The sequence below is a fragment of the Ictidomys tridecemlineatus genome, chromosome Y (genome assembly GCF_052094955.1).
Source record: "Ictidomys tridecemlineatus isolate mIctTri1 chromosome Y, mIctTri1.hap1, whole genome shotgun sequence".
In the NCBI taxonomy this organism is placed as follows: domain Eukaryota; kingdom Metazoa; phylum Chordata; class Mammalia; order Rodentia; family Sciuridae; genus Ictidomys; species Ictidomys tridecemlineatus.
This window is the reverse complement of record NC_135494.1, coordinates 6,512,963-6,585,051: the sequence shown is the minus strand read 5'-3', so window position 1 is coordinate 6,585,051 and position 72,089 is coordinate 6,512,963. Positions and strand designations below refer to the sequence as shown.

General features: G+C 39.6%; 2 protein-coding genes across 2 annotated transcripts; both read right to left on the bottom strand.

The window, feature by feature from the left end:
* Positions 1-16,461: 16,461 nt before the first annotated feature.
* Positions 16,462-63,191, bottom strand: LOC144372012 (uncharacterized). The gene is made up of 3 exons (XM_078035424.1): positions 63,102-63,191; positions 62,566-62,691; positions 16,462-23,699 (listed from the first exon to the last, which is right to left on the bottom strand). The coding sequence occupies exon 3, from the start codon at positions 23,181-23,183 to the stop codon at positions 21,984-21,986; it is 1,200 nt and encodes a 399-aa protein (XP_077891550.1). The 5' UTR covers positions 23,184-23,699; positions 62,566-62,691; positions 63,102-63,191; the 3' UTR covers positions 16,462-21,983.
* Sry (sex determining region Y) lies at positions 23,756-24,771 on the bottom strand. The gene has a single exon (XM_078035425.1). The coding sequence runs from the start codon at positions 24,552-24,554 to the stop codon at positions 24,039-24,041; it is 516 nt and encodes a 171-aa protein (XP_077891551.1). The 5' UTR covers positions 24,555-24,771; the 3' UTR covers positions 23,756-24,038.
* Positions 63,192-72,089: the final 8,898 nt, after the last annotated feature.

Here is a 72,089-nt window from a genome sequence, read left to right as displayed (position 1 = left end):
AGCATATATATATATATATATATATATATATATATATATATATATATATATATATATAGTGAGAAGTAAGGGGTGGCAGTGCTTTACATTATAAGATCAGGTATGTTTATTTGTCCTGTAGGTGTGTTTATCTTCTGCCATGCATGCACTGATCAGCCAGCCCCCAAGTGGCTGAGCAGGGCTGTTTTCCTTCTGAACCTCAAGCTTCTCCAGTGTTTCCTTCCCCTGAATGGTCAGCTTAAGAAGTGCATCAGGGTCTGGAGTCCATTCCAGGTTCGTGGCTGTGGGCTTGAGCCTGGTGTAGCAAATCTAAGGAGCTATCACTGTAACCTTTATTGCAATTGTATAAAATAACAGTAAAAAGCTCTGTAAAATAACAGTGAAAAGGCCTTCTAAGACAATTTAAAGGGCTCAATATTTCATTCTTTGTCCTACATTGAATCTTCAAGCTTGAAGAGTATACATCTGTGGTCCAAATTACTGACAACATTTCTCTAACCCATTGGTTGAGAGTCTTCAGTTTTCTTTAAAGCCTGAAGCTGTTGTCTCAATGTTAATTCTCTTATTTCTCTTAAGTCTTCCTGTAATCCCCTGATAAGTAGGGGAGGTCTCCATATTAGCTTGTAAGAAGAGAATCTAGAACTCTGGATGGGAGTAGATCTGATCATTAACAGTATTTTATAGAGAGAATTTTATCTCAATGCAGGTGAACTTCCTGACACAGTGTACCTAATTGAGCCTATAAATCCCTATTTGTCCATTCTACTTTACCAGGATTCTGTGGCCTATAGCTGCATGTAATTTTCATCTGAAATTTCAACAGTTGGCCAATAATTGTTTCACTTCTGCCACAAAAGTTGGCCCATTGTCTGAACCAATAGTTATTGGGATACCAAATCTGGGAGTGAGTTGTTTAGGGCACAAGTTTTGTACTGTTCACAGATTACTTAAGAGAAGCTTGTGAATTGGAGGACAGAGAAATGCTGAGTCGAGTGCTCCTCTGTCAATGTAGGATCCCCTTTGGAACTGTCTGAGGATGACAGGGGCTAGAGTCTTGGGGACTCCTGAGGCCATCAGAAAATCCAACATCCACTTGGGAGATACCCTTCTTTTTTCGGTCTTAAACTAATTACTTTCACATTGGGAATATTTTGACTCTTCAGTCTGTTAGAGGGTCAGGCAGACAGATGGCATTTAAGCCTCGAGCTGGGTTTCCTTTCTTATTCTTGTAGGCAACTAACTTTGCTTTTTTGTCTTCTCTTTGGTTTCCCTGAGCAACCACAGTGTTAGAGAATTAAGAATTTTCTGTCCATATTTTTTGTCTTTGTATCCTAAATTAATTAGCCTGTTTTTAATAATATAAGGCCCATGAAGGGTAGTAAAATCACACTTTGAGTTTGTGTAGATACTGACATAGACTTCTATTGTCCCTTGGAGTACTTGCATCAGAGCAATAATTTCTGCCTTTGATGCTGCTTTCCCTGAGGCAGAGGCTTTGCTTCTGTGGTGGAGTCCACCAGAGCAGCCACCATATTCCCAAAAAGATGTTTTCTGTCTCAATGAAACTGCTTTTATCTGTGAAGCACTCCACATCAGAAAGCTTGAGGGACTGGTCTGTCAGTTCCAGTTTACTGGAGAACATTTGATAACCTCAATGCAGTTATGATCACTTTGCCCAGGCCTGAAGGGCAGCAGAATTGCTGGGTTCAGAATCCAGATGATTTTAATGGGGACCTGGGTATTTTCACATAACATGTCCTGGTATCTGATCATCCTCACATTACTCAGTCAATGTTGTCCTTTGCACTTCCTGACCCATATTCAGCTGTCAGCCTCTAGTATCAGAAGGGCTGTGGCTGAAAAGGCTCCAAAACAAGGTAGCCATCCTTGGAATACAGAGTCAAGCTGTTTAGATAGATAGGCCACTGAATGGTGCCATGTCTCCAGCTTTTGTGTCAGCACTCCTATAGCTATTTTACCACCTACATGGATATACAGAAAGAAAGGCTTTGTGGGGTCGGGGAGTCCTAGTGCAGATGGACGGATAAGTGCTTGTTTAATGTCCTCAAAGACTTTTTGTTGTGTTGGTCCTGACATCAGAAGATCTCATTCTCCCTTCTTTGTGGCTTTGTTAGAGGGGTTTGACCTTAACTGAAAATCTGAGGATCCATATACAGCAGAATCCAGCAGCACTTTGAAGGGACCAGAACTAAGCTGATCACGTATTTTCTCTGGGGGCCCAGTTTATGATGTCCCCACATCGGATACAAACCAAGGTACATGACGTTTTCTTGATAGATGTGGGTTTTCTTCCTTTGAGAATTTGTGGCCAGTTTCACATAGGATCACAAGAAGCAGTTGCATCCCCTTCATGCAATCTTCTCAGGTGCTCTGGCCAGTCACAAGTCATCTACATATTGGAGCAATGTGCATCTACATCAGAGGGCAGCATTCACGTGCTTTTGAAGGAAAGACTCTCAAATTGGAAGACACCGCCAACCTAAAGATGATTGGTAAGTTTTTGAAGCCCTGTAGCAGCCTGGTTCAGGTCAGCTGGCCTTCTAGATGTAAAAGTAGGCACATCAGCTTAGTCCACCGGTGAGCTGATTCCTTCAGTTAGACCTTTCTTTGGCCCTGAATCTGGCCCCAACTTTGATATTTGTTTTGTCTTTGTGCTGGTCAGACCCCCCCCCCCCCCACTTCCCTTTGAGTGACCTCTGGGTTTGCAGTGAGGGGAGCTGCAAAGAGAAACATCCTCTTCTTTATGTTTTGGTCTGACTCTCAATGAGTCTTTTGGCCTTGGTTAATGAAAACTGTGGTGGCCCCTTCACTCAGCTCTGGGTTTGTTTACCACTGTTTGTCTGGTGCCTCCTAATAAAAAAGGAGAGATGATTGAAAGGTTTTGCATAGTCATTCATCTGTCAGATCAGAGAGTACTGGGTGCTGCTGGATTCTGCTGTATATGGATCCTCAGATTTTCAGTTAAGGTCAAACCCCTCTAACAAAGCCACAAAGAAGGGAGAATGAGATCTTCTGATGTCAGGACCAACACAACAAAAAGTCTTTGAGGACATTAAACAAGCACTTATCCGTCCATCTGCACTAGGACTCCCCGACCCCACAAAGCCTTTCTTTCTGTATATCCATGTAGGTGGTAAAATAGCTATAGGAGTGCTGACACAAAAGCTGGAGACATGGCACCATTCAGTGGCCTATCTATCTAAACAGCTTGACTCTGTATTCCAAGGATGGCTACCTTGTTTTGGAGCCTTTTCAGCCACAGCCCTTCTGATACTAGAGGCTGACAGCTGAATATGGGTCAGGAAGTGCAAAGGACAACATTGACTGAGTAATGTGAGGATGATCAGATACCAGGACATGTTATGTGAAAATACCCAGGTCCCCATTAAAATCATCTGGATTCTGAACCCAGCAATTCTGCTGCCCTTCAGGCCTGGGCAAAGTGATCATAACTGCATTGAGGTTATCAAATGTTCTCCAGTAAACTGGAACTGACAGACCAGTCCCTCAAGCTTTCTGATGTGGAGTGCTTCACAGATAAAAGCAGTTTCATTGAGACAGAAAACATCTTTTTGGGAATATGGTGGCTGCTCTGGTGGACTCCACCACAGAAGCAAAGCCTCTGCCTCAGGGAAAGCAGCATCAAAGGCAGAAATTATTGCTCTGATGCAAGTACTCCAAGGGACAATAGAAGTCTATGTCAGTATCTACACAAACTCAAAGTGTGATTTTACTACCCTTCATGGGCCTTATATTATTAAAAACAGGCTAATTAATTTAGGATACAAAGACAAAAAATATGGACAGAAAATTCTTAATTCTCTAACACTGTGGTTGCTCAGGGAAACCAAAGAGAAGACAAAAAAGCAAAGTTAGTTGCCTACAAGAATAAGAAAGGAAACCCAGCTCGAGGCTTAAATGCCATCTGTCTGCCTGACCCTCTAACAGACTGAAGAGTCAAAATATTCCCAATGTGAAAGTAATTAGTTTAAGACCGAAAAAAGAAGGGTATCTCCCAAGTGGATGTTGGATTTTCTGATGGCCTCAGGAGTCCCCAAGACTCTAGCCCCTGTCATCCTCAGACAGTTCCAAAGGGGATCCTACATTGACAGAGGAGCACTCGACTCAGCATTTCTCTGTCCTCCAATTCACAAGCTTCTCTTAAGTAATCTGTGAACAGTACAAAACTTGTGCCCTAAACAACTCACTCCCAGATTTGGTATCCCAATAACTATTGGTTCAGACAATGGGCCAACTTTTGTGGCAGAAGTGAAACAATTATTGGCCAACTGTTGAAATTTCAGATGAAAATTACATGCAGCTATAGGCCACAGAATCCTGGTAAAGTAGAATGGACAAATAGGGATTTATAGGCTCAATTAGGTACACTGTGTCAGGAAGTTCACCTGCATTGAGATAAAATTCTCTCTATAAAATACTGTTAATGATCAGATCTACTCCCATCCAGAGTTCTAGATTCTCTTCTTACAAGCTAATATGGAGACCTCCCCTACTTATCAGGGGATTACAGGAAGACTTAAGAGAAATAAGAGAATTAACATTGAGACAACAGCTTCAGGCTTTAAAGAAAACTGAAGACTCTCAACCAATGGGTTAGAGAAATGTTGTCAGTAATTTGGACCACAGATGTATACTCTTCAAGCTTGAAGATTCAATGTAGGACAAAGAATGAAATATTGAGCCCTTTAAATTGTCTTAGAAGGCCTTTTCACTGTTATTTTACAGAGCTTTTTACTGTTATTTTATACAATTGCAATAAAGGTTACAGTGATAGCTCCTTAGATTTGCTACACCAGGCTCAAGCCCACAGCCACGAACCTGGAATGGACTCCAGACCCTGATGCACTTCTTAAGCTGACCATTCAGGGGAAGGAAACACTGGAGAAGCTTGAGGTTCAGAAGGAAAACAGCCCTGCTCAGCCACTTGGGGGCTGGCTGATCAGTGCATGCATGGCAGAAGATAAACACACCTACAGGACAAATAAACATACCTGATCTTATAATGTAAAGCACTGCCACCCCTTACTTCTCACTATATATATATATATATATATATATATATATATATATATATATATATATATATATGCTTGATTGTTGCTACAAGTTTGATAACAGTGACTCCCACTGCCTGCACTCTAGGTAAGAAAATTCCATTTGTACATTTTTTTTTTTAACCTTGCTTATATAGATTTTCTAGGGTTTGTTTGGTATTATTAGTTTCACATTTTAACTTACACTGTTTAACCTGCATATTTTATCTATCACTTAGTTTGGTCTCCTTTGATAATTAATAAACCATGTGAACTATGTGTCAAGTCAATCTTTTACAATTAAGGAGTGATATGAAACATATATTACCTGCCACCCCAGAGAAATGCTATAATTGGGTGAGTATTTGTCTAGGGATCCCCTTGTGTGAGAATCTAGGACCAAGGAGAAAAGGGTCCATTAGAAACTTAATCTAGACAGTCAAGTAAAGATGACTGGAGTAAAGATGACTGGCCACCCCAGAAGATTATTGCCACTCAAGGTCCTGCTACCTGGGCACAGGATGAAAAATCGAGGCTATAGAATGCCTGTTCACAGACTAAACTTCATTACGTACTTACAAACTGTACTAAAAGTTATTACTAATCAAACTGCTACATCTTTGGACCTCCTTGCCACACAACAGACCCAGACACAAGTGGCTATCTATCAAGACTGCTTGGAGTTATATTACCGAAAAAGGGGAAATATGTAAAAAGTTCAACAGTTCAGACTGTCAATCGAAAGAGATGACAATGGACATGCAGCCAAAGTCATAGCCATCAATATCAGAAAACTAGCACATGTGCCAGTTCAAACCTGAAAGGGCATTAAAGCTTGGGATCCAACCTCACATTTGAAGGATGGTTTTCAACTCTTGGTGGACTAACAGCTTAACTGGCATAATAGGTATTCTGCTATTTAGAGAATGTTTATTGCTCCCATGTTTGCTCCCCTTAATATTAGAAAGGCAACAACTAAGATTATGGCATCATATACAGCTTGAAACCAAGAGGATGTTGATGGTATTTTATGTAAATAATTAAATAATAATCATCAAAGAGGGTGTGATCCAGGCCAGAGGTCCCCACCCAGAAGACCCTTGCCATAATTAAGCAGAGACCTCCACCATATTTGTGCCATGCAAGTTCCTCTTTTTATCAGAGATCTTTTTGCACAGGACATCAGCTATCAGCAAATATCTGCAGAAGCCATTGTGGTCTGTAGCTGCTTCTTTGTATATAAATGCAAGATGTGCAGGGAAAAAACTTGTGAAACTGCTGTCTGTCTAGAGAATGGAAAGGAACATGCTTGTCACATCAACCTCCTTTGAAGCCAGCATCAAAGACAGGCACTCAGTATAGATAGGTAAATCAAGTGGGATCAAAGAGCAGAGGCCAATCTGGGTCTGGGAAGTTGGAAATTTGCCCCTGAGGGATTGAAATGCTAATGCCTTCAGAGCTCTTACTCCACCCTTATCCCTGATAACCTGCCCCTGCTCCAACAACCAACTTGTTGCTAAGGTAACCTGTCCCAAGAAATGTCTCACCCTACAGGGAGTTATAAATGTTGCTAATTCACCCTGCCCCCTGCCCTTTCTGCCTGGATCACATCCACCTTGGCCCTCCTGCCTATCTGTGTCTCTCCTTTTGGCATCCCATCAGAGCATCTCCTGGGCTGAGTCACACAGGCAGGAAGGAGAGAGGTAAAGTGAAGAGAGCAAGAGAACAAAGGAAATTTAGGATGTATAAAAGAAGCAGGACACCCTCACTTCTTGGGATGCAAGGATAGCAGCTAAGGCCCCCTTCTCCCCCCCCCCCCCCGCCCCCACCCAGGAGAAGTCTATGTTATCCCTTTTTAAACAAATCCTGTTCTATATGCTTGCTTCAGCTTTCTTCTCTAATGTTATATTTCAACATGCAAAGGTGGGACTCCACATCTTCCACTGCACACTAGGTATAAATTTCAAAGAATTTCTATCATCATTGTTCACAGGAAAAATTCTTAGGTGAGAGCCACCTCTGAACCCTGCAGTCAAGCAGTGGTTCCTGGTTTTATACTAAGAAAGTGAGTCAGCCCTGGGAATGGTTAAAATCTCATAGAATTTGTGATTTGAGAGTTTGAAGCAGGAGGATTATGAGTTCACAAAGAGCCTCCGCAATTTAGCAAGATGCTGTCTCTAAATAAAAATGTTAAAAGAGATGGGAATATGGCTCAGTGGTCAAATGCACCTGGTACCAACTCCCCATTCCTGCCCCCACCCCCAACCCCTCCAAAAAATTTTATGCAACTTCACAAATGTTTTTATCTTATTTTAATAACGATCAAGTTATATATAATTACAAGAGAGTGGGACTAACAGTTTATCAACACACTTTTAAAAAATGAGTCTTAATATAAAGGAATCTCCATTCAAAAGGAAAATACATCAGATAGTTTGTCCGGTGACTGGCTATTTTTAAGAGACTTGTTCCCCCACCCCCCAGCTCTTTAGATTGCTTTGTGATTTATTTTATAAAATACATTTCAGTACATGTGTGTGCATTCTTAACTGATGAAATGACAGCAATTCTTGTAACCTGTATTCTAGTATTTTATAGTTTTATAAAATGTACCTATATTCTAAAAAATATATACTGCCCATTTAGTGATTAATCTTGATTTACATAAAAGTATCTCTGGCTGATGGACCTTTCTAGTGCAGAACTGAAAGGATTACATTTTTAGACAAGTTGCTTTTTTAGGGAAGTAAAGATGATAAAGCTGAAAATTATGTGTATTAATTTAAATCTATAATACAGACTGGTAGTATTAAGGATTTTGCCACTTAAAATCTCAAGCCTCAGCCAGAGGGAAGAAAGGAAGGAAAATCAGGGAGAACACAAAGGGAATTTACACCTGTACAAGGAAAATAAAAGAGGACACAGAGACAAGATGCAGACGCAGAGGGGCCAAGCTGCCCACTTCATTTATGTCAGCGGGTTACTTTAGATCATTGGCATCTTTAGTACATATTGTTCATCGTATTACTAGGCAGGTTACAGACTTACCAACATTATGAAGCTTATTCCTCAGTTACATACTAGGTTACAATGTGCAATGTTAGGAACTTTGTGTAGGTCTCAAGAAAGTCCATTGCACAGATTTGTGGTCGTCTAACAATAGAGTTCCTTTATTCCCAGGAGCTGAGCACCTGAGATTAGGGTGGAGGCTGATAAGCCTCTAACAAAAGAGTTTCTTCCTTAAGTACATTGCTACCGCAGCAAGGTAACCTGTGTCTGCAGAGAAGTCTTCCCAGCAGTTGGGCATTCTGTGTCTTGCCCAGAAACTTCCTAACAGTCAGGCATTCTGTGTCTTGGCACAGAATCTTCCTAGCCACCAAGCATGCCACATCATAAAGCTATCAGAGACCTCAATCCCAAACACAGAACTCCTACACACCTGACTGGCACCTGACCCCCGCCCCCCCCTCTAATGGATCAGCTGGCCTCAATACACTTAGCCCCAGGAAATTCCCTACCCATACTCCTGTTGCACCCAAATGGATCAGCTGAGCCCAAAGCAACGAACCCTAGAAACTATCCCTGCCTCCGATCCTAGATGAAACCTATGGAACTTAGCCCATTTCTTTAGCCTATCATTTGACCTATTGACTCTGCGCTAAATAAAGAAGAGCTTGCTGATCCCAGTGCTACTTCCTGCCTTCCACCTTTGTCTTTGTACTTCTGCATTATTTTGCTTAAAATTTGATAAAAGGGGTCTTCTGATAGAGTCAGGCTATCACATCCCCTCCAATAACTCAAATGAAAGTAAAGGGAAAATCAAACAGAAGCCAAGATTCTTGACACAGATTCAGTAGTGCTGTAAGAGAAAATCATGCAGACTCTGAGGAAAGAATCAGAGTCACTTGTCACATCTCATTTAAGTGATAAACAGTCAGAGATAACACAGACAGCTTTTATGCAAACTGAAATTCAAGACTGTTGAATATTTCAAAGTTTGCCTTCTTCAGCAATAAGCAACTGACCTCTTAATTTGAAGTTCAACATAACCGTCCTGCAATGCACTGCTAGCCAACTGACATGGAAGCTCCAATTATGTCATTACAGTATGGACTAAACAGAGATGATTTCAAACTTACAAATTCTCCTCCATATGAAAGTGGGATTGATTCCTCAGGCTGAGTGTAGAGTCTAGGGAGACTTCAACCCCTTTCGAACTGCTTCTTCAATCTATTCACTCACCTCTAACATTCTACCTTTTACTATTCTAAGTTCTAAAATATTGTTTTTTAAATGCTCTCTATAAGGTTCCCACCCCCCCCCAACACCCCCCCCCCAAAAAAAATAAAAGTGATATGTTTATCTAAAGGGAGATAAGATGCTGGTCCCAGGAATTCTTGCTCCTTTTTATATGACAAGGAGGCTCCAGGGTCACAGAACCTATGAAATACCTGAAACTCCTTTTGGTCAATGACTTGGAAACTCCTGGGTTTTTTGTTTGTTTGTTTGTTTGTTTGTTTGTTTGTTTGTTTGTTTGTTTTTATCCTAGTATATCACTTCCACTCTTAAAATCTTTTTGTGATCCCAGAGCTTTTGGAAAATAGGACTTTTGAAACAATTAAGCTTCTTCTATATTCTTTGTCTTGACAAACTGGCTTTAAATTTAAAATAAAATCGACCAATTTGACTCTGAATATTTCTCAAGTAGTGAGCATTGTGGTTCAGACTTTTTTTTTTCCTCCTTTGTAGAATCTTGTGTCCCCCAGTAACATATTCCAGCTGCTGAAGCTCCTGAGTGTTTGGAAAAACCCTTTCCTTTGTTTGGTGGAGACAGTTTGTTCTGCTATTTGGTCTGCTTTGAGAAAAAAAAAAAAAAAAGGAAAAAATAGCCTCAGTCATCTGGTAAGCACTCCAGTGTCCAGTGTGCATGCCAGCAATACTGACAGGTATAAGTGAGGAGTCCTGCTTCCTCCCGTGTTGAAGCATAACTTTAGAGAAGCAGACTGAGGCAAGCATATAAAGCAGGGTTTACTAAAAAAGGATGGAGAAGCAGGCTATAGCTGATATCCTTGTATCCCAGGAAGTGAGAGCATTCTGCCTTTCTAATATATCATAGTCTTCCTTTGTTCTATTGCTCTGTTTCGTTTACCTCTCTCCTTCCTGCCTATGTGACTAGGCTCAGGAGATGCTCAAGTGGGTTGGCCAAAAGGTGAGAAGCAGATGGACAAGAGGGGCCAAGATGGAGTGATCTGGGCAGGAAGTGGGTGTAATTAACAACTTTTATAACTTCCTGTAGGAAGGGATATTTCCTGGGGACAGGTTACCTTAGCCACAGACTGGAACAGGGGAAGTTTATCTTGATAAGGATGAAAAGGGCTTTGAAGGTATTTCAATACCTCAGGGAAGAGTGTCCAACTTCCAAGACTCGTATTGGCCTCCTTGGTCTCACCTCACTTGATTTACCTATCTATACCGATGTTCTGTCTAATTCTGGCTTCACCAGGAGACCTGACTCTACCCATTTGATTCCACTTCATATGAACATCTTGTCCCTTTTCATGGAAGATTTCTGTAGCACTGTTGGTATAGTTAGTAGAAGTAGGGAATCTAGGACTGGTTTTGTTTGTTTGTTTCACTCATCTGGCCTTTCTGTTTTAAGGATTTCCAATCTGTTGGTCTTGGTCTTGTAATATATACTACCGACACTTTAAGACAAGGGCAACCCCAACCATCAGTTCCTACCAATACCCTCTTGAAAACACAATCTTGGCTGGATGAACCATGTAAATCTATTTGCCTATGACTAAGAAAAAAGAAGGTGCTTTACATAGCTCAGATAATGCATGCTTTGGAAGGGGAGGAAAGAAGATCACCATATGATATTTTGAATTGTGTAATTGGATTTTGGTTGGTCAGAATAAAGATACAGAAAATTTTGTATTTGCAGGCATTTATGCATTACTCAGTAAGGAATCTGGATGGTCAGGAGTTAAGTCAATGGTGCAAGAAAGGCATAGCTTCCAGTATCCAAAGATAAGAGAACAGCAAAAGGAAAAGTTGACAAAATTTTAAATTCTTTCAACACAGTGTCAGATGATCAGCACCACTTCTTGGCCTAACTCCTGCTTTAGACATAGCCCCACATGACTGCAGCTTATCCTTGCGGTGAACTGAAGACCTGGGATGCCCACTCTGGGCCTGAAGAAAGAAGCACAGGAAATGGGGGGCACTCATAAATATGGTGAGTGGTATAGGAACGGTCTCTGAGGATTTGGTTTCTGCCTCACCTTCTAACCTGTCTCTGGCTCTGATGAAGTTTCTTCTGCCTCTGCAGGACCAGCCAGGTTAGGAGAATTCTGGCAGTGAAAGACTGACCTAGGGAAGGGAATGATCTTCCCTTTTAAGAGCCAGTAGGGTACTCCATCTGGTCAGAAAAACACCTATTGTCAAGGCAGGGAAATTCCCTACAGAAAATGCACAAGGGGAATGGCAGGTTGAGCAACTGTGCCAGGAGGGGAAAAAACAACAACAACAAAAAACCACTAAAACCTGAATACAGCTAGAGAACGAGTGGCCAAAGCGCGCGCACGCGCTCGGACACATACACACACACAAAAAAAAAAAAAAAAAGAAAAAAAAAGAAAAAATTAGCCTGTTTTGTCAGACTTTGTAACTCCAGGATGAAATGTGGAGGCCAAGGTATGAGTCAAATCATCCTTGGACCCTGCTTCAGCTACACCTGGTACAATAATGTTCATCATACCTGCATGGTAATAAGTGGAATCTTCTCTGTAAGACCTCTTTGTGGGAAAGAGAGACCCAAACATAAGGAAAAAATTTCAACAAATGGAGGGGATAATTAACATACTTTCTCAGCTAGCTGATGTTGTTTTAACAATCCAGAAGGAGTAGAAACTAAAATCAATATGTGTTTTCACTGGCAGGCTGTTCCTGCACAGGGATTCTTAAGTAAGTATAAGGAAAAGGGTGGGAACAACTGCCCTCCATTCAAGAAGAAGAAGAAGAGGAGGAGGAGGAGGAGAAGGAAGGGGGAGGAGGAGGAGGAGGAGGAGGAAGGGGGAGGAGGAGGAGGAGATGGAGGAGGAGCAGGAAGGGTGAGGAGGAGGAGGAGGAGCAGGAAGGGGGAGGAGGAGGAGGAGGAGCAGGAAGGGGGAGGAGGAGGAGGAGAAGAAAGGGGGAGGAGGAGGGGGAGGAGAAGAAAGGGGAGGAGGAGGAGGAGATGGAGGAGGAGCAGGAAGGGGGAGGAAGAGGAGGAGGAGAAGGAGGAGGAGGAGGGGGAGGAGGAGGAGGGCCTACTTCATGGCAGAAGTACAATGGCAAAAGGCAAAAGGGTTGTTCACAGAAGCAAAGGTGCCCACAACCCACAACCAAATTGATCCTCTGAGAAACAAATGATCTCCTAAATTCAAGGCTCAGAGTATAAGTTATGGGGCATAGAGGCACAAAGCTATGTAGAGGCTCCTAATCCAAAGCCCCACAACAGCCGCAGGTACAACTGATAGTGAGGCCCAATTGTTTGACATCCTGATCAAGAGTGGTACAAATTATTCTGTTTTGTATTCAAGATTAACCTTTCAGCAACGACCTTGTAAGTGCTGGGTATGCTGGTCAGGCTCAGTGGCATCCATTGATCCAACCACTTGAATTCAAGCTGGAGAACAAAAACTAAGAAGTAGCTTTTTGTCAGATTATTTGATCCCTCTCCTGAGGCTATATTTGTTGTGTATACTAATTTCACAAATAACATTTTCACCACCCTTAAGTGCTACGATTACATTTATAAGTGCCAGAAAATGTGCCCTAGTTGCAGCTTTCACTTGCCAACTAGGAAAAGAAAAGTGAGCCAACTTCCTGGAGGTCCATGAGGAAGGGAGGAACATCTATGATCTGATGGGACCCTGGGAAGCATGCTCAGTGCTACCCCAAGCAAGATTTTACTTAAGCCAAGGATAACCTGTCCCTCAAATACAGATTGAGTTGAGCTTGCTGGTTCTTCTATAACTGTCCTGACTGTAAGGATCTGTAGGTTCTTTGTCTCTCTGATTCAGAATGAGATCCACAGAAACAAAGGACAAGAGCAAAGTAATAGGGTTTATTAAACTAATAGAAATCAGAGCTTCTGCAGTGGGGAAGAGTCGAAAGGGAGGGTTGATGCCAGGTAGCTATTGTCTAGGGGTTTATGTGATATTGGAGAGGAGTAAGGGGGCCTTCAAGACCATAGGCTAGAGATTTTTAAAGAAGTGGGTGTTTGAGTCCACTGGAAAACCTGATATTTGTGGCCCTTTCCAATCAAGGTGTGGATCACATGCAGCTTTGCCTCAGGGAGTAGCTTAGAGTTTTGGTGCATATCTCCAGGCTCCAATGTGGTCACTGGTTATGAGCTATCTACACCACATGTGGTCAAAGGCAGAAATGTGAAAGTAAAATGCAGGCTGAGGAGGGGCTCTTAATCCTGTCTGCCTTTACATTTCTGTCTACTGCTCACATGAGGAAAGCCCGCACAGATGAGAACTGATTTGTTCAAGACCTATGGATGATATCGTTCAGGATATCATTGCATAGTTTTGAATTGCTATACTCTGGCGACTGTGGTAATTATAGGTAATTCACAATGCTTGAATTAAAGAATGTATTCTTTTCGAATTCCACTGGATAGGAAGTCCCAATTATTGTTTATTTTGAGTGGCAGCACCCTAATGCAAAAATAACTGCCAGTATTGCTGAAATATCCTACCACAGAGATTCAAAACATCTTTTTCTCTGTTTAATGAGAGTCTAGAAAAGGCCTACAAAGGTTATGACTAGATCAAATTGAAATTATCTTTCATTATTAGGATGGCATTCTTGTAGTTAGCCCTGACTATGTACATTGTCTTTCAAACTCTGTTGCTGTACTGAGATACCTCACCCCATGTTATATTAGGTGTTCACAAATAAGGCTCAGATTTATGAACAAGAAGTCATGTAAGGATTCCAGACGAGCCAAGGAACCCAAAGTTTGAGAGGTATCTTTAGCCTTAGAAAGTGCAGAAACCAGAGACTGTTACATAAATTACTTGGAATCACAGAATAATGGTGTCTTCAGATCTCTCTCTCTCTCTCTCTCTCTCTCTCTCTCTCTTTCTCTCTCTCTCTCTTCACAGATACTTATAGTTCTATATGAAGTCTTAATGAGAACAGAAAAAGTATCTTTGCTTTGGACCCCAGAATGCCATGTAAGTCAAGAAATCTTTGACTAAGCTGCATTTAAGAAGTTAATGTGTCATAAAAGCTCCTGCTCTAAGGAGTTCAGACTATGTGTACATGAGAAACAAGGTGCAGCCCTTGGAGTTCTCTTACAGTATTAGGAGGCATACCATAACCTGCAGCTTATTTGTCAAAGCATCTTGACCTCATGGCAAAAGGAGGCGCTCACCAGGACTTCAGGCGATGGATACCACTTGTGATTCACTGTAGGAGGGGGAGAAGTTCACTCTAGATTGTGTTGGTACCTCATCAACTCCTGGAACTATTAAAACATAGATGACTGTTTAAGGTATGAAGAAATGCAAAGTAATTCCCTCAGACAACACTAATGTCAACCATAAAATGGTCTCCATCTTAAATCTGGCTACCCTGTTGACAGCAAGTGATAATGGGCCAATACATATGACATGAAATCTTAGGTGCTTTTTAAACAAATCTAGAGGGTTGGATTTGTTTGATCTATTGAAGACCCAGATTGGGACCTTTACACCAAAGGGAGCAGGTTTGTGAACAATGGCCAGATGATAGCCAGATATGCTGGAATCACAGAAAAGGAGATATTGGAAGCCAAGCCTCTGTTATCAGGAACATCAGCCCAGAAAGCTGAGCTAATTGCTCTGACAAGGGCTCTGAGACTGCCTAAAGGAGAGAAACTTGAGTTGTCATTCAAAATATTGTTTTATTATAATACATGCCTATGGAGCTGTCGAAAAGGGGTAGGGTGCTATTCACCAGTGAAAAGAGGAAATCAAACATGCCTCCTAAATTGCTGTGGCTGGTCTTGAACTTTGTTATCCTCCTGCCTCAGATGCTGGGGTTACAGGCTCCCTTATTTTTAAATCTCAAACTTACTTTGAAAAACATGACAGCTAGCTCTAATGTATACTATTTTACTGTTGGAATTTAATTATTTGAGGTATTGTAAAGGCAATGAATTTCAAAACCAGGGGGTGTGTATTGCAAAATTGACAAATGACATCTGCATGACTTTCCCTCCCCCACAAAAACATGATGCCTTTGTCTGTAAACTGCCAGTTTTCCACATCCGTGTACATGGAAATTTTATAACGTCTATGGCTTAAATTTTCATTGAAATCTCATCTACTGGAGCAGCTTGGACTCCCTTATCTGCCTCCCACGATGGGAATTCTTCATATTCTTGACACTTAATCGCTATTTAAGGTTTAAAAACTTAAAAGTTGGTCGGCTATGGAAAAAGGTAGATTTGTTATTGTCCAAAAAAAAAAAAAAAAAAGAAAAAGAAAAAGAAAGAAAAAGAAAAAGTTTTCAAGAAACAGAGGAAAAGTTGACTGTAATGCACGTAGAAAAATGGCAATGAGTCAAAGATTTTATTCCACCAGTAGATGTTACACTTGGTTCTAAGCAAACATCCATGCCCACAGACTTGCGCAGCCCAGTAAAGGCAACGAATTTCAAAACAAGGAGTGGAGGCTCCACCAGACAAGAGTTTACAAATCCGGTTCTGGTTCTTGGTTATGCGCAATTTGTAAGGCCAGCAAAATAGCTGAAAGACCACTAGTGAACACACTGTCTGGAGAAAGGAATAGTTTAACACGCTTAAGGAAGTGCAACATTTTCTTTCCCAAAGCCTGCTTTTTGGGTGTGCTTCCCACCTCTATATATCTGAGCTATAGTATTAAAAACAAAGAGTAGTGTACTGTTTTATAGAGACCGTACTCCGATAAACCACCACCAAAACGTGGGTCCAATCACTTCAGAACGTCCAAATCTTTGTGCGTTAAACCCGTTCACATACCTTATTGTGAAATCAAAGTTTAAAAATGAGATAATAACAAAAGTTAAGGTGAACAGGGCCTTCCTTAGCGGGAGAAAGGAATTCCATACGGAATCTGATCATAAGAAAGTCACCCTGTAAACTATGATAAGGGAACATTGGCTTAGGTCTGCGTAGCCAAAATTACCCGCTAGTCACTCAGGTTTGTGCGGTGCTTCGGTGCTCGGGCCGGGCTCCAGCAGTCCGGAGCTGCAGCCCGCTGGCTGGTTGCCCTGACCGGCAGGACACATCAATGTGGGCAGCGAACCTAGATGGGGAGGAATGAAGGGACAAGAGACACGAAGGGTGACAGCAAGACAAAAGTTCTGATTAAGCTGCAAACTTTTATTGTTCACACAGGGGTATTTATGGGCTGGGGATGGGGGGAGCTCTCTTATGGGCAGTTTCTAGAAGTCTTCACAAGGTGAGATAGCGCAGGATGTCTCAGGGAGATGGATGGCTGCTGGGTGTCTCCCAGGCGAGATGTCTCCTAGGGGGCTGTTTCTTGTAACTGTCAGGCTATTCTTGAAGGAGAACTCCCTTTTGGTCCCTGGCATTTCCCCCTTACTTATATAAAATATATGACCATACCTTACCGGCCTATGTCTAATAGAGAAATCTTTAATTCTGTTACTTAGGGCTGGATAACCATACTAGCAATCATTAAGCCTACCTGTGTAGGTTAGAAATAAAGGCCTTAACCTAAAAACTATTCTGGCAGTCCCTTTTTATGGTTATCAGGCATTCCTGTCTGAGAATCTCTTTTGCAGCCTCCAGTTTACTTATTTTTGGAAGTTACATTTAACTATTATTATCATTTAAAATGCCCAGGAATAGCAGTGTTTAGGCTTTGACTGTCTTTGCTAAGTGTTTAAGATGAAGCAAGTCAAACTGGTTTTTGTTTCTACCTATTGTTAAGTCAGCTGAGTTACTCTGGAAATCCTCGGGAACTTCACAGCAGCTTCTCAGTTCTGCTAGTGCCATTTGTGCTAGGATGGGTCCAGGCCTTGCTTGACCATGTGGCTTCCCTCGGAAGCATCAGGGATGTCTCCCTTCTCTGATGACCCTCCTCTTCACAGCAAATGCACTGATTGGCTTTCTGCCCTCCACTGGTCTCATTAATCTCCCTGATCAAGAGGTTATGTGGCCTAGGGTTGCAGAGCCCTTTGGAGAAGTCCCCTATTCCCTGACTCAGACTGACTCTGAGGGCAAGAGCCAAATATTGGTTTTCTTGGCCCTTTTAATTTAACTTTAATTTTAAAACTTAATCTTAAACATCCAGCAAATAAATTTTAACAGCCTTATATTAATAGTACTGGGCTTTAATGTCTATCTCTCTATCCTGTAGGTGATAACTCCTTATCTTAAATTAGCCCAGGTTGTGTGTTCTTAAATCAGTACCTCTGTAAAACAGCAACAAGCAATCCTTAGACCACCTATAAGCAAACTACAAACTAAAATTAACTAGGGTAAAAGCATATTTAGTTTATGTAATAGCTACCTTGAATTCTGGCAGAGTTATACATTATAATCCCCTGTTTGAGATCCTGGTAATCGTGACAAGAACCAACTTTTGGACACAACTTTTAAATGTACTGAAATCTGGTCTGCTTCTTTCATAGTCACTCTCACATGTAGTGAGACGGGACATAGAGCCTCATCTCAGGCAAGGCAGGGCTCTTTATAAATCTTAAGTACTATAGTTCTGAGGCTGATCATTTTACAAAGCCTTCATAAATTGTTGCTCAAGTTTACATGAACATTGGCTAACACATCACATCTACAACATGAACTAAAGGCTGAAAACTTCTAACCCCCCCCCTTTTTTTTTAAGTAGCAAAGTACTTTTGTGTTGTACAATAAAACCTTCACACAGATTAGGCTTCCATTAACTTGAAAATACATTTAAATGGTATCTCAGTGTAAAGTAACATGGAACTTTACATATCTTATTGATAACAAATCCAGTTAGAGAACGCAAATGATATAAATAAATCTCCAACATGTTTTTTTTTGTTATTGTTTTTTTTTCTTTTAAGCCTAAAATTACCATATAACTTCAGAACACCAGCTTGATATAATGCTCTTTTGAAGCTTCTACCTTACAGACTTCTATACCTGGAAGATATGAATTAATAGCACCATAATTACATTGATGATTTTATATTGACCGAGTTTAGCTCTTAAAGAAATAACATTACAATATTGAAAAAATAACAGTTGTTGTTTAACCATAGTTGTATAATTTTAAAAACTTATACATATAACCAATTTACACAGACCTTTTTTATCACTTGCTTAAACTCTTTTGTTAACTTAATCATATAGACTTTTTTTTCCAGAAACACATTTTCTCTCTATTAAATCCATATCTAGAACCTTTTAGTTTTTCTTTTTCATCTGTTAACCTTCTTTTTTTTTCACATTTTGAAATAATACTTGTAAATTTCTGAATTTAAGCAATTATTTTATAGACATCAACATTTTATTAGGTTTTATTTTTGAAAACCTAGAAAAACTTATAAGCTTAATTTTAAAGACATCTTTACTTCTATCTGTTTACCCAGTTTAAATTGAACCATTTGAATCACGTGAATCAAAGATATTTGGATCCTTTTTTTTTTTTTGAGCGCTCTTTGTATATCTGCCAATTGTCATATAACTGCATGATATATGGATACACACACACACAGACATAGGACATACAACACATAACATGAGTGTAACACATACACAAGGCCTTGTAGTTTTTTTTTTTTAATTTCCATTGCAATGTTTAAAAACTCCACAGTTCATCAAAAATAGAACTGATAAGAAAGCATTAACTTGTCCATGAGCTCAAAAAATACAGAATCTAAGGAAAAAACAAGAGTCAAAATGACTGGCCAGTAATTAGTAAATATCATACAATTTACTTTTTGGTTTGGTATTGTTTGAGTTCAGGTAAAAGGACACTTTTAAGAAAGGAGGATCTGTGGGGATGTAAACTTAAGAAATAAGCCTGTGAGAAGGGTATAGCATCCTTTTAAATGTTGGCAGTGCGGTCTTCCATCTCCAGACGATGATAGTAAACCTGTATGGGCTTAGAGGCTAAAATATTAATCTGTTCTTTAATAAATTGAACCAGCTGTTTATAATGCAGGGTCCTATGGACATTATTAAAAGTAAACCCAACAAAGGGCCTAATAGTGGTGAAAGACCCTAGCCCAGTTAGCCCAGTTACCTAAGGCCAAGATATGAAACCAAGATACCAGGCACCAGGCATGCTCTCCGGACAACCGGTTGAAGAACAGAGCACCCGCATCCTGAGTCATGAATGAATAAACCGGAACAGATAAGCAGGAACAGAAAGAATAGAATGCAGACCTGTGGTTTTTGGAATGCAGACCTGTACCCCCTAGGTGGCCTATATGCTAGATTAAACAAACCAATAAGAAACCTGTTGCTTCCCGCGCGCGCGCATGCACGCACGCAACCTGTCCCAAACCCTATAAAAATCTCTGTATCCCCAAGCCCGGTGTGCCAGTTCACCAAAGCTCCGGCTGAGGTTCTGCTGGACACCCGCAGGCGCCTGTGTCCCAATAAACCAACCTCTTGCTTTTGCAGCCAGTGTTTCGTGTGATTCTCCTTGGACAGGGATACGGGGGTCTTTCATTGGACGGGGGTCTTTCAGTGGAAGAAGGTAGGGTGAAAATTAAGCCCAGTCCAGAGGGGATTTTCAAATAGTTCCCTTCGTCTCTTTTCTAGATCTTCTTGAAGCTGCTTAATTTTAGTCCGTACTATGTCTGATTTATTGGCATAAAAGCAGCATTGTTCCCCTAAGGCCAAGCAAATACCTCCCTGGTTAGCTGTCAGCAAATCTAAGCCTCGTCTGTTTTGAAGGACCACTTCTGCCAGGGAGTCTATTTGGTCCTGTATATCTTTAATGGTTCCTGATAGAGTTTGTACATCATCTATAAGTTGCTGAGATAGGCGACGGTAAGAGTGTATAGCTGTGCCTAAGCCAGCTGTACCTGTGCCCACAGCAGCTGTAATTCCAAGGGTGGCAAGAAGTGGTAAGGCCTGTATTGTCCTCCTATGTCTTTTAACTAAGGTGTCTAGGCTAGGAATGGGTAGAGGTTCATCTCCTGGGACAATAGTTATATCAGGGAGTAATAAGGCAAGAACACAGCCACCGGTCCAATTCGCTGGAAGCCTGGGGAAGGCTGAGTTTCCTCCACACATAAAAACTGTGCCATTGGGGGGACAAAGAGATGGGGTGGGTGAGGAATAATTTTTTACTGTTGAGCAATTTCCAAAGGAAGTAACTCCAACATCAATATCATAGGTATTATTCTGCATCGCGCCTAATTTACCTATGCAGGCCTCCTCCACCAGGTGCTTGCTGATAGTTTTAGTGCAGCAGTTCACTGCAGTGCTCCGGGACCAAAGGCTCACTCCGAAGCCTTGGAAGTCTCACGTTGCACACCCCCTAGAGTGGCTCTCCAGCCCGGAGCCCTGGAGCGAAGAAGGCCGGCTTCAGAATTTCCACCAGTCTGGTCTTGTGATCTGGTTGGGCAGGGTCATCTCACTGGGGAACTCCAAAATGTTAGACCAGGATGCAAGAAAAGTCCACTGACTCCAATTAAAATCAAATTAAAGCAAGCTTATTATTTCAACCGGCTGGGCGGCCTCTCCCTCCCAAAACAGCGGGAACAAGACAGCCCCCACCTTTCCTACAGCCCAGCTTTATAGCCCAGAAAGTTACACAAAAGGGGGTTAAAGATAACAGAACTCTGACAAGCATCACACTAATGGTAGTTTACTTTTTTTTTTTTTTTTTTTTGCTGGCCCCAACATCAGAATTTATGAGGACCATTAGAGCCTCAGAGAGGGTCGTTGTCTGGCCAGGGAAGGCCAATATTTATGAGGTGTCACTAAGTTTCAGAGAGGGCTGCTATCTAGTCAGAGAGCCAGGCATGGGTGAGTTCAAGGCATGGGCAGGCATTCCAAGCAGGTTCAGAATTTGTAGTAATTTATAGTAAATCTGTCTTGTTCCTGCTGGGATGGCTGCAAGTCCATTAATATCTGTGGCCAGTATTTTTATTTTTCCAGTGAAATCATTATCAATAATACCAGGGAAGACCTGAACACCTTGTAAGGTAGTAGAGGCTCTTCCAAGAATAAGGGCACAAGTATGAGATGAAGGGGGACCCATAATTCCAGTGGGTATTATCTGAGGCCCTTGCATGGAGTCTAATATTATATCGGTGGTGGCACAGAGGTCCAATCCTGCGCTGCCTGGGGTGGCTCATTGGAGGGAGGCAATCATGGAGAAGGATTTTGAGGTAGGTTGGGAGTTTGGGAGGGAACAAACCTTATTGCTCCTGGGTTTGTCCTGGGGGAGGTCGGGGCCAGGGGCTGGCCCCGCAGGGAGTTTCCCGGGAAGCGGGAAGAAGTAGGCTGTCCAAGGGCATTTGCCTTAGATCTACACTCACTAGCCCAGTGACGACCTCTACCACATCTAGGGCAAAGGGTGGCTGGGGGCGGTTTAGCCCCGGTTTGAGGAGACACCATCCCTAGGCTTTGCTTGCCTGTCGGACAAAATGCAAAATGACCAGGCTGTTTACAAGTAAAGCAAGTACGTGAGCCAGGATTGCGAAAGGCCTTGGTAAAGGCAGCACCTATCGCCAGACCCATGCCATGGGCTGCACCCACCCCGGCACAGAGTCTAATAGAGTCAGAAAGTTCCCCTTTGTCCTTATGTGGTCGAAGAACATCCTGACATGCGGGGTTGGCGTTTTCAAAGGCAAGATGTTTTACAAAGGGGCTTTTGCTTTCGCTTGGTCCAAGCAGGCGCTCCGCGGCTAGGTTAAGCAGGGCAACAAAGTCGCTATAAGGCTCGTCAGGCCCTTGTCGGATTTTTGCCAGGGAAGTGGTAGCCGAGCCCTTTTGAGGAGGCGTCTCCAAGCCTGTAAGCCAGCCGTCTGAATCTGCGCCAAAAGTCCAGCAGGGAAACGCACCTGTTTAGGGTTAGTGTCAAAGGGCGCATTGCCCACTAGCTTAACATAAGTCCAGGATTTAGAGGAGGCCTTAGTTAAATTTTTTTGAGCAGTTTCCCGACAGTGCTCTTTGAAATCTGCATTCCATAACAGGAAGTCTCCAGCACTGAGGGTAGCTCCGGCTAAAAATTTCCAGTCATTAGGAGTAAGCCATTGTGCGCTGTGACTCTCTAGTAAAGCCAATGTGTAGGGCGCAGTGGGTCCATAGTGAGCACAAGCCTTTTTAAGTTTTTCAAGAAAGCGCAGGCTTAATTTTTTGTAAGCACTCGGGGTTCCTTCCTGCCTAGGGGTGAACTCCTCATCCTCTGAGTCCTGATCTTCCTCTTGCCCTCCCCCGGCTTCATCCCCTTGATCCGTTTCCTCGGCTTCCTCCTCTAGATCTGTTTCCTCCGCTTTCACCTCTTTGTCCTCAGCCTGGGCGGGCTTATCTGTCTGACTGCGGGTGACTGGGAAGGCGAGTACAGGCCGATGGCACGGCTTAGCCTTTGTATTAGACCACCTTGGGCCAGCTCGGGTTGACTCCGTGCCTAAGGCTAATGAGCTGAGCTCAGAGTCAAGGGATCTTAATTCTTTTAAAAGTTGGATCTGTTCCCATCTGTGTTGGAGGGACTCTCGCAAGGGAGCCAGGTCAGGCAGGGGAAGTGGAGAAAAAATGTCTGAGGGGGCAGTTGGCCCCTGAAGGGCCAGAGCACAAAAGGCAGGAGGGATATAGGAGGGAGGGGGATGTGTAAGTCCTATAGGCTGTGGCAGGGTCCTGAGAGGTGGCGGGTCTTCTGAATGGTAGCGAACTGCTTCCTTCTCCAAGGTAGCCTCCTCCCCAGGGGTCAATGTGTCTCCGGGATTTAAAACTGGATAAAGGCGGTTGGTAACCGTTGGAGCCTTATTTATTAGGGCGGGGTTTTGAGCGGGACCAGGAAGGTTCCCAGAGTCCTGGGGAGACTGAGAAGGGTCTGTGTCTATACTAACTGAAGGGCATGCCGAGGGGGGACGAGAGGTCTTTTGCATAGCCTCTTCCCCAATCCTGACAAGTTTTAAGGTGCCATTGTCAAAGGGTGAACTTTTAAGAAATTCATTAATTAAGTTCTAGTAAGAAAAGGTAGGAACAGGCACCTTTTCTGGGCCAAAGGATTCATAATAATCTTTTAAACAGTCTCCTACTCTAAGCCGTCTTTTACCATCAACGGTCCCTTCAAGGGGAAACCACGGACACAATTCTCCTACGTATGAAAAGAATAATTTTAAGGCCTTTTTCTTAACACGCGCCCCCTGTGTCTTGAGGGCCTCCTTGAGGCTTGACAAAAACAACTCATGTGACGAAACTGCTTGTCCCATGGTGTGTCACTCACCTTGCATCGTCCTCGCTCTCCTCCCGGATCTGTCTCTCGGTCCTGTCTGCGATCTCACGCTCCCGCTTGGCCAAGTCTTCCCGGAGGACGGCGTTCCCCCTCAGCCAAAGGCTGGAGCTCCACACTGGGCGCCAAATGTCCCCACCGGCAGGACACATCAACGTGGGCAGCGAACCTAGATGGGGAGGAATGAAGGGACAAGAGACACGAAGGGTGACAGCAAGACAAAAGTTCTGATCAAGCTGCAAACTTTTATTGTTCACACAGGGGTATTTATGGGCTGGGGATGGGGGGAGCTCTCTTATGGGCAGTTGCTAGAAGTCTTCACAAGGTGAGATAGTGCAGGATGTCTCAGGGAGATGGATGGCTGCAGGGTGTCTCCCAGGCGAGATGTCTCCTAGGGGGCTGTTTCTTGTAACTGTCAGGCTATTCTTTGAAGGAGAGCTCCCTTTTGGTCCCTGGCAGCTGGTGTCAGTAAGTGGGGCTATGGATGGCTTCGCTGGTTCTGCTTTCATCAGTGCAGGTTTTCTGAACTGCGCTCTGGCTGCCCAAGGTTGTGCAGCCTCGCGTCCACGGACGCCTGGCTGCACAGTTTTAATGGGGGCTCTTCGGGCAGCGAACTGCTGCCAGTCTTCTGTTGCGTCTTAGCCTTCTTGCGAGGCCGATACTTGTAGTTCGGGTATTTCTCTCTGTGCATGGCCTGTAGTCTCAGTGCCTCTTGGAAGAATGGCCATTTTTCGGCTTCTGTAAGCGTTTTCCACCGGTATCCCAGCCGCTTGCTGATCTCTGAATTTCGCATGCTGGGGTTCTCCAGAGCCATCTTGCGCCGCTGGTCGCGAGACCACACCATGAAAGCATTCAAGGGTCTCTTGACCCGGCCCTGGGTCCCTTTAAGGTTGCCTCCGGTTTCACACTGATCATTTGAGCTAGAGTGGTAGATCCCAAGGAAGGAAGAGTTTTTCCCGAAGTCGAGGCCATCCTGTTGCTGTTGGGCTGGACTGTAATTGCTGGGGTTCAGTACTGTAAACATAGCGGAAGAATACGATGGTACGCTTTAAGATGCTCAGGGCAGGACCAGAAGGGAGGGGAGGAGAGGGAAGGACGAAATCCAAGGAGTAAGACTTCGAAAACCTGCTTCACTGTTCAAAAATGTCTTTCTATCAGAGCCTTGCTACCTTGCCATTCGTAATGAAAAGTTCATTTCTCCTCCCACAAGACCTCTCCCAACCCCCAACTCGGCCCAAACAACCTACCTGCCAGCGCAGTCTATCAGCCCACCTACTCTCAATGAAAGCATCATCGTAATTCAGAAACTCGGTGACAGTAGCTCTACTGCCAGTCCCGCACTCTAGAGGCTCTACTATTCGCCTTAAGGGGGAGGAGGGGGGAATAAAGCAAAACCTTGGTATCTGAGAACTCATTGGGCACAGCTCCTGGCTGAGGGATACTCATGTATTATTAGTATCAATACGAGTGAATGTTATCTTCAAAAACTCATAGCTCATTGCTTGAGGAGAACCTACTTCTGTTAGGCACACACCACTGGATATTGAATTTAGAGTACTCTCCCCCGACCCACGTCCATCTGTGCAATTGAAAATGTTATGTGAATTTGCGGCTGGCAAATACTTTAGAATTCCATTTCCTTATCTAGGCTAACAAGTATCAGAATACTCACAAATAATTAGCGCTCAATAAGGACTGATTTCAGGAACGACGAATACTGAACTTTCTGTACTTCTGAACGGTTCTTTAAATAAAAGAAAAACAGGGCCCAGCGGGCTGCCACACGCCCAGAAAAATGTAGAACGTCTCCTTGAGACAGGAGACGTTCTCAGCGACTTAATCAGGCCCTAAGTGAACTTGGTGAAAACCCTATCTCAAAAAAGAAAAGGAAAAAAAAAAAAAAAAGGAAGGGTGGGGGCGGCGGGGTGAGTGGGGATGGAGCTCCTTGGGGAGTGCTTGAGGTTCTATTCCAAGAAAACAAAGGGAAGAAAAAAAAGCAGATGACCTTGAAATTCATTCAAAACGGTTCCAGGGAAGTGACATACCATTAAACAGGGACTCATTTTGTCCCTTTGTGGTAAACTGTTGCATATTCCCCCTCTCTGGTGGTGGGGATTGAAATTCAAATTGCTATGAACTAGGAAAGCGCCCTCCCACTGAGCCACCTCCCCAGACCCAATGCTATGCTTTTAAGGTTGCTGGGTTCAGTTTCATATAACTAAAGCGACTTGGAAAAACATCTATCATAGATCCGAACTAATTTTCCATCCATAGCTCTCCCTATCCCTGACTGAGAGCCACAGGTGATCATCTTCTACATTTTTCATCAACCTACTTCAAAATTAAAAGGCTACGGTTTACTAAATAAGAACCGACTTCTTTTTTTGGTCTTTGTTTTCTTTTATTATTATTATTATTATTATTTTTTTTTATTGTTGGTTGTTCAAAACATTACATAGTTCTTTGTTGCAGTAATTCACTTGCAGGTCAGCATGGGAAAACAAAGAAGAAGAAGAAGCAGAGCAAGCAAAGCAGCAGCAGAAAAAAAGTCCTTTATTGTGTACAAGCAATCTTTTTATAGTATTGTGAACAAAAAAGGCAGCCTTCCAACTTCAATAAATCAGGTCTTTCAGCTAATTAAACATAGCACACAGAAGTTTTACTTTCTAATCAGAAGTGACCCGCTTCTCATGGCTAATCTACTCTCGGCCTGGAGTATGCTGAGCTCTGCTCTTTGTTTAGAACAGATAAAAAATTTTTCTCAGAGCCCTCCTAGCCCACTTGGCAGAACATCCCGTTTGCAGGCAAGTTCTCCCAAGGTCAGCAGACACCTGGTTTTCAAGCATGTTTGTTGTTACCTATCTAAACCTTGAAGAAGCCTCTCCTTTGCGAGCAGGCCCTCCCAAGGACAGCAGACACCTCATTTGCAAGCATGTCCGCTGTTACTTATCTATACCTTGACAGAATATCCCGTTTGCAGGCAGACTCCATCAAGAACAGTAATAGTAACACAGTTACATTTGATTCTTTACAGTTCTTGATATATCATATTTCACATTTTGATTCAAGAGAACCGACTTCTTTCAATGTTAAAGTTGGGAGTTGAGGAAACGGGTCATAAAAGATCAGAGATGAAATAAAATAGTATTAGGGGACAGACAGGTGTGAATAGAGGAACCATGGGTTGAAAGGAATATTCTCTAAAATGGTCCTTCTCTGCTGACTCCTACGTGCTTGTGTGTGAGTGTGTGTGTGTGTGTGTGTGTGTGTGTGTGTGTGTGTGTGAGAGAGAGAGAGAGAGAGAGAGAGAGAGAGAGAGAGTGAGCCAGCAAAATATTTTCATTTTCTACATTGTCAGCCTTTAAAACACACCAAACTCTCCTTATTACCTTCCAAAACTACGTTTAAAACCCCCTCCCAGATTCACTCCCACCCACCCACCCATACACACACACACACACACGCATATATGTCAGTGTCAGGTTATTGATGACAGGTCATTTTATCCAATTATAAAATATTAAATGACATAAATAAATCCACAGCTAAATTTGTTATTTCTCTATAAATCTGAAAGAGACTACCATTACAGAGGACTTTACTTTGGGGAATACCAGCTTGGTAAAATGCTATTGTGAACTTTATATTTTAAAGACTTGTAGAGTTGGAGGACATGAATACATCTAATGTATAAAGAAGTCAATTACAATGATGTTCTTATATTGACCAAGTTTAACTTTTAAAGAAATATTTAGAATCTGTAGTGTAGCATATAATAAGCTAAAATAATATTGTATATTTAACCAGACTTGTAAAAACCCTCTCTCCTTTAGGACTGGTTCTCCTAAATAGTACTGGTTCTCCTAACCCACACAAGTCATTATCTTGATAGATAAGAGATGATCAGCATTTTAACACATCCCAGTTACTTCAACACATGCAGAGTTAAATTGTGGTTTTTATCAGTATATTAAAATTTGACCTTAACACATATGTTAACACAATTTACAGCTACCTGAAATAACTTTGTGCTTATCATACCCAAATTAGTCACACCCGAATCTTTTGAGATTCCACTTCACAAGCCTTATAACTTGTTTACATTACCACACAAAAGACTTTCTCATCTGGAAACATTTGCTTTTCTTTTCTTTCTATTTTTTTCTGTACTATAATATATTTCTTGTATCTCTTTCCTAGTTGCTGGCCCTATCTTAAGTTTATATTCTAAACAATCCTTATGAGATGTCTGAGGTTAGACAAATTACTCCATTTTAATAAGGTGAAATACTTTTGGCTTTTTACAGCATTTTAATCAAGAGACAACTGAAATATTTTACTCTTTGCATATAGAATTACATATGTTAGAGTTTTAACTCATAGTAGTCTTGTTTTTAGTAAAGGTCCAGAAACAAAACAATCTTAATTTTCTTTTCCATTTAGCAATGTATAAAAACACATTTGATAAATTTCAATATATATTGACTTCTGGGATTCAAAAAATCAATAGTATTTGAATTTACATTTAGCAATGATGTATTAGTATTTTAACTTAGCAAGCTAATTGATGCCCCCTTTAACCTACACATTTACGAAGAAGATTAATACCATTTACATTAAATCTAATTTACTGATTTTTAGCTGTTAACTTTAGGTTGCCCATGGAAACCAAGATATCAGACAAGTGTAATTAACAATATAAGCCATCTTTTCTCTGTTGAAGAAGAATCCTAGAAGCAATGGACATTACCTTTTAAATATTTTACAGAGATCAACACTCTATTAATTGCCTGACCACCTAGAAAACTGTGTGGGTTAGTAAGATATCTTAACTGTTATCTGGTTGGTTGGTTGATTGATTTTTGGTACCAGGGATTAAACCAGAAGTGCTTCATCATTGAACCACATCCCCACCCCTTTTCACTTTTATTTAGGGACAGGGTCTTGCTAAATTGCCTGGGGCTTCCCTAAATTGCTAAGTCTGGCTTTGAACTTAGGATCTTCATGCCTCAGCCTCCCAAACTGCTGAGATTATAGGTATGCACCTGCCGCAGTCTGGCTGGGCACAATTCAGGAGCCACTTGTCAAAAGAAACGAACTTTATTTTTAGAACCACACATGCCAAACAAAACAGCTCCTCAGGAAAACCCCTCAGAGCCCAACTGCCACCACCGGCTTCCCACAGCCTCTCCACCGCCCCCACTCCTCCTGCTCTTGAGGCCCATTGGCTGGGTCGTGTGGGCGGAGCCAAAAATGTCCCCCAATGAGCAGCTCCGTAGTCTGAAAGGGCGGGGAAACAGCCCAATGAGCATCACCGCAGAGGAGCCAATCAGCTAGAAGTTGCTCCCCCCCCCCCTCGTGAGCCAATCATCAGCTGGGAGTCTGAAAGTTTGCTGGGGCCCCTGCCAGCTGTGGCTCTCAACATGCACCAAATAAGCCTGGCCTGCTTAACCAATTTAAAACAAACCTTTTCTTAAAGGTTTAAGTCACATGAACTCAAAGGTATTTAGATCCATTCATCATTATTTGTTTTGTTTTGTTTTGTTTGTTTAATTTTAATATCCATATGCCAATTTTGCTTTCATGTAAATAGTACAGAAACAAAAACACATATGTTAACACAATATACAATACACCTGTGTGCATAAATATACATAAAAACCAGCAGGAAACAAAGAATTTAGAGCTTTGTATTGAATACTTGATCTCTGAATAAAGACAGCAGGAAAAATGGATAGAAGGTTTAAAACAAAACAAAACAAACCCAACAACTACAGTTGGCCAAAACAAGACTGATTTGGGAAATAGATATATAATTAACTTGGGTATGTTTTAATCTACCACAAAGACCATGAGCTCAAAAAATAGAGACTTTGCAGGGAGTGGGGGATTGGGGGTGGACACATCCACAATTACTCTAGTAAAGGAGAACCCAGAACATCTATATCAGACCAGAGTGAACTTTTTGGACCAGATTAGTTAGTCTAGCTATTTAAAGAATGTGGGAGACCACAAGTTCCTCAGGGGGGGAATTTTTTTTTTTTTTTTTCCAAATGAAAGAAGATTTGTAAATATAGGATCAATTTTAATTTTCTTTCCCTGTGCTCATCTAAAGAGAAGTGGAAACCTCACAGGAAGCATTTCATCTCCTAATGTCCCCCAAGCTTATCCTGTCAGCTTCCTGAAGCTGATTCAGGGTAATCCCAGCTGCATAATTCCCATAATAGAACGTAGACCTTGTAAGCATCCTCAAAATGTTCAGAACCTAGTACAGCTGGCCTTTCCAGATACTCTCTACCTTTCTCTCCTGTTCTCCAATATTTAGGGAGGAACTTACTGGGAACACAATCCCAGAGCACAGGAACAATAAAACAGCCATTTACATCCCACAGCAGGTTGGGTTTAAAAGTGACACTGTTTTCCTCTGGTCTTGAACTGCTTTTGGACAACTGTTTATGAAATTGTTACTTTGTTCCAGAAGCAAGCTTTGGAGACATGGAGATTGTTGGGTAGAACTTGACCTAGGCAATGCTGCCTTGAAACATATCTTTCATTTTAGAACCAGAGTCATCGAAAGGTTACTCTGACTCAGCCTGACTAAACTCCTGACAATACCTCACTTATAGGCAAAGCATCCCAAACAGTACATTCAGTCTCAGATAACGTAAATTGTTATCTGAGACTAAAATCCACACCACAGGACTCTTCTCTGAAAACCCCATAGTCATAGCCTAATTCCTTCATCCTCACTCCCCTACTGGTAAGTCTGGAGTGTTTGCCTAACATTCCCAGGGCTCTAGGTTCAATTCCTAGCACCACCAAAAAACAAAACAAAAACAACAACAACAACAAAAAAATGAAATCTTTGGTCTTTATTAGAATGTGCTCTACACCCAACCCAATAATTAGCTCAAGAGTTTTCCTCTAGAGTCACCAAGAATCTAAGGTGGAGAAGAGAGTTTCAGAGAAGGCTGAATGGAGAAAGCAACCCCCAAAAAGAACTGAGGTAACTGAAGATAACCAATAACCAAAGAAGGCCAATGATAACTGGATGGAACTACCAAATGTCACAGGGCTGGGTCCTTAGGAAAACTGAGGCAACATGAAGACCCCCTTCCCCCGCCTCTAAGCCCCGATTCTTGTGATCAAGTATGAAAGATCTTGGACATGCCATCTAGAATAACAAAAATGAATTTGTGAAAAGAATAGGAAAAGGGAAAGGGGATATTCTCAAGGAACAGAGAGGGTTCTCTCTGAGAAGAGAGTGACAGCATGTCCCTACCGCCTTCCAGTTTTATTGTGATCCCAGAGAATTTTCCAGAGAATTCCACCCAGGTCCACCTCTTGACTTTTGACTGATGATGGCAGGGTGACATCAGACTTTGAAGTCCCTGCTGCCATGACACCTGTAGGTCACCTTGGACCAAACTGACTGGTTCTAATTGGAACCTATTCCTACAGATTTTATGATTGGAGGAATTATTCTTATCTCTGTTTCGGGATCTGGTCTATGAAAAGGGTCACAAAAGTCTCCCCTTTAGGGTAACTTTGGTTCCTCTTTTCAACATTATTTCTGGCCTGCATTTCTCCTGTAGGTAACAGGTAGTTTGCTGAAGAATGTGACATATCTGCCCACTCAACCCAGGCAGGGATGAAGGTCAACTGCTTCCCAGAAAACAAAACATGTAGGATTCAGCAGAAATAGGCTCATTTTACAGAATGATTTCCTTAACCTCATGTTTCCATCATGTGTAACTCTTTTGTCTCCTGCCATCACAAGAAAACAGTCCTGAGCTTCTACCACCCTTACAAGCCATTTTTTTAAAAATTGTTTGTTTATTGTTGTTGTTATTATCATTTGTTTACCTGCTTGTTTTTGTTTTGGTTGTGGGTGTTTATTTTTTTGTTTTTGTTTTTGTTGTTATTGTTGTTGTTATTGTTGTTCTGGGGTAATTTTAGCTCAGAGATACATTCCTAGTTCTTTTTATTTAATTATTTTCATTTTATTTTCAGACAGGGTCTCTGCTAAGCTGATGAAAATCCTAAGTTGCTACAGCTGCCCCTGGAAGTTCATACTCCTGCTTCAGGCTTCCCAGGCATTGGGATTACAGGAAGCACAACACACCTGCCCTGTGTAAGTCTTGAACCCATATTGGATTAATGAAGATTGATGCTCAGTTACTTAATTGCTGTGCCTGATTGTTCTAAGGTTCTAACTTACTTATTAACTCATTTTCTTAATGACTAATTATTCAACCGTCATATGTTCTAATACTGGTCTGAGACCCTGAAGGCACACAGATGTGTATCTTCGTGGAACTTACTTTCTAGTAGTATAGCCAGGTGTCAAATAAACTGATATCATCAGATATCTATGTTCTGTGAAGATGAGCAGATTAAAGAGAAAATTGAGATGAGTCTGCAGTTTTGGAGAGGGTGGCTAACATCCCCTCAGTGCTCACTTGGATACTCTTAAGGCTGACTCCTTTGACCCTCACTCCCTTTACAATCTCTGCCTGAGGACAATTTTTCTGTTCATGGAAGTATGCTGCCTTACAAGTGTTAGATAAGTGTTAGATATTTACTGCCTCTTGTTTTAGTCAGTTTTTTATTACTATAACAGAACTATATAAGATGACCTAAAGATATATATAAGATAATTTAAAGAGAAAGAGGGTTATTTCGGCTCACGTTCTGGAGGTTTCAGTATAGGATTGGGTAGCCCTTTCGTTTGGACCTCCAGTGAGAGTAGCAGAGCATTTAATGAAGAAATCCCTTCACTTTACCAGCTGGAAGAAAATCTGAGAGAAAATAGGCCGAAGCACTAAGTCCCCCTTGGGGACATGCCTCCAATAACCTATGGAACTTTCACAAGGGCCCACTTCTTCAATATCAAAGCACCTTCCATTAGTGCCATTTGGGAACCAAGTCTTTAACACATGGACTTTTTGGAATATTCATCTAAACCATCATATTCTACTCCTGTTCCCAAATGTCCAAGTCCAGCTCACAATGCAGAATTCATTCTGTCTACCTGGAGAATTTCAAAATACCGAAGCAGCACTGCTCAGAAGTTTGAATTCTAAAAGCACCTCTGAGCCTAAATCCTTACTTGATAAATGAACTCCTATAAGAAATAAAAATAAAGTTATATATATAATTCTAATATCCAATGGTGGGACAGGCACAGGGTAAAGGGGAATGGTGGGAAAAATAGGCAGGAGGGGATAAGCCCAAGGCAAAACTAAAATCCAGCAGGACAAACATTAAATCTTAAAATTAAAGGTGGCACCCTGGACACAGTGTGGTAGGATGTGAGCGCCCATGAGCTTGAGCACCCCTGCCCTTGTGACTTTACTGTTTACAGGTAATGTGACTATAACAGAGAAATAGAAGCTGTTTTTGTTAAAAGTGCTGACTCTTTAAGTGTGCCTGCAGATACCTAACTTGTAACTAAAAACACGATATATATTGGCATCTCTGCCTTCATTTTGTATCTGCTTCCTTTATTACCTAAAACTTTGTGGGAGCTGAGCTCTATACTTAGACATGGTGATATAAGTTTTTCAATCCTAGATTTATTTAACCTCTCTTTCCCTGCTTTCAAGACTGTTGGGACCCTCACATTTTTACAATATGTCTTGTTCAGACCCCTGGAATAGTGCTAGCAGACTCCAGTCATTGTCCAACCATGTTCAAGGGATAAGAAAGCCTAGTAGGCAGATCACCCTATGAAGAGATTGTACCATAGGCAGGAGAAATTACATCCTAGGGACAAAAAATTGCCTCATTGCAGGACCATAGTTCTGATAATCATACTGAGCCGCAAGTAGAGATTTCCCTCTCAAATGATGAATTTTTTCCAGAGCCACCTTGCATAGTCAGAACTGAGATCATGACAAACCAGATCCCTCTTTGACCAAGGCTGCTTAACTATGTGTACTTCTCACCCCTCCCCCCCCCCGTGTGACCATATTAATAAAGTTATTTTTCCTAGTTTTATTTATTTACTTATTTTTCACCATTATTTTTTCTGTTTGGTTTTTGGGGTGAGTGGCCAGGCCTCATTTTTTTGGAACACCCAAAATCAGGCCACTGGCCTAATACTTTAGGAACATGGTCACTCTTTTAGGATGCTTTAAATGTAGCCCATAGCTTTACTCATTCCATTGAGTTTGAACTTCATTCCCACAACTTATCTGACCCTAATGTATACTGCATGGTTTTCCAAGTTTCCTTTAAACGCATTGGTGGATACCAACATGACCACATCATTCCAGCACTCTGTATGCCTGCAAAACCAGTTTCATAAGGATGGCAGCAAAGTTTGTTGCTAGCACAAGCTGTACCTGTGCCTGTCTGAAGTACAGTGGCCCTTGAGTGACTTCATGGCTGTGTACAAGGAAAAATATCCCAAGGAGGTTCAGTGTCCACCAGGGGCTGGCTTTCTTAAATAATACTTCTCCAGAAAAATCTTTTAAATCAATTTTCTTATTCATCTCTCTTAGGGTGGCCTTAAAGATTTCGGAGATACTTCCAAGCATCTTTCCTTTTGCCTTGATGAAAAGCACGAATTCTAATCAGGACTAATCTCTTTAGCAAACACACTCTCCTTAGTCACATGTTTACATGTGCTCCATTCCTGGCCAGAGTATAAATTTCTCAAACCATCCCACTGTAAATTAGGCGGAAAGTATTTAGTATTCATGCTTCAGCCTAAGTGATTTTCTTCCTTAAAATATCCTCCACCAATTAAACTAGTCTACCACCTTTAAACATGTCCTCCCACAAATTATCAGGTCATGAACAAACAGCAGTTGAAATTTTCATCCTGGTGTAACAAGGATGGGTTTTCCTCCGAGGAGCCCACATTTCCACTTGAAACCTCATTAGTATGGCCTTTCCTGTTCACATATCTATCAGTATTCTTGTCTTCTTATCCTTCACAAGAATCACATATTAAGTTTCCCTTATAGCCTTCTAGGTTTTCTCTAGCCTGTTCCACCAGACTGCTCCAACCTCTTTCAGTCAACCAGTTCCAAAAGTTTCTGTTAGAATCAATCATCCTCTTCTCAGTACTAATTTTGTGATTAATTTAGTGTTAAGTAGCAAGTCAGCCATAAATAAATGAGCAGGGAATAGAAAGTAAAGGGTCACTGAACCTCACAGAGAGCTTTATCTGAAAGATAAGCACCTATAAGACGAAGATTGGTTTGTTAAAACTGCCCCCACCTGCAATTCTTAATTGAGGCATTAAATATTAGACCATATTGGTAGAATATACCATCTTTCTATTGTAACTAAGTTTTCAGGACCATTCTTTATCATGGAAACTCTCAAAACCCCAATCACCCTAATAGCCAGAACAGCAATACCCTCACAAAATTTGATGGGAACTATTTGAAGAGTAACAAACTGATTAAGAGAGAAGGAAATTGAGGCAAAACCAAAGTGACTCCGTTTTCTTAAAAACTCCCATTAGATGAGCTACCACACCTTCCTCTCTTGGAGGTGTTCCTTGCAGCTCCTAGGTTGTCAATCAAATGTCCCAAAGTGATCTTTGGCAGGACTCTGGAAACCTCCCTGAAGTTGGAAGGAGGGTCCACTTTTCCTGTGTGAGTGTCCCTCTCTCCTCTTTCCCATCTCTTCTAATAAACATATGCCTATGACAATGAGCAGCACCTCTGCAGTTGTTCTGAGTTGATTTCAAGAATAGGGGCTTGAAGGGGTAGGGAAACTCGTTTCCCAAAAAAGCTCCAATTCTGTAGCATTACTTTCTCAACACAATTCTTCAGATAATTAAATCAGGGGAAAAAATATTTATTTTGATTCATGATTCTGGAAGTTTTAGGCCAAGCTTGAGTGGCACAGTAAAACATAGCTCTGGTACAATGTTCTTTGCTAATACAGATAAAATCTCAACAAATGAGTTACAGCAATATTTTTAAAAAAATGCATACAAGAAGTAATGGCAATAGAATTTTATGACAAGAATACAAACTGGATAACATTTTAATATCGACCACTATAATTTGCCAGATTTTTGGAAAACTGAAGAAAATTTTATTCTATTTCAATGGTAAAATAAGTTTGCAAAATATGAAAATGTATTTGTATTTTAAACACTCTGGTACTAATATTTAAAGTGAAAACCTTAGAGCTAACATCTTTATTTGTAAAGAGTAAGTGATCTCCAACTCAATGGAAATAAGACAAAGTTTCTGCTTTTTCTGGACATCAACTTTTGAAAGAAGAAGTAAGAGCTGTTTTTACTTGCAGAAACTACTAGATGAGTAAATTTAAAACAGGTTTAATGAATATAAGGTCAAAGTGTGTATAAATAAAAGGTCAATGTATATATAATCATCACTTATGTTTGTTGAGAATGAACATGAAAGAAGAATAATAAAAAGATGAGACTTGTATGAATACACACACAAAAATGTAGAAAACTAATAAACTATGCTGTCATAATTTAAAAATTAATTTTAGAGTGAAATGGTAATATCCTCCATTGATCCCCTCCTTATAGAGACACACAAATTTAACCATGTATTCATGCACAGAACTATCTTCACAAGAGTGAATGTAATGTAATCCCAAATGTATCACAAAGATAAGAAGGACCTGCCCTGTGCCTTATTTTAGGAGTGACATAATACTTTTCCTTTCTCTTTGTTCTCTCCCCCTCCCTAACCTTGGGGGAAGCAAGATTGACCTTCTTCCTATCACATGCAAAGTTATCTACCCTTGAGCTCAGGCACACCACAGGCATGAAGGAATTCAAATTTCAGGACAGGTGCCAGATGATCAAAGAAATGGCTCTTTCTCTCAATATTACAATTAAAATTATGATCCTGTCAGACTACAGATGGAATGTAGCTTTAGAATTAACTCTTTGAAGAGCCCACTGTTCCCTTGGCAGTAGGAATCACAGACTCTGAGACAGGAGGAGTCTATTATTTCTCCTTTGCTAATAATGAAAAAGAACACGTTTCCATCCTAAAAATCTTGTCCTCCATATTGGATTTGCACTGGGGACAAGAACTGGGCCTTTGGTAAGACCATCAACACTGAATTTAAAAAAAAAAAAAAGGGAATATGAATTGAATTTGTAACAAGTCTCTCAACAAAATAATTTCAGTTTCATTGCTGAGTTCTATCTAACACTGAAATGAGAACTAGTATGTTTTTTCTTTTTCTGTTGAACTCTTCAAAATAATGAAAGACGCAGGAATACATACAAACTCATTCTACAAGGTCAACATCACCATGGCACTCATATCAGAATGTATACAACAAGAAGAGAAAACTATAGGCGATGGTCCTAGTCAATATATATCAATATAACCAGCAGACCATGTTCATTAGTACATAAAAAGATCACAATCAAGAGAAAGAATACAATACTTTTAGAATGCTTCTGTAGTTCAACAAATAAAAATGTGATAGTCGTAACAAAATGAAAGAGAGCAACCACATAATCTTCTCCATAGCTGCAGAAAAAGAGTTTGGCACAAGTCAATGTTATTTTAAGATAAAACGCTCAGCAAAGTAGCAAATTATGTCAAAAAAAGGGGGGGGGCAGATAAGTCAAATCTGTAACAACTGTAATATTTAATTGTTAAAGTTAGCAGGTCCTGCTATAATCACACGACTATAATCACAGTGGCTCGGGAGGCTGACGAAAGAGGTTCACAAGTTAAAGACCAGCCTTAGCTACTTTCCAAGGCTCTAAGAGACTTAATGAGGCCCTGTGCCAAATCAAACCTAAAATGGAAAGTCCTGGGGATGTGGCTAAGTGGTTAGGCATGCCTGGATTCAATCTCTGGTACCAAAACAATTAAACAAATAATTATTTAAAATGAAGCCTCAACAAGAATGAATAATAGTGATCCCAAAATTTCTAAAATAAAAACAAGAAGACAAAAGATGAATCCTGGAGTATATGAAAATGATCCACCTAACCAATGAACGTCATGATGAATTAATATTAGAGACTCCATCAGATCACATGACCATTAAGCTAAGTGAAATAAGCCAGTCCGCTCAAACCAAAGGTCAGATGCTCTCTCTGATAATGTGCATGGTAACATACAAGGGGTGTGGGGTGCGGGGATTGGACAGGAAGAATAGAAGTCCAACGGAGTAGACAAAGAGGAATGACGGAAAGGGTGAAGGATGGGAGTAGGAAAGTCTGTGAAATGAATGTAACACAACTTTTCTATGTTCATATGTGAATGTACCACAGTGAACCTCATCATCATGTACATCCACAAGAATGGGATCCTAATTAGAATAACATGCATTCCATGCTTGTATAAATATGTCAAAATACAATCTACTATCATGCATATCTAAAAGAACAAATGAACTTTTTTGAAAAAAATTAGAAACTCCAAAACACTCTGCACATTTTACTATGTGCAGTCCAAGGTAAGTATGAGAACCGTAACTTGTATACTAGTGGTCTAATAAAGTTTAGTATTCGAGATGGAGAGAAAATGGAACCTATATTTTTATTTGGCTGAATTCAAAACAAGTGTCCTGGGCTGGGAGTGTGGCTCAGTGCTAGAGCACTGACCTAGCATGTTCCAGGCCCTGGCTTCGTTCTCTGGCATCTGAAAGAAGCAAAGAGTGACAACAAAATAAACACATTAAAAATGTGTCTTGGAATAGAATCCACTGTCCTAGTTGTGCTCAGGTACAGTTCAGTTTTAAGTTTCCATCTAGTTTTATACTTCCTAAAACTAGAAGCAGTTCAGTGCAAGTTAGTATAGAGAATATACATTTCAAATATGAAATAAAAATAGCAAAAAGTGATACAGGCTGTAACATGGATGAATCTTGAAAACTCTGGTGCTCGAAAGAGGCCACATATTAAGTAATTCCCTTTGAAGTATCCTAGAGACAGGAGGGAGAATACAGGTTGCCAGCAGCTGGGAGGGAGGGAGCATGGGGAGTAACTGCTAATGGAAGCAGGTTTTCCTATTTGGGGGCGACGAAATATTCTAGTTGTCCAATACTGCAAGTGCTCTACTGAACTGTACACTTTAAATGGGTTGAAATAATGAGCTTAATATTTATGTGTATTCAACCATATTCTTGTTAAAAATAGCAAAAAGGCCAGGCATGGAGCCCCATTCCTGTAATCCCAGCTACTCAGGGGGCTGGGTCAGGAGGGTAGAAAGTCCATGGCCATTTGGGCAACTTAACAAGACCATGTCTCAACATAACATTAAAAGAGGAAGAGATGTAAATCAGTGCTAGCCTGGGATGGGTAAGGCCCTGGGTTCGATTTCCACTACCACAAAGAAAAATTAAACAAATAGACTATTAGAACCTCTTGGATATACACACCATTATATGAAAAAGGAGAGGATGACTCACTTGGAGAAACTCTCAATGAAATAAGAATAAAAAGTAGGGATTTCTTTGTTTTTTCTATTCCTAGCACATAACATATATTAGATTCTTTCTCTCCTCTTTCTTTCCTATTTGCTTGTTTGCTTGAATTTTTGACACTGGGTCTCATTAAGTTGCCCAGCCTGCAACTGGTGACCTTTCTGTCTCAGCAGCCTTGTAACCCTAGTTTTAATTTCCATAGTGAATACAACCACAGTTTAAATTTGCATTAATAATTTACATTTTTTTCTCCTCACAGACTATGATTCTGTGAATCTATAAATTAAGGAAAAAATGCCACAAACTCATGTGGATATTATTCCATTTATTGCTCACTAATTTTGATCTCAAGAGATTCCCATCAAAATACAAATGTGTGAGGTACAAATCTTATGCTATATAGAACTAAACTGAGCCACCTATAACTTATAATGTCCCCTGAAGCTATCTTTGGGGTGGGTGTTCTGTGTGTATACACGTGTGCGTGTGCGTGTGTGTGTGTGTGTGTGTGTGTGTGTGTGTGTGTGAGAGAGAGAGAGGGGGGGGAGAGTTTTCTGTGCTCATGGTGAGGGTTGTGGTTTTTGTTGTTGTTGTTGTTTTAAAGTTTGAAATACTGAGGATTGTACATAGGTCTACTTACTACTAATCTATACCCAGAGCCCTTTTTAAAATATTACTAGAATCCTAACAGGACTAGAATCCTCCTATTTATCTTCACTCCACTTCACCTGTCCACCCAGTTGCAGAGATAACAAACTTCTGCCATCATGCCTGACTTATAGTCTGCTTTTTAAAGTGTGATATTGCATAGGACATCGAAGACACAAGCAACAAAAGAGAGAGTAAATATAAAGCACAACAGCAAACTTTGCATCTTTTATGAAAGAACACACTCAACTAAATGAAAAGAAAAAAACCCCAGCAATTCTTTTTTTTTTTTTTTTTAAAAACACAGGGTTTTTTTTTTTTTAAAAGAGAGAGTGAGAGAGAGAGAGGAGGACACAGAGAGAGAGAATTTTAAACATTTATTTATTTTTTCTTAGTTCTCGGCAGACACAACATCTTTCTTTGTATGTGGTGCTGAGGATCGAACCCGGGCCACACGCACACCAAGCGAGCGCACTACCGTTTGAGCCACATCCCCAGCCCCAAACCCCAGCAATTCTAAGGTTGGGACTTTAAAATAATAGTTATTATCAACTTTCTTTTGGGACTGGAGGGTCAAATGTTCTTTTGCATTTCCTCTCTTTTCTGTTCTTTTCAATCCTTCTCTTTTCCTTCCTTCCATCCCTTTCTTCTTCCCTCCTTCCTTCCTTCTTTTCTTCTTTTTTCTTTCCCTCAACTGTAAGATATGAAAAATGACAAACTCCAAAATAGTGTGGCCTGGGAAGAGGGGGAGTGAGGGAGAAGGCAACACATTGATAACAGTGATCCTTTCCTAGTGACAAGACAAGCCCTGGAAAGGAAGCAAACATCTAATGGCAAGACAACTCCTGGTAAGGACATATCCATCGAGTCTGGAATGGCAGTCTGTGGGAAAAGGTCAAAGCATTGATCCTTTGTCAAATAGATCCTTTTCTAGAGACAGTGCAATGGGTCCCTAAAGGGAAAGAAATAAGCACTGAACGCCCACCCCAGACCCTCCATTCTTCCCCAAGTAAATATACTACCCAGTGAAAACAAATTTCAAATTCTTACAACCCAATTTCCTGAGCACCAAAACTGACACACTCTGACCATAATTAACATCACCTCTAGGTGCAACATACAAATACACAAACTTCTCCTTTAGTCAGTAGCTGATTTTGCATTAGATAAGTGGGTCCACCAGAAGCATGACTCCATGGCTGAACAAAGGTTCTGCTGACCTGTGAAGTATGCACCTGACATGGTCATTTTATGCTAACACCAACCATGCTGGATTCTTCCGACAAATATGGCCTTGGACTAACCCAAAGAATTTGATTAGACCATGAAGACAGGTACAGTGCATAGCCCTGTCATCCCAACAGCTTAGGAGGCTGAAACCTTAGAAGGTTCACAAATTCAAAGCCAGCCTCAGCCACTTAGCCAGAACTTGTCTCAAAAAAATAAAAAAATGAGTTGGGTACTGGCTCAATGCTTCAGCCCCCTGGGGTTCAACCTCTGGTAAGAAAAAAAAAATAAGTAGACTTTGAAGAATTGCTTAGTACAGATTAAAGCTCAATTACATAATTGCTGCCTTGTTGTTCCAAGACTTTGATGAAAAAAATCATCTAGATTAGGAGTCACTCACACATCATGTATTCCTTCAGCAACTCCTTCCCAGGAATTAACTAATTAACAGGGAGGAGGGGAGCAAACTACCCGAAATAAAGAAGTTTACCAATGTATATCTACCATAGTTCATTACTTTATCATTTCCTTTATTTTAACTTATCATCTCGATATTTCCCAAATATGTGTTTGACTGTATCTAATCTTAGGGAGAAATATTGTATAGCTAGAATCATTTTCTTATATCAGTTTTAACTGATGTTATGCTTAATCTCTGCTAATCAGGCCTGAGATGGATACACAGAAAGCTGATTACATGGACAGTCTTCCTTTATACCTTGAAACAACATAGATAGCCATGCTCCTTTAATTTAACTTGTGATGCATAAATGTGAGCTACACTTTGTAGCCCTTCTGATCAGCTCAGATGCTACATGTTTTAGTTTTCTCCTTTTTGTTTAAAGGATATTGCTTTTGATCTTTTTCAGGATCTTGCTTCTGCTCCTTTCTGCCCAAGTTCAACTGCTCTCCTCTAGTGAGTCAGCTGCAAGTGGAAACATTCTATCCCGCTCTTGTATACATCAACTTTTTCCCCTATTTTGTGGCATTAAGGTTCACTGCCTGCTTCATTCCATTTCTAGGGCTTTGAGATACTTTGTTTTTTTTTTTTTCATCCAAGTACAAAAAACTCATAAATATTTCTCAGTTTTCTGCAAAGAACTCTCTCTCCACCCCACCCCACCCCCACCCCGACCCTCACCACTGCCCCCAAGGCATGCTAGGTAAGCACTCTGTCACCTAGTCCTCTTACTGAGAATCCTTCCCCCTCCAACCCTCATATATATGAGAGAGAGAGAGAGAGAGAGAGAGAGAGAGAGAGAGAGAGAGAGAGAGAGAGAGAGAGAGAGAGATTATGCTTACCTGTCACACATACAAATACTTTTCCAACTTGGACTCATAATTTCATTGTTATCCACTCACTTCCAAAACAACAGTGTAATAGAGATGAGCAAAACCGTGTGCCCCTGCTGTGGTCTCATTTGACTGGTGGTGGCTTTTGCAAGTTACCAGCCAAAACAATGTTTCTTGTGTGACTTATAACCTTTATGCTGAAAGCGAAGCAGGTATCTGATGACTACAAGGAAAAAATATAAGGAATTATTGGGTTTAATATTTCTATATCCTAGCCATTATGGTCTTCTTTGAAATTTTATTAGAGAAGAGCTAAAATAATTGTCTAGGTCTGGTGATTAAAAGGTGGTGACTTCAGGGAAGAGAGGAAGGAAAGGAGTAAAACTCTGGAAGGAAATCCACCAGATTATGCATAAATATATTACAAGGAATCTTTCCTCATGTATGTGGATTATAATGCATCAATTTAAATAAAGCAATAAATAAACAGAAGGAAGACCAGCAGAGGAGAGGAAGGAGGTAGGATGGGTGAGAAAGGGAGGGAAAGGGGAAGTAAGTGGGCAGAGGGGGAGAAGACAAAGTGAAGCAAATTGTCTTATGTGCTATATCCCATACCAGTCTGGAATTGCAAGGACATGTTGCTCCAGATTTACAGCTGTGCTTTCAGCATCTGGATGGCTTGTGGGGGGTTCCTTTTAGACTTGGTATGTCTCAGCTGGGAGGGGTAGCAAAGGCCTATAATTCCAGTGGCTCAGGAGGCTGAGGCAGGAGGATTGCAGGTTCAAAGCCCACCCCAACAATTTAGCAAGGCCCTAGGCAACTCAGGAGACCCTGTCTATAAATTAAGTTATAAAAAGGGTTGGCTCAATGGCTTAGCACCCTTCAGTTCAATTTCTGGTACCAATGATCATAAAGAAAGTCTCAGTATTTCTCTGTCTTTATTCTAAGTCCCCATCTAGGAAGAGTGTCCAATTGAGGCAGCCCTGCTTAAACTTAAGTAAAGCTCATGTCTATTCATCTCTGTCACTTTGTAGCTTTATGTGTGTCAAGTGCTGTCTCTCAAAATGACACCTCCAAATCTCACCAACATACACCTATTGTGGAGAGCAGGCTCTGCCAGCTCTGAGTTGCTCCACATCATATAGAACAGCAGCTCTCAGACTCCACTCAGTGCCTGTTACCGAGTTACTCAGTAAATCAACAGTTTGCTCAGACCCACTCCATTTTGAGTGCAAGTGCTGAGGCAGAAAGATTTGGTAACTTGCTGGGCAAACAGATAACCACTGGGTATCAGACATACAGAAAAAGATAAAGAGGAAGCTCAAAAGAGAAAATGGAAAGGAGATAGAAAGAGAAGCCTAAAATTATTGTATGTTTTTGCAAAAACAAAGCTTGACACAGGAAGCAGGCTCCACAGAGGCACCAACCTGGCTTAGGTTTCATTTTGAGATAGAATCTCACCTGTGTTCCAAAGGCACATCCTTGCCCTCTCTAGCTTCAGCCCCCCCAAACACGGCAAAGAGGGTCGGGGCACTGTTACAAATGAAAATTAAAGATAGTGAAGTAACAAAAGCAAGAGAAACAAAATCTGTACCACCTCTATTAGGGCTCCCTTCCCTGGAATCAGCATTGTTGTGCCAGACTTTTTCTTCTGAAACCTGAGGTGTTAAACTTTCAGGGCAGAGGTTGAAGCTCCACAACAAAGGCTTCCCCTTGGGTGGGTCATACCTTGTATCCTGGTCTAAGGGCTGCAATACAAATGAGTGAATGAATGACTACCTAACAACCCAAGTGAAGCAAAACAAAAATGTTTCTGTCATGCCAGAATCCAAGGACATCTTTTTCAAACACAGTGGTTAGCTGTGTTTGTAATAGAAGAAGGATCTAATGTACTCAGTGTTGTGAAAACCAAACTTTCAAAGAGAAATTTCTTGTCTGACCAGGATGAAGAAAGTCATAGGGTGAGAAGGGATTGGTGTGTGAGCACATCCTAGAAGTAGGTAGTTCAGCAGACTTTGGTGGATTTCAGGAGTATGGAGATAGGGGATTAGCTCAGGGTGCACAAACCTGGAGGAAACAAAAGGGGACTGGGAGGCAAGAAGAGTCCTGGAAGATATACAGAGGAAAGTTTGAGTTTCTTTCTTTCCATGTTCCTTTCTTCCAGGGTTACTAAGCATCAGAGATGACTTATTTGAAGGAGAATCATGAGGGTGAAAAAACACAAATTAAACTTGTCAAGAAGGACCACATCTCTACAGAAGGATACCTGAAATAGGATACAAGTAGAAGTTCTGATGATGATGATGGCAGCAGCAAAATGGTATTCTAGGTCACTTTAGTTGAAAGAAGGGGCAAGAGTGTCTTTGGAATCCTCCTCATTAAAAATCAGTAGTGCTTCTAATTAGTACTGGGGGCACCTGTTCTTTAGCATAGACCCTTAAGAGGCTTACATATACCCCTCACTGACAGATGCAAAAGAGCTAGTGTTTTAGAAATATGAGTATAAACAGGCAGGAACTTCTGAAAGAGTATATTCCATCTTATTAAAAGAAAAGGGTGCAGAGTACTTTGCTTCATTCCTCTGCTACTGTTAGGGACAGACAGATGCGAATAGTGGGGACACAAGGTTAAGGGATAATCATTTCTCTAAACATGGTCCACTCTTCTGACCCCCACATGCTTTTCTAATGCAGGAAGCAATTGACCTGCACCTGTGCCTGGTTTAAGTCAATCAAATATGTTACATTCCTCAATAAACTACCTTTTATCTGCAAGAGAACTATAGGCCTGAAATGCTGAAATGCTGATGATGAGACACACACAAATTAGCTGGAAGTGGATTCCAGGGACCCTTAGACAGACCAGATGCCAGGACTTAGGGGAATAAGGATAATTCACCACCCCTGCCACCCTCCTGCAACCATAACATCTGTTTGTTTGTGTGTGTGTATTGGGGCTTCTGGTGTCAGAGAAGGATGTGATTTCAGGGATTGAACTCAGGGGCACTTGACTACGGAGCCGCATCCCCAGCCCTATTTTGTATTTTATTTAGAGTCAGGGTCTCTCTGAGTTGCTCAGTACCTCACTTTGGCTGATGCTGGCTTTGAACACACAATCGTCCTGCCTCAGCCTCCTGGGCTGCTGTGATTACAGGCATGGACCACAGCAGCCTGCCTGCAATCATAACATCTGTAAGAAAATTTTCCAAATGGAATCAGTCAGCATGGGCCAAGGTGACCTACCATGGCTATAGCACTGGGGACTTAAAAGTCTGATGTCATCTTGGAGACAGTCAGAATAAAGAGGTGGACCAGGGTACAACCCTCTGGAACTTGCCCAGGACCCCCAATGAAACTGGAGTGCAGGAGAGGCATGTGTGTTCCCTTCCCTATCACTTCTAATAAACTCATGCCAGCAACTCTGAGTGACATGTGTAAATCTTTCTGACTTTATCACAAGAACCCAGGAGTTAAGGTCAGGGATCAGGGGTCTCCATGCCTCAGGTTTAGCACCTCAGGTTCCTGAAAGGCCCCAGCTCGGTAATAATAGGAAGGGTAGGTGAGAGAGAAAATGTCCTCAAATTATAATATTGAAAGGCCAGAAAGAAGGGGCTCAATGGTTATGGTTACTGGAACAGAGAAGAGGAAAGAGTTTTGTCCTGGAATTAGCACCTGTATTTTCACTACTGAGCCACATCCCCAGTCCTATTTTGGGTGCTGGGGTTGTGGCTCAGTGTTAGAGCGCTCAACTAGCAAGTCTGAGGCACTGGGTTCCATCCTCAGCACCACATTAAATAAATAAATAAATACATAAAGGTATTGTGTCCATCTACAACTAATAAAATAAAATAAAGCATTACAGATTAACATTCAAGAGGTATAACTTAACATTCATAGGTATTGAGGAAGAAACATAGATACTGATCGCTGTGGTTTGGATCTGGAATTTTCCACCAAACCCAATGTGTTTAAACCACTGTCCCCAATGCATCGAAGTCCAGAGAAGAGACTTTTAGACAATGGTTGACTCTGACCTCTTCAGTGGAGTAAAATACTCTTAGTAAAATGGATTACTGGGAAGTGGAACCCAATTTGAGGAAGCAGGTCACTTCAGGGTATACCTTGAAAGGGATTATATTCTCTGAAGCCCATTCTTCTTCCCCACCTCCCCACCACAGTTGCTAGGAGCTGACCATGCCATTCTTCCATGATGAATGACTTGGGACCAGCTGACGGTGGATTGAATGTCTGAAATCATGAGTCAAAATATATCTTCTCTCTTCAAAGTCATATTCATCAAGAACTATGGTCACAGTGGTAAAAAGTTAAAGGATGATGCAAAGATGGGGGTCATTGACAACATATGCAGTTAGAAAAATGGAAAAATTTCAAAACCTGAGGAATGAACTTGAACAGCAAGATAGTGGGGGCACACAGAACACAAATAAATAAGACCAACAAAGATCCGTTCCTTGACAAATTATGACTGAATTGACAAAGCCTAAATCAATAAAAAGTAAAATTAAAGAAAAATAAAAATGATTAAATAAAAGGCTGCAAGCGAGAAATGCAATGAGTAAGAATAACAGATTTTGTAGAAGAAATGGTAAAGTCCAGGATGACTTAGAATGTTGTATTTCAATCCCTGAAATAAAATGTCATGTCTAATCTTCAATAAGATTGTCATGTCTAATTAAACCATCTTCAGAATCTCAGAAGAGGAAAAGCAAAAACAAAAACAAAACAAAACAAACAAAAATAGCTCCCAAGTTACAAGTATGAAGTAAAGAAATTAATGACCACTAAGTCAGCATTCGGGAAAAACAGTTAAAGTGATCCTACACATGGAAGAAGGAAGAAGCGTATCAACAAAAAAGAAAGCAAGGGAGAGAGAAATTGCCATTAGAAGAGTCATTAAGTAAATGAGAATTGGGATCAAATCAACTGTTAGAAATAAATCAGGATGGCAGGAAATAATAGACATCTTTCTATAATGACTCTGAATGTATTTGTTCCCAACTCTCCAATTAAAAGACATAGGCAGATTTGATTAAAAAACAAGTCCAACCTATGTGTTCTCTGTAAGAAATACGGCATACCTCACAGGCAAAGTTACCCACTGACTAAAAACAAAAGGATAGAAAATATTATTTTATGTAAATGTAAATGGGCAAAGCAAACTTCAAACCAAAATCAGTCATAAAAGACAAAGAAGGTTGCTAGACACTGGGAAAGAGAAAAATCTAACAAGAATATATAACAATAGAAAATATTCATGCCCAAATATTGGTGCCCATAATTTTACAAAATAAATGCCATTTATAAAGACTCATATAGATCACTTGAATACAAGGTGAATTCAATACAGTTCTCTTACAAATAAGCAAGACTTCCAGACACAAATTGCAGCAAGGATAAAAGAGACTTAAAAACATTAAGATCAAGTGGACTTAACAGACATCTGGAGAATATTTCATCCAAAAATAGCCGAATCTGTTTTATTTTTGGCTGCTGATGGTACTCTCTCAAAACACATTATATTTTAGTCAGAAAGTAAGTCCTAGAAGATAGGGAAAAAGAGATATAATTCCATGAAACTTTTTCTTTTTAATTAGAACATGACAGTTGCACACAGTGACTGGGTTTGTCCTGAAAAAAAAAAAAATCATACATGCACGGAATGTGACCCACTCCATTTTCAACTCCATTCTTCCTCCTTCCTACCCACTCAACTCTTCCCCAGTTTAGTGATTCTCCCTGTGCTCATCCATTATTCATCCTTGATCGGTGCTTTCCATATATATGTATAGGTGAAATTATATGGTATAATTATACGTGCACATAGCATAATTTTCTTAAATTCATTCAACCTTTCCTCTTTTCTTGCCTCCTTACTCTTTGGTCTCCTTCTATTCCTCTGATCTATCCAATATATTTATGATATCTGATCCTACCTTCCCTTTCTCCCTCATTTTGCACTAGCTTCCCACACATGAGAGAAAAATCTTTTGACCTTTGCTTTTCTGAATCTGGCTTATTTCACTTAGCATGATGTTCTCTATTTCTAACCATTTACCAGAAATGTGCTATAATTTCATTCTTCTTTATGGCTGAATAAAACTCCACTGTTTTATTGATCCACCCATTTTCTTAATTCATTCGTCTGTCAATGGGCTTCTGGACTGATTCCTTAATTTGGCTATTGTAAATTGTACTCCTATAAACATTGAAGTAGTTATATTATGATGATATGCTGATTTTAGTTCTTTGGGTTAATACCAATGAGTGGGAGAACTGGGTTATATGGTGGTTCCAGTCCTATTTATTTTATTTATTTTTTATTTTTCAAATTTTTTGACGAATCTTCAAACTGTTTTCCAGAGTAATTGTACTCATGTACTTTTTTCTATCTTAGTTGAGCATTTGGGGGTTTGTTTGAGAAATGCCTTATTAGATATTTGCCCATTTATTAATTGAATTATGTGGGTTGTTTTTGTTTTGATTTTGCCTTTTCTTTTTCTTTCCTTTCCTTTTCTTTTTCTTTCTTTCTTTCTTTCTTTTTCTTTTTTTTTTTTTTTTGTATCAGGCTTTTTGAGCTATCTACATAAAGACCCTATCAGAGGACTTGTTGGCAAAAATTTTCTCTTTCTTTTTGTTTTTTTTTTCATGGTATGGACACAACGCCTTTTTCTTTTTCTTTACTTTTTTCTTTTATTTGGTGCTGAGGATCAAACACAGTGCCTTACACATGCTAGGTGAGTGCTCAACATCTGAGCCACAGTTCCAGCCCCTCTCTTTTATTCTTTAGGGTATTTATGTTTTTCACTGCTTCCTTTATGGTCCAGAAGCTTTTCAATTTGATGGCATTTCACTTATTAATTTTTGATTTTATATTCTGAGTTTTAGAGGTATTGTTAAGGAAGTCAGTGCCTGCACGAATATGATGGGGTCTTGACCTTAGGTTTTCTTGTAACAGTTGCAAAGTTTTCAAACTAATTCCTAAGTCTTTGTTCTCACTTTTGTCCAGGGAAAAAAATAGGAATCTAGTTTCATTCTTCCACATATGTATGTCCATTTCCCAGCACCATTTGTTTATAAGCCTGGCTTTTTCTAATATATTTATTTTTGGGATCTCCATCAAGTATAAGTTGATAAATTTGTGGATATACCTCTGTCTTCTATTATGTTCCATTGGATTTAATGTCTATTGTGATGCCAATAGCATGCTAGTTTTGTTACTATGGCTCTGGAGTATAATTTGAAATCAGGTATTGAGGTGCCTTGTGCATCTCTCTTTTTCTTGACTATTTTGGCTAGTCAGGGTGTTATTTATTCAAATTAATTTTAGGACTATTTTTATGGGTTGTTTGTAGAATGCCATTAGTTTTCTGATAAGAATTGCATTGAATCTGTATAATGGGTTTGAGAGTATGGTCATTTTTAAAATATATACAATATATACACAATAATATATAATATATACAATAATACACAACAACATGAGACATCATTTCATCTTCATCAATTTTTTTCTTCAGGGTTCTATAATTTTCACTGTAAAGCCTCTTTAACTCAGTTCAAGTCCCAAGTACAAAATATTTCTGAAGCTTTAGGTACAGGATGGTATTGCCTGATTCACTGTTATAGTATAGAAAAACTATTGACTTACAGGTGTTGAACTTGATACACTGCTCTTTTGCTCAACAATTTGTAAGCTCTGGAAGTATTCTGGTGGAGTTTTTTTGAGGGCTGTAAGTATAGAGTCATATTCTTAGAAAACAGAGAGATTTGTTTTTTTCTTTTCCTACTTGTATCCATTTGATTTCCTGTTCTTGCCTGATCACTCTGGCCTATGATATTTTGAGGACTATATTGAATAAGAGTGGTAAGAATGAAGAACCTTTTTTTTGGTCTTGATTTTAGGGGAAATGACTTTAGTTTTTCACCAGTTAGGATGAGGATGGCTTTGTGGTTGTCATAAATGGCCTTTATAGTATTTTTCATCCCTAGCTTCCCTCTATTTTTTCTAATTGGTTTCCTTCCTTCCTTCCTTCCTTCCTTCCTTCCTTCCTTCCTTCCTTCCTTCCTTCCTTCCTTCCTTCTCCTTCCTTCTTCATGAATGGCTCTAGTATTTTATCAAAGGCTTATTCTACATTTATTGTAATTAATTCTGTTTAAGAGGAGATTTATTTAATTTTCATATATTGAACCAAACTTCCATCCCTTGAATAAAAACGTACTTGGTCCTGGTGTATTATCTTTTTTGATATGTTTTTATTTATTTGTTACCAGTGATTAGGGTCACTCGGCCACTGAGCCACTGCCCCAGCCCTATTTTGTATTTAATTTAGAGACAGGGTCTCACTGAGTTGCTTAGGGCCTCACTAAATTACTGAGGCTGGCTTTGAACTCGCAATCCTCTTGCCTCAGCCTCCAGAGCCACTGGGATTATAGGCCTGCACCACCATACCTGGCCCTGATGTATTTTTAAATGAGGATTTCTAATATCATGAGTAAATATTTTTGCATCTCTGTTCAATAGGACAGAGATGCAAAAATATTTCTTTTCCATATGCTTCTTTGTCTGCATTTGGTATCAGAGTTGTACTGGCCTCATAAAATGTTTTTGGGAGTGTTCCCTCTCTTTCAGTTTAATTTGAATAATTTGAGAAAAACTGATGTTGGTTCTCCTTTCAAGGTCTGGTAGGACTCAACTGAGAATACATTGTACTCACCTTTTCTTTGTTGGAAGGCTTTTAATTGCTGGCTCAATTTCATTACTTGATATTGGTCTGTTTAGGTGTTGTATAACTTTCTGATTCAGTTTGGGAAAGTTCTGGGTGGACAGAAACTGGTTCGAGTCCTTCAGATTTTTCCAGTTTGTTGAGGTATAAATTCTCAAAATAGATTTTGAAAATGCTCTGGATTTTTAGAAGGGTCTATGATGATATTTCCTTTTTCATCTCTGATCTTCTTGATTTGTGTTTTCTCACTAGTTCCTTCAGTTAGTTTGGCAACCTTATTTGTCTTTTCAAAGGACCAGCTCTTCATTGGCTTTTTTCTATGTATTGTTTTCTCATTCTTAATTTCATTGATTTTGGCTCCGATTGTAATTATTTTCTGTCTCCTATTGTTTTGGGGGCTGGTTTGTTCATTTTCTAAGACCTTGAGTCATGGAGCCTCTGCTCCATTGTTTACTTGGGATAGCCCCAATTTTTCAATGCCATGACTCAGTGCTATCAATATTTCTCTTAGAACTGCTTTCATACTGTCCCTGAGATTTTCTGTTGTATCTCTGTACTCATTTGTTTCTAAGAATTTGTTGTTTTCTATTCTCTCTTGATCCACTATTCATTAAGAGAACACTGTTCAATTTCTGTTTGCTTATGTGGTTTTATTCTTCTGTTGATTTCTAGTTTCATTCCAGTATAATCTGTTAGGATACATAGGGTGGTATAGTTTTTTGTTTGTTTGCTTTTGTTTTTGTATTTACTAAGATTTGCTTTGTGGCCTAGAATATAATCTCCCTTGGAAAAAGTTTCATGTGCAGTCTTGGATAAACTTAAAGCTTAAAGGTTAAAGCTGCTGTTTTGAGGTGGGATAGTCTAAAAATGTCTTTTAAGCCCATTTGATTTATAGTGCTATTTAGATTTGAGATATCTTTACTGATTTGATGACCCATCTGTTAGTGATAAGGGTGTGTTGAAATTACCCAGTATCATTGTGCTGGTATCTCTGTGGAATTTAATGTCATGGGGCATTCTTTTTTCCCATGAAATTGAGTGCACTGACATTTGGGGCATAAATGTTTACTATCATATCATTTGTTGGATTTCCCCTCCTTATTAGGATGTAGTGGCCTTATTTGTCTCTTCTGATTCATGTTTGCTTGACATCTGAATATCGAATATGAGAGCCAGTACTTCTGTCTTTTTCTTGAACCACATACATGGAATATATTTTTCCATTCTTATATCTTCAGCCTCTGTGTGACTTTGCCTCTGAGTCTCTTGTAAACAAATATAGTTGGATCTTGTTTGTTTGTTTCATCCATTCTGCTAATCTGTGTCTTCTAATTGGGGATTGAGACATTCAGCTCCTGTATGGTTATATTTTAATGGTTTCCTACCATTTTCTTTTTCTTTCTGGTATATTTTATCCTGTTTTGGGTCTCATTTAGTGAATCATCTTCTATTTGGGAGACATTTGTAATTTTTTTTTTGGAGTTACTCTGTATGAAGTTTATCTTTGAATATTTGTAGTGTTAGCTTGGTGCTCATGATTCTTTTAGTTTATTCTGGTTTGGAAAGTTGTTATTTCCCCTCAATTTGAAACGGAGCTTTGCTGCATATAGCTACCTTGGCTGATAGTTGTTTTCTTTTGGGGGCTTGGAATATCTCACTCCAGGCCCTCCTTACTTTTAGGATCTGAGCTGAGAAATCAGAACTGAGTCATATTGTTTTACCCTTAAATGTGACCTGGCATTTATTTATTGCAACTTTTAATATTCTATTCTTATTTTCTATGTTAGGCATTTTGATTATGATTTGTCTTGATGAGCTGCTCATTTGAATAGGTCTACTGGGGGTTCTGTAAGCCCCCAGGATGTAAATGTCTATCTCAATTTAATATATGAAAAGTTTTCTGTAACTATCTCTTAGAAAATGTTCTTTATGACTTCAGTTTATTTCTCCATGTTCTCTTCTATCCCAACAATTCTCAAATTTGTTCCTTTAACATTGTTTCAAAGTCCTTGTATATTATGGTCATGTTCTATACTGTTTTCCCTTTATTGCATTCTATGTACTCAGGTCTATATAGTCTGTCTTCAAGGTCTGAAGTTCTGTCTTCAAGCGCGGGGGCTCTATTTTCTAAGCAATCTAATGTGTTAGTGGTGCCTTCAAGTGAATTTTTAATTTGATATGTCCTTCCTGTCTAGCAGTTATGCTTGATTCTTTTTCACCTCCTTGCTTTCCTCTACTTTACTTGCTGTCTTAATTCCTTCTTAGACCTTCTTTTAGTTTATTGAATGTTTATTGAAAATATAAATTATAAATAAGTATCTTATACTCTTTCTCTGGGTTTTCATCTACATCACTAGCCCTGGGATCCTGTGTTGGGGGATTGTGAGTCTTAGGGGGAGATTTCTTTGCCTTTTTACTCACATTTTCAGAGTCTAAGTCATGTCATCAATTGAATTTGATTCTTGTGTGTGTGTGTGTGTGTGTGTGTGTGTGTGCGCGCGCGCGCGCGCGTATGTGTGTACACACTCTTTTTTTGTGTAATTATTTGTTCTGGGACTTCTCTGTTTTTGATGTGCAGGTAGATGCCAAGCTGTGGGGATTAGAGTTACCTCTTGGATTGTTTTTCCTTGGGGTACTTGTAGTTGGATTGGGGCTTTGGTCCTGTCTTCTTTTGTTTGGAGTAATGCCAGAGAATGTTTAGTTCAGCATCAGAATCTCTAACCTGAGAGCTTTTACTGTCACTGTAGGTTTGCCACACCTCACAGAATGTGGCAACATAAATAATTGTAACAATCATTGGAATCAAGAAACAGTACTTGGTGTTAAATTAAATACAGAGTTTCTAGCATGACCTGTACCACCAAGTACCATATGTTCAGCAAATGTCATCTATATAAACAATATCATGAACTAGGTCTGGCCTTGAAGCAAACAACAGGTGTCAAGTATATTATCCATAACAGTAATGATTACATTAGCATGAATGGTGGGGGCAGGAGTTGTATGAATCAATTTATTCTGAAACATGATAAAATACAGTTAATTAGGGAAAAAGGAAAAGAGATGTAGTAGGTGCTGTTTGTAGACAGGGAAGGGAAATATAGAAGCAGCAAGGGAGGGGGAGAACGGAGAGAGAATAGTATAATTTGGCCATTAGCAGAAAGAATCAGAAAGAATCAGAAATAAGAGAAATAAATGAAAATGATATAAACCCAAAACAAAATATAAGATCCCAAATCCCAGGACCCTCATAACCAATGCTAGAAAAAATTACATTTTTAAAATACTAAAAAATGGGAGAAAAGAAAATAAGTGCATGCATACAAATGTCCCTAATCCTTTCGGGACAGCTAGAATTCATGTGCATGTGCACATATACATGCACACACAGAAACACACACACACAATAGAAATATATATATATAAAATTAAAGTCAAATATTAAATCCAATATCTTATTGAAGAATGAAGGAATGAATATTCTCCACTGAGGTGGTCAAAATAGTTGACCATATTGGATGATCAATGCATACGTTCAGTAGTATTTCTCTTCAGTTCTTCTTGAGTTGTGTAATGGTAGAGCAAGAGATGGGAGTTGCTAACCCCTTCCTGCCCTCTGTCAGTTGGAGCAGTCTATGGTTGAAGCTGTTTGATACAAGACTAAGCTTTTCTTGTCACCAGTAGGAGATGGGATTGGTTAAGAAGTAGTGTTAATTGGAGATTTGCTCATTCAGACCAGATTGGTCCACTCCCAGGGTAAAGTTTATGAAGAGTTACAGGAGAGGAGTACCAGGAGGTGAGGCTTAGATCTAATTGGGCCTCAGAGGCTTTGTTGGGTGGCATATTCTTTGGAGAGATTGGATTGATCTACTTTAGTGCTTTTCAGTAGCTGATTTCTTCTCTGAATCTGAGAGTAAATACAGAGTTGAGCTCACAGATAGCAATAAGATTTTTAATTGAAAAGTAAAAATTTTGTATAATATTATGCTCTAAAATGTAGTACATCAAAACACTTAGAATATGCCTTACACCAAATCCTTGCACTTTTTGAATAAAAATCTAATTGCTTAGCAATTTTCAATTGCAATATCGCATATTTTTATTAACTATGGTTACCATGTTTTACAATAATCTCTTGGAATTTTTTCCTCCTAACTAAAATTTATATCCTTTAACCAAATCTCCCCAAACCCATCAACCAGCCTCTGATAGCCTACATGTTATTTTAAATTTTAAAATTTAAAAATTAAATGTATTAAATTGAACTACAATCATATATATTATTATGATATGATGTTTTAAATTATGTGTACATTGTGAAATCATTACCTAGGTTAATTAACATATCCATCATAACACACGCTTTGTGTGTGTGTGTGTGTGTGTGTGTGTGTGTGTTGTGTGTGTGTGTGATGAGAATATTTTTAATCTGTTATTTTAGCAAATTTGAAATTACAGTATTAACTACATTCATGTTGTTAGATATCAAACTCTAAGAATTATTCCTCTTTTCTAAATGGAAGTCTGTATTTCTTGACCATATCTTCCCCTTGTACTCCCTTCCTGAAACACACACACCCCAAAACATTTTTACTCTTTAGCTATATAAATCTAAGATTTTGGATTCCTCATCTAAGTAAGATCATATGGTATTTTTCTTTTCTTTACAGTTTCCATAAATATTATGTGCTCCAGATTTAATCACATGAATAGAATTTTCTCATTTTTGAAGGCAAGATACCATTCCACTCTGTATATGTTGTCACTAGCTATCTGTGGGCTGTGTGTGGATTGTGTTCACATACTAGCCTTTTGAGGAAATAGGCCTGGCTCTGTGAACTCTCTGTCAGGGACTGAATGCATGATGCAGGTGTGCCTACCCCTCTAGCTCTACCTAGGATCCCACACAGCACCTGAGATGGATGTGACTCACCAAGATTTCAATCAATCTTCTGACCACAAGACTTCACAAAGCAAGACTCCACCCTTGAAAAAGTATGCCTCTCTAATGCCCATGCTATAAAATAAAGGGATTCTGTGTTCATGCTCTCTTTCTAGCACTCTTTCCAGCGTGAAAGCTGACCCTTAAGTTGGCAGAGCTGTTCCTCCATCTGAAAAACTCATGTCTGTGTTGAGTAATTTTTTGCCACTTTCTTAGCTTAATGTTGCATCCACCTGTTTTAAAGCCAGTTTTTCTCATCTGTGCACATAGTGGGCGAGATACCATATTTCCTTTATCTTGTCAGTCACTGAGTCACACTAATGTCATAATCCATAGCTTGGCTCTTTGTGAATAGTGCTGGAACAAATAAGCCAGCACAGATTTCTCTCTTACATATTGATTTTATCCTTTGATTATAAACTCAGTAGTGGGATTGCCAGGACATATGACATAATTCTACTTACAACCTTCCCATCCTGCTTTCCTTCCTTCATTTCACAGTACTGGAGGTTGAAATTCTACATCCCCCATTTTCTTTTCAGAATTTTAATTTTGATCCCCTAGGATAAAGCAATAATCAATTGTCCAAAATAAAATGGGGCCCTATATTTTGTAAGTCCTGCGAGCTTCATAGTCTATAAATAAAAGATAATACTATACACTACTTATTGAAGAGGATTAATTAAGGAATGAAGAGTCATAAATTCATAGTTCTATATGGGTATGTATGCGTGAGCGTGCTGGTTTATTTGGCTCTATGATGAATGACACATACACCACACTGTCTATACTTATGTAACCAAGATGTAAAATACATAGATGCTTCTTAAAAAGCAATAAACATGATCTCATTGTTTTCAGTTGAACAGACTTAAGAATAACAAAATTATATCCAAACATGCTGGAGTTTTGGGGTTTTTATGTTTTTTTTGTCTTTGTTTTGTTATTGCTGTAATTTTTTGTTTGTGATTTTGTATGTTTTCCTTGGCAAACTCTCACTTAGAATTTTGTCATATTTGCTTACATTAGAGCTCTCTATTGTACATATCACTCTACTGCTTTTTTTCCCATGGATTGGTCATGAACATCACTAAACATTTACTTCTCAATATTTTCACCTTAACTATGCTGTTTGTCATTCCAAACATTTGAAGTGTTCTTTGGAATGAGAAAGCCTAAGTATGGGAATAGTAAAAAGAAAGCTTTGTTTATAATATAATTGAGGAAAAAAAAATCATGTGAGACTTGTATTTTCCAGAGTATTTTATACTCTGGTAGGACTTGATTGAATATTTTGGGAAGGTGTTTCTTGATGGTCAGACCTGTATGTAGACTTTCAAATCTGTGAATGCAGTGTTATTTCAAAACTTTGTCTTGTACCAATTCTTAAAATCTAACTGACACATCAATATACACACGATAGAACTTCACCAAGGGAATCTGTATATAATAATAATAATAAAGAGTAGACAGAGACAAGGTGCAGAGGCAGGGAAGGTAGCAGAGGGACTCTTTGTCCAAGTGGCCACATTTATTTATACCAATAGGTCACATTAGGTCATTAGTACCAATAACCACATTATTGTTTAGACTATCAGTAAGGTTGCTTATTCTGAAGTTACATTTCATAGTTACAATGTGCAATGCTAGGAGCTTTGTGCAGTTCTCAAGAAGGTCCATTGTCTGAAGTTAAGGTTAGGTAGGCAGCTCCAGGAGCACTGGAGCTTGGTGAAACATTATAGTTATCAAGCAAGCATGTTCCTGTATTCCCAGGAGTTTTGTGCCTAAGATTAAGGTCCAAGCTGATAAGACTCAATAATGGAGGGCATTACCATAGCAACCGGTCATCCTATGCCTTTGCACAGAAACTTTCCCAGGCACCAAGCATGCCACAGCCATGAAGTCATCCAGGACCCCAGTCCCAAACACAGAACCCCCACAGGAACCAGTGAAAAGTATACACAGACTTATACAAGCTTAAGGAGTTTTTGTTTGTTTGTTTTTTGGGGAAAAAAACAGGGAATGATAGAAAGAACCTAAATATTCACAAGGAATGGTGAGCGTGTCAATCACATTTTACCTTTATCTCCCAAATGCAGCAAAGAATGTGGAAATTTATGGCACACCCACACTACATTACATATAATCTACAAGAATATTCATGGATACATGTCTCATCAAAACAGGAACATCTTTTAATGTGTGTTTCCCTTTTAATATGAGAAAAGACTTGAGATGATAGAAGTTCAAACCAACAGGCAAACTTAAGAAAAAAGAAGAAAACCAAAAACAGAGAAGAAGATTGGAAGGAAAGAGTTATCAAAAAATGTCCTGAATGGAACATGAGTTCATATATTCAAAAAAATTTTTCTCATGACCAGGTCCAACAAGATGAAATAGACTTCCGCAAAGTATTTCTTCCTGTGGAATACAGAGAAAATGCTAGAAGCATGGGCAGAGACTTGGGACCAAAAGCACTGGCACTATTGGAAGTGCTAGGACTTCTCAATAGCAGCTCGATCAATGAAACAGCTTTTGCTATTTTGAGGGAAAGCAATTTTCAGCCAAGATTTCCATGCCAAATCAAAAAACATTCAAAAATAACGGTGAAATGCTGACATTTTCAGACTTGAGAAATTGCTTGCTTTCATTATATTTTCTGTCTGTTTTTTTCCTCTTTGAGATAAGGGTTCTCCCTATGTTCTTCAAAATCCAGGGCTCAAGCAATCTTCCCACCTCAGCCTAATGAGGAGTGGGAAACTGCTGTCTTGTGGGTGGCTTCAAAAGTTCTTTGAAATGTCTCACTCTTCCATTGGGAAAGACAAGTGGAAGTGCTGAGATAAGCTGGGCATGGTGGCACACGTCGAAAATCTCAGCAGCTCAGGAGACTGAGGCAGAAGCATTGTGAGTTCAAAGCCAGCCTCAGCAACAGGGATGCGCTAAGTAACTCAGTGAGGTCTTGTCTCTAAATAAAATACAAAATAGGGCTGGGATGTGGCTTAGTGGTCAAGTGCCCTAAGTTTAATCCCTGGAAACAACAACAACAACAACAACAACAACAACAACAACAAATTAGTGCTGAGATAGTAAATCATACGAGGGATATCATATTGTAGGAATCTGGATCCAATTTGGGTTTCTTGCAGGATTAGAGCACTCTGAAGAAGTTTTACTAATAACTGTTGAAAACACAAGTCTTGAAACTAAAAGATGCCTCAATGTATGGCTCTCTGTAATGTAAGGTTTTTTTTCCTGTCTCCAAGGAGATGCAGAACACAGTGTAAATGTATATATGAGTCAAATGAATCAAATTTCCATATACAGCACAGACATATGAATGAGATGACATGAGTCTGCCTCTCATCACTTCATCCCAGGAAAGGCAAGAGTTGTGACAAGGGGTACAGGTATGGCTACTGTCATTAGTAAGATGAATACATCCCTGTTCCCAGAAACCTCAAGCCTGCTTTCAGGATAAAAGAAATAAGTGTAGATATCAAAAGCCTTACTGCTTTCATTGTGATGTCTCTGGATGTATTGAAATGCAAATGGCTGGAGTTAAGGCCTGAGAGCTTGGCATTGGGTAGGTACATGGAGCTAAATGTAGGAACCACAGCAGGGAAAGAAAGTTTCCAAGAACAGAAATGTCAGATTTTGTAACAGCAAGTGCAATTCATATACTCAGAATCATATAAACACCAGATTTACACATCTCCCTGGTTTTTGTTTGTATGTTTATTTGATTTTGATTCCGGGGAATAAACCAAGGGTCACATAACCACTAAGTCACTTTCCCACCCTTTTTTATGTTTTTTTTACTCTGAGATAGGGTCTTAAAAAGTTTTGATGCTGGCCTTGAACTTGTGATCCTCCTCCTTCACACTATCATCACTGAGATTATAGGCACACCCGGCTGCCCCAGATTATGAAAAGATATTTTATTATTTTTCCTTTTTTCTATTTTCATTGTTTATACTGCATATAATTTTGTACTTGTAATTTGATCTCTGTCTTTCAGGGGGAAGGTCTTCACATTGTATAAGTTTAACAATCCCCAAAGCACTCCTGCCATTAAAAGAACAATGAATACCTGATGAAAAGACTGATGAAAAGGATAGACTAATGAAAAGCAGAAAGCTTAAAATTATCTGCTACTCAAAGAGAAAAAGAGATAACCTGTGGCACAAAATGGACAGAATTGAAATACAGGAAGTCAGCAGTTGATCCTATTTAGATAAATATTTTATTTTGGGGGTGAGGTATAACTCTGTGGTAGACACTTGTTTTATTGTGCACTGGGTTCTGCTAGCAGAGCTGCAAAAGAAAGAAAGCAAGAAAGAAACGGAAAAAGGGAGGGAAAGAAGAGGAAAGAAAAATACACATACACAAATATATACATATATACAAAAACTATATATATATATATATATATATATATATATAATGAAAAAGAGATTTTTCTGTAGTTGTCAAAATGAATCAAACAGCAATAGAGTGGGGGAAAAACTGTCTATTCGAGGTCTTAGAGAACAAATTCACTGTTTAAATCAAACCCCTACTTTTCCAGCACTATTCAATAGCCCATAAACAAATGAGGGGGAGGGTCACAGACTTCCTTATGCTTGATGTGTAATTTTAAGATGCTCAAACAGACAAGAAGCACATGAAAAAAAATGCTCAAGGTAATTGTACATTAGTAGATGGTATGAAGCCACACACTTTATATTGGTTAACCGTTAATCTCATAAATGTCATATGAATTATAAAAGAAGAAAAACATTTTTAACAAAATAATACAGAGTGATTCAGGCATAAGAAGAAGTATTGACACACAACAGAACTTAAATAAACCTTGAAAGCATCATCTAAGTCTTTCTCACTCTCCCTCTCTTCTTCTATCTCCTTTACCTCTAGTAAATTAAAAAAAAAAGAATGATCGACAAAATGTGTATGCTATTTTTATATTTATCATGAGTGAATGTGCAATTTTCTCTCTGAGTAAGCAACTTTTGGGATGTGTGTTCCTGGAAATCTTTCACACGTCAAGCATAAGGAAGTATCTTGAAGCGAGAGAAAGACAACAACTACAAGGCGGGCAATGGATTCTAATGCATTTCTACTAGAAGACATAAAATTTCAGAGGTGGAAAACCAAAACTACAACTCTCCTTCCTCTAACTTCCTCTGGATCAGGATCGCAGAGCAGAATTTCTCTGGAAAGGGAGATTCCTTTGCGTTCTTGCCATCTTGTGGCTGTAGGACACATTGAGTGAAGCTCCATCTGTGTCTCCAAGACTCATTATTCCACTCTTGGGGTCCTTCCTTATTGGGGACTTCCATTTTTGGCAGAAAGGAAGTTTTCCTGTTTTACTCAATGAAGCCGAATCTGGTGGGCAGAGGTAGGAGAGAAATGCTGCCCTGAAGTCTGAGCTGGTGTTCCCCCAGACTTGCTCTTAGTATCACAATAAATAGTTCTGGAGTCTGCCTCAGAAGAGAGATCATTCTTGACTATGCAGGGACTGGCTTTTCCTCCAGTTGGCTTATCTTGACACCTTTAAACTCAGTAAGGACAATAAAGAATGATGTGAGGGCTTCCATAGTTTGGAAACTTTGCGGGGTCTATTTTTTCCTTCTTTCAAAATGGGCTTTCTCCTCAGAATCAGTAGTTAGCAAATACTGGCATTTTTTTAAATTTATATTTTGATGTCAGATGAGACAAAACCTTTTTTTTTTTTTTTTTTCCGGTACTGGGAATTGAACTCAAGTCACTCAACCCAATGGAGCTCAAATTCTGTGAGAGTTTGGTATTGTTTCTAGGCCACCACCCCAAGAGGTACTTAAAGCCAGTTAGAGTACTGAAGCATGGTTGACAAACTACCTGGGTGTGTATGGCAGTATGACTATATTTACTCCTTGGTCATAAGAAAAAGGCTCAGAGCTACAGTGTTTGTTGTGTGGTAGGGGCTATTTGCTTGTTCTTTGCAGGTGGGCTGCAGCATTCATCTGGATTATAGTAAGCAGAAATGTGCACAGAACTTGTCTACCTGTATTCTTTCATAAAGTACCTTAACAAAAAAAGATAGGATACCTTCTTTAGAAACTGTGGGTCAAATGGCCCCTTACATGTCTTTCACTGTGGATGGAGATACACACACACACACACACACACACACACACACACACACACACACACACCAGGGATTTGGAATTGTACCTTTAACTTCTGAGCCTCATCTCCAGATCTTGTATGTTTTATTTTGACACAGAGTCTTGTTAAGTTGTTGAGACTGGATTTGAATTTGCTATCCTCTTGCTTCAGCCTCTTGATTACAGGTGGATTACAGTGTGTGCTTGCACTCCTGGCTTGCTCTTGACTTTGAACTCTGCTCTCTGATCCATAATTAACAACCATTCCTCCAAGCTTAATGCTCTTCAAGCATATTACAGACCCCTGGGATATACCCCATATGAAATTGTTTAAAAAGTCAGCGGTCACAAGAATCTTCCCTCTCTTGATGGAGTATATTGTTAACTGTTTAAAATCTGGAGGTGAGGATTAGGGGGAAAACAGGTAGGAGAAAAGGAGGTGGGACAGCGCATTAGGAACCAGTTTTAAAGAAGGTGAAAAGCAAAAGCCTATTCTAAGAAATCAGAAAGAGATAAGGGACTGAACCCTTAGAGATGTTAGATGGTTTATATGCCCAAAAGGTCTGTTGGGCTGCTGTGAAGGGGGAGATTTTTTTTTACAAATTTATACAAGCACTCCTGAGAGACATACCTGCTACATTCCTTAACTTTTGCAGAACCGAAAGAACTCCCGTAAAAGAAGACCAGGCTGCCACACTTTGGAGATCTCCTTTACTCTTGATACTTCCTGGGCCCAGGGAATATGGGATGACCAAACCTGTGGAGTTAAGTAAAAGAAAAGTTAAATTATAGTTCATTATGTTGCATAACTACTTAAATGTATCTAACTGTAAGTTGTTTTAAAGAAGATAAAGAAGGCTGCTTTTTGCCTTCTGTTTTTTTCTTATTGATTTGACAGTACAATCTGTAGAGGCCATCAAGAGGGTGAAGTGTTAGAAGAGGACTTCTACCCACCCAGAAATACATGTTTCAGAAAACGCAAGGGTCTGACAAGAAAGAGGTATGTAGTGCCTGTCTTTGGTAGTGCCTATATTTGTCTGGGAGAAAGTGAAGACTGATTGAAGCTGTTAAGACTTGGCCTTCTGAGACAGAGAAGAAACCAGAGTAGAGAAGAAGAAACTTCATCAGAACAAGATGCAGAAAATGGCCAGGCGCTGTGGTGCATACCTCCCAGAGGCTCTGGAGTCTAAGATAGAAGGATCGAGAGTTTAAAAACCAGCGTTGGCAACAGCAAGGCACCAAGCAACTCAGTGATACTCTGTCTACAAATAAAATACAAAATAGGGATGGCTCAGTATAATAAAATTTATATTCATCAAATGGTACCATTAAAATTACAAAATGAAATGACAGATTGGGAGAAACAAATCACCTCACATATAGCAAACCCCCCCCCCCCTTTTTTTTTTTTGGTACTGGGAATTGAACTCAAGGCACTGGACCCTTGAGGCACATCCTCAGCCCTATTTTTTGTTTTATTTAGAGGTTGCCCCTGAGGCTGATTTCTGATTAAAAAAAAATAAAAGATGCAAAAAGTGCCAGAGGTTTCTAACAGGCATAAATGTGAAGTGTTTTTTATAGCCAGACAGTAGACAGCTCTGAGTGTCTCTTTGGGGGTCATTTAGTAACTAACTTGAGGGGATATTTGGTCTTTTTCTGAATTCCTAGGAATCAAAATCTTCATTCCTTGTCCTGGTTTGTTTGTTTTTGGGGGGTACAACCTAGAAATGTTTCTTGACTAGATTTCTGGACATGTGACCTGTTTTTTTATCTATTTCTGCACAAATGCTACCTCTGCTAAAGTTCTATGGCTCTCTGACCTTTTAGGGGTAGGCAAGTTGTTGTTTCCTCAGCTGTCAGATGTGTGAGTAAGGTACCGTTTTTAAGGATACTTTCTAGGAATGTCCTGTTCAGCCTTGTGGACTACATGTACTGCCTTCCCTATGACAGTTATGGAAAGGTCTGGTTAATAATGGTGAATCTTTTCAAGGGGGAAAAAGTATTAAAGAAGTACTCTGTAGAAGAGGGGTCCCATACCTGGTGTTTCAGGATGGCTGCTGGTCCCATCTTCTACCCAGGGCCTTTGATCATGATGAACAACACAGTGTGGATTGTTTAGGGCCTGGTAAGGTTACTGACTTTTTCAAATTTGACATGTGTAAGTTTTTTTCATCTTTTATCCTATTTTTTTCCATCTACTCTCATTTTTCTTTCTTCCTGTTGCTCATTTCTTTTTTTTAAATGCAAAACAATATTTTTATTAAAAATCAGGAAAATATTGTAATAAAGTTTGTATTCATCAAATGGTACCATTAAAGATATAAAATGAAGTGACAGATTGGGGGAAACGAATTACCTCATATATAGCAAAACACTTTTTTTTTTTTTTTTTGTGGTACTGGAGACTGAACTCAGGGCATTCAACCTTGAGTCACATTCCCAGCCCTATTTTGTGTTTTATTTAGAGGCAGGGTTGCTTAACGCCTTATCATTGCTGAGGCTGGCTTTGAACTCACCATCATCCTGCCTCAGCCTCCCGAGCCACTGGGATGACAAATCCATGCCTGGCTCAAAACACTTTTTATAGAAAGGAACATATAGGGAGCCCCAATAAGAAAGAAGGCAAGAGAGTGGGAATAATACCGAACAAAACATACATATTTCATCAATAATTATAAAAATCATCATATGTGGAAATAAGAGAAATTCAAAAAAAATCACAACTCAGAGACAAAATAAAAAATTGTCAATGAAGATATGGAACAAATGTATTTTCAAGAGCTAAAGATGAAGTGTGAATCATTAACTATGTAAGAAAACTGTCTATTAAAAATATATTATACTGGCCAGGGTTTTGGCTCAGAAGTAGAGTGCTTGACCACCATAGTGAGACATTGGGTTTGATCCCTGGCACCACATAAAAAGCAAAACAAAACTGAAATAAAGGTATTATATACATCTACAACTTTAAAAATAAAATAAAAATGAAAGGTACACGTTAAAAAGAAAAAGAAAACATTTTAAAATAAACACACACACACACACACACACACACACACAAACACACACATAGGTATATAGATAGATAATTCCCTACCACAAGCACTAACTGTACACATGAACTATGATGACACAAAAGGATATAACTTTCTCAAAATCTAGTGTATTAGATGTTAGCATACTTTAGTTTTTTGTTTTTTGTTTTTGTTTTTTTTTTGGTACCAGGGATTGAACTCAGGGGTCCTCGACCACTAAGCCCCACCCCAGCCCTATTTTGTATTTTATTTAGAGAGAGAGAGGCTCACTGAGTTGCTTAGCACCCTTCTGTTGCTGAGGCTGCCTTGAACTTGAGATCCTCCCACCTCAGCCTCCAGAGCTGCTGGGATTACAGGCAGGCATCACCATGCCTGGACCACAGTTGACTTTTGTTGATCTCCTGGGGATTGAATTCAGGGTCACTAAACCATTGAACCACATCCCCACTCCTTCCTTGTATTTTTATTTAGAGACAGGTTCTCACTGAGTTGGTTAGGGCCTCACTAAATTGCTGAGGCTGGCTTTGAACTTGCCTTCCTCCTGCCTCAGCCTCCTGAGCAACTGGAATTTTAGGCTTGCAGCATCATATTTGACTAACATACTTAAAAAAATGTTCTTTTAGGTATATATGATAGTAGAGTGTATTTTGACATATTATACATACATGGAGTATAACTTATCAGGATCCCATTTTTGTGATTGTACATGTTATGGAGTTTCACTGGTTGTGTATTCATATATGAACATAGAAAAGTTATGACCAATTCATTTTATGTCTTTCCTATTCCTATCCCCTCTTCCCTTCCCTTATTTGTCTAACACAATAAACTTCTATTTTTTCCTCCTTCCCCCTTATTTTGTGTCAATATCTACATATCAAAGAAGACATTCGGTCCTTGGTTTTAGAGATTGACTTAGCATGGTAGTCTCCAGTTCCATCCATTTATTGGCAAGTGACATAACTTTATTCTTCTTTATGGCTGAATAATGTTCCATTATGTATCTATACCACGTTTTCTTAGTCCATTCATCTGTTGAAGGGCATCTAGGTTGGTTCCATAGTTTAACTAGATTTTCCCCAAATCTAAAATATTTGGAAATCTTGAATGAACTGCTATAAACATTGATGTGATTGTGTCACTGTAGTATGCTGATTTTAAATCCTTTGGGTATAAACTGAACAGTGGGATGACTGAGTCAAATGGTGGTTCCATTAAAAGTTTCCATAGGAATCTCTGTAGGCTTTGCACAATTTTCATTCCCACCAAAATGTACCTTTTCCCCGACATCCTTGCCAGCATTTATTTCCACTTGTATTCTTGGTAATTGCCATTTGGACTCAAGTAAGTTGGTATCTCAGTGTTTTAATTTGCATTTCTATAATTGCAAGAGATGTTGAACATTTTTTTTTCATGTATTTCTTGGCCATTTGTATTTCTTCTGTGAAGTGCCTCTTCAGTTCTTTTGACCATTTGCTAACTGGGTTGTTTGTTTTTGTGGTCTTAGTTTTTTGAGTTCTTTGTAGATCTTGGAGATCAATGCTATACCTGAGGAGCAGATGGCTAAGATTTTCTCCTGTTCTGAAGGCTCTCTTTTTACTGTTTCTTTTGCTGTGACACTAAGCTTTTTAGTTTGACACTATCTCAATTATTAATTTTGGTTTTACTTCTTTCACTTTACAAGTCTTATTGGTGGGGGGTCAGTTCCTAAGCCAACATTACACAGAGGTGAGCCTACATTTTTTTCTAGTAAGCACAGGATCTTTGGTCTAATAAGTAGGTCCTTAATCCATTTTGAGTTTTGCACAGGGTGCAAGATAGGGGTTTAATTTCATTCTACTGCTTTAGGATTTCCAGTTTTCGCAGCTCCATTTATTAAAGAGGCTATCTTTTTTAAAAATATATATTTATGTCTCCTTTGTCTAGCATGAGATAACTGATATTTGTTAGTATGATTCTATATCTTTTATTCTGTTCTGTTGGCCTTCATGCCTGTTTGGGGGCCAGTACCATGTTGGTTTGCTACTATAGCTCTGTAGTTCTGATATTCTGATGCCTCCTTCCTCACTTTTCCTGATGAGGATTGCTTTAGCTGTTCTGGGCCTCCATCCAAATGAATTTCATGACTGCTGTTTCAGAAATAGAAATTGGAATTTCAATAGGAATGACATGAAATCTGTATAGTGCTTTTGGTAATATGGACATTTTGACAATATCAATTCTGCATATCCAAGAGCCTAAAAGGTCTTTCTATCTTTTAAGGTCTTTTTCAAAATTTTCCTTTAGTGTTCTCTGGTTTTCTTGGTTTTGTTAGATTGATTTGCAAGGGTCTTTTTTGTTTTGTTTTGTTTTTGTTGGTTTGTTTGTGAGGCTATTGTGAATGGGATAGTTTCCCTAATTTCTCTTTCAGCTAGTACATCATTGATATATAGTATCACAGTACTCATTTTTAATTTTGTCTGCATCTTTATCTTCATTAGAGACACTAAAACATGTTAGCCTCTTCTAGTAAAGGTAAGAGGTTGCCAGATGGTCTTCTGGGTTCTTGATGATGAGTAGTAAGTGATGTTGCCACTCTTGGGACTGCATCTGTCAGCCCTACTCTTGTGCATATGAACCTCGGCTATAGTTTAGCTATGTAAAATTTTGTATGACACCTAGAGGTGTCCAAATAACCTTAAACTAGCATGTTAGAAAGATTTTCATATAGATTTATCTCTCCTTCATGTATCCCAAGTTTTTCTGACCAGTGTATACCCAGCATTTGCCCTCATGTCAGAGATGCTAAGGAAAAAACATATTTTAACCAGTTTTCCACATCTAAGGTTGACTTTAGTCTGAGCCCGACATTCTACCACTGAAATACTTCCCCAGCCCTATTTATTTAAGAAAATCTCAATCTCTCAATCTCTCTCTCTCTCTCTCTCTCTCTCTCTCTCTCTCTCTCTCTCTCTCTCTCTCTCTCTCCTGGAATTGCTTCACCACTGAACAACAAACTCAGCTGCATCCCCCAAATCATTTTTTAGCTTGAGTCAGGGTCATCCTCAGTTTCCCAGCTGTCCTTAAACTCACCATTCTTCTGTTTCAGGTTTCTGGGTTATTGCAATTACAGAGCTGCACTACAACATCCAGTAAATCATTCTTTTAGACTTCTTTATCCTAGAAGCCCTTCACTGATTATATTTTAAAAGAATCCAGGCTAGTTGTCTTATTTAGTGCTCCCAGATTAGGATTATCTGTTCAATTGTCATTTTTTTCTTTTTTTTTTTTTAACCATCAGTATTTTTCCTGCATTGCCTATGTACCTGGTATTCATTGTTGAACTGGAAAACTTAGGTCACCCATATCCTGGTTTTCAAAGCTTAAGTCTCCCCACTAAGCAAAACATTGAAAGGAAGAAATATTAAAGCTCATGGGATTGTAGCTGTGACATCTAAACGTATTGGTTGACTTTAGTCTGAGCCCGACATTTCAGTGCATAGTGTAGCTGAGAAAATCATCTTTTCAAGAAGAAAATTCCATAGAGAAAAGGAAGCAAGTATGAGGCAAAACTTAAGAGACTAAACGGTTTCTCTTTTTTCACACTTGAAGCTCTTAATATTTTTAATTACTTAATTTACCCTATACCTTTCATAAAAGAATCTCAAAAGTGCAAAGTCAATATTCCAGTACTAAAAAAACAACTGACTGAAATGAGGGATATCTTTGCAATTCTTTTTTTAAAACCACTAAAATAAAACAAAGTGCTAAAGGACTCGTACCAAAATTTTACCCTCTGAACGATTCTTAAAATGCGTAGCTTCCTGTCCTTTAGCAAAAACATGTTGCTGTGCCTATTTGTACGTCAGTATATATATTTTTCCTCCTTCCGACAACCTTGGGATACTGATGTTGTATTTTTACTTCCATGAGATATAAGTTAAATTATTGAGTTCTTCAATTTAACGTAAACAATGGTGGTTATACTGGTTTCTTTTTCTTTTATGGCAGTGATTGTCTTCCAGTCTATTTTCTCTGCCCAAACTCAATATGGCCACTCCTGTTCTGTTGTATTTTATCTGCTTGATTATTCAATTTCTTCTCATCTCTTTGAGGAAGAATGGCAGAGCAAGGCTTAGAACTGACCACTTTCACGTTTTTTTCACAGCTTACAGACAAAATATAACATCAGAACCATCTCATTCACAGAAGGCAAAAATAACTCACACCCATGTCTGTGTTCGTGTTACAAGTCTAGCATGTCAGAAAATATTTTGTATGGATTTCTCTCTCCTTCGTGTATCTCAAGTTTTTCTGGCCAGTGTATAACCAGCACACACACACAAAAAAAGAGTAAGAGAAAAAAAGAAAGAGGAAGCAGGGAAGAGAGAGGAAGGAAGGAAATAAAGTAATCAAGATGCATAACTGTTCTGTCTATGCAGAAAAAGTCTGCATTCTCAGTTTAACCTTACTCTTCTTATTCTTGTAACTTTTTTTTTTTCTTGTTTTACTTATTGTGAGATGAGCAGTGAACAGAACAAGCTGGAATGCTGGCCACCCACAACATAATATCTGGTATAGAAAATAGATTAATTTAAAAAATCAACTAAAATAAACAAGGCTGTGTCCATGAAGAAGCAAAATATATTATCAAGTTAGACAGCAAAGAGTCCCTTTAGATAATGCCATGCTTGAGGATGGTGATGCTTGGGGTGTGGAACAGCAGAATCAGAAGTTGGCCAATGTTGTGCATCAAAGTTGTGTGTATGTTAGTTTACTTTGGGTTTTCATAACAAAGACCATGAAATGGATGTCTCAAAAGATAAAAATATGTTATATTTAGTTCTGAAGATCAAAAGTCCAAAATTTAGGTGTTGGCAGTGCCTCTTTCTGAATGTGTAGAGAAGGATCTGTTGTAAGAGGCTTTTTTCTAGCATTGGTATTTCCTTGGCTTGTGGCAATATAACTCCAGTCTTCACATAGTGTTCTGCTTGTATGTCAGGAACATTTTCCTTTCTCCCTATCCCTCTCTCCTATCCTTCCTTCCTTTACTTATTCAATTACTCATCTAGAGTCTCATGCTTTCTAGGCAAGTACTCAACCAGTGAGCTGCATCTTCTACCCTTTTTATATATTTTTTTAAAATTTTGAGATGGGGTCTTCTAAATGACGGGCCAACATTTTCCTTGATTTTCAGTGGTCCTGCCTCAGCCTTCTGTCTGGCTGGGATTAGAGATATCTACCCCCATGCACCCTCCTTTTTTAAGGAGGGTGCATGGGGGTAGATATCTCTAATCTAAAGTAATCATGTTTACTTTTTTACATTTTTTAATTCTTAAATGAAATACTTGCTTCCATCTATTTTATTATCTTTATTTAATAAAGTATATAATGACACTTTAGCACTACTTTCTTGATCCACATTTTGTTGGAAGCCTAGAAATGTTTTTGTATCTTTGTGCAAATGTCAGCATAGTAAAAGGGCAAATAATAGCATTTTAATATTAAGGAAGTGATTTGCACTTCATGTTATACCTGAAAATGGTTTTGAGGCAATGCTTTGTTCCAACAGGCATTTGTAATACCTACATTTCAATCTTCATTAGCTTCTGATGTCAAAGAAAAAAAATCAACCATATCTACTGTAAGTGTACAACATTCAAAGAATTAAGGTGTCTATGTAATGTAACTACATAAGTGTGTGTGTTCTGAATACTGTTATATAGATCTCATAATCCTATGTCCTTGGAGTCATGGTCACAAATTTGTCTTAACTGGAGCTGTGTTTTAGAAGAAATAAAATTGAACAACTCTCACAGAATTGTTGAAAGATGTAGCCTTCTGACATACCTGGAATAATGCCGGGTTAAGGAATAGGAGAAACTAGGTACAAAAACAGCTTATGCAGATAGCTTAGGAGCTGGGCCCAGGCAGTGGGTGTTTGGGCTCAAACATAGGCATTCTGTAGCTAATGCAGTGGCAGCTTGTCTAAGCAGATGCATCCTTCAAGCATCTGACTCAACAAAGTATCAATATATCCAGCCACTAGGTGGCCACCTCCTTGAGCCAGCTCCAGCTGCTTCCCAAGCAGGCATGCCAGGAAAATCTGAACTTTGCCCTTCTGCTCATTAAGGGCTATTACCATACATACTCACACATATCCTACAATTAGATGCTCAAGAAGCTGAGCAGAGTTCATTACTACCTTCTAATTCCAGAGAATTTCATCTGGATTCAATCCCTGCTTGTGGACATAAACTCCCTTAAACAATAGAAATCACTGCTCACCTCTTTGTGGGACAGCTCAGCTCTCAAATACACTCACACTCCCTTTGTGTTTGCTTTTGCATTAAACCTCTTCTGCTATTGAAGCCTCATTTGTCCTGAAATTCCTGCAGTGATTGTCAAGAGCTTGGAGGGTTTGTGCAGAATTCTGTGCTCCAAGAGATCTCCTTGGATCCATGACTGGCATCAGTGCCAAAATAGTAATATAAAACGAATCAGGGTTAGGGGTGTAGCTCAGTGGTAGAGCATTTCCTGACATGTGTGAGGCCCTAGATTGGATCCTCAGCATCACATTTAAATAAATAAAATAAAAGATCCATTGACAACTAAAAAATATATATCAAAAAAAGAGGAGGTTTTTTTTTAATAAAATAAAAAAATCTGTCAGTACTCTTAACTCTCACTGATGACACTCTCAAGATCTTAAAATTGAGGAACATTTTAGTCATTTCTGATGGTGCCAAAAGTGCCTCTCCCTTATCCCCGCACCTGTGAAGCACCAAGTATAAGTACAAATGACAGAGACCAAAGGAACAAATTATTTAAAAACCTGATGTGACTCACTTTCAGGACAGAAAATGGTGATGGGCTAAAAAGCAAGGGTCTGGAATTATAGGATTCATTTACGATAGGACAGGGGAGAGCTTCTGGGGCACATTGTATTGGGGTCAACTGACCTATTAGAGTGAGTGGCTATGAGCTAGTCAGGTATGAGTTCCTTTTGTGTTCTCCCTATTTTCCCTTCTGGCTTCTCTCTGGCTGAGGCCTGGGCTTTTAAATGACAAAAGCTTCAGTTCTATCACAGAGAAAATGGGTGGAAGAACAGCTAAAGAAGGGAAAAGTCTCGGGTCCTATT

What these genes read in the sequence shown, in the direction of transcription:
- LOC144372012 (XM_078035424.1), bottom strand. Translation starts at nt 23,183, where the DNA reads ATGCAAAAGACCTCTCGTCCCCCCTCGGCATGCCCTTCAGTTAGTATA.
- Sry (XM_078035425.1), bottom strand. Translation starts at nt 24,554, where the DNA reads ATGTTTACAGTACTGAACCCCAGCAATTACAGTCCAGCCCAACAGCAA.